Source organism: Magnolia sinica, chromosome 15, assembly GCF_029962835.1.
Source record: "Magnolia sinica isolate HGM2019 chromosome 15, MsV1, whole genome shotgun sequence".
In the NCBI taxonomy this organism is placed as follows: Eukaryota; Viridiplantae; Streptophyta; class Magnoliopsida; order Magnoliales; family Magnoliaceae; genus Magnolia; species Magnolia sinica.
The window spans coordinates 74656493-74728581 of NC_080587.1; the positions used below are offsets into that span (position 1 = coordinate 74656493).

Here is a 72089-nt window from a genome sequence, read left to right on the forward strand (position 1 = left end):
AGCAACTGGGGCAAAAACCTCTTCATAGTCTGCCCTGTATTTCTATTTGTAGCCCTTTACTACGAGCCTTGCCTTATATCATTCGATCTTACCATCGGCCTTCCACTTGATTTTATATGCCCATTTGAGACCAATGGTCCTCTGGCCTTTAGGGAGTGAGATCAGCTCCCACGTGTGATTCTTCTCAATAGCATGGATCTCTTCTTCCATAGCTTTTCTCCAACATTCTTCATCTACAGCCTCCTCAAATGTGAGAGGCTCATGGTCTACATACAGGCAGAGTAAATTTACTTTCTCAGTTTTTGCGTAGATCTCGTTGAGGCTTCTCATTTTGATAGGTGCCAAAGGTGAAGGATAATTATATGAAGATGTGTTGGCTGAATTATGATTTGATGAAGTACTTCTAGGGAAGATGGAATGTACTCTTAAACTTCTGCGATCCGAAAGAGGTGATGTGGGTGTCTGCTCCTAATTCACATGCCTCTCTTCTTCATATTCTTCAGTATTAACTTGATTTTCTTTGGCCGAATATTCTTAATTTCACTTCCAGGCTTCTTCCTCGCAGAATACCTCATTTCTACTAACGACCACCTTATTAGTTAGTATGTTGTAGAGCTTGTATGCCTTTGATTCTTCGTTGTAGCCGATGAAGATACACTTCTCACCACGATCATCAAGTTTTTTTCCTTTTTGCTTCTGAAACTTAAGCATAAGAAAGACACCCAAAGATTTTAAGGTGTGACACGCTCGGCTTATAGTCGCTCCATGCCTCCTATGGTGTCATGAACTTGATGCTCCTAATGGGACACTGATTGAGCAGATATGCAGTACATGCAACTGCATCGCCCCAGAAGCTCTTCGATAGGCCTTTCTCCGTCAACATGGTCCTCGTCATGTAGACGATGGTGCAGTTCTTTCGTTCCGCAATTCCATTATGTTGGGGCGTGTAAGCTGCAGTGTGTTGCTGCTTAATATCATGTTCCCTGCAATATTCTTAAAAAATATTTCAGGTGTACTCCCTTCTTTATCAGATCTGAGGACCTTGATTTTGTAACCACTTTCATTTTCAACTCGAGCTTTGGAATTTTTAAAGATAGAAAAGGCTATAGATTTTTCTTTAATGCAGAATAACCGGTGTTTTCTACTGTAATCATCAATTAAGGTAATGAAATATCTATTACCTCTAAAAGATGGTGTTTCCATGCGTCCACAGATATTAATGTGAACCAATTTCAATGGCTCATTTGCTCTTCGGGATACTCTAATTGGGAAGGAGTTCCTCTGTTGCTTGCCAAGTGTGCACGCCTCACACACATGTTTTAGAGCTTCGATAGCTGAAAATCCATGCACCATGCTTGATGAGGACAAGAGCTTTAGGCCATTAAAGTTCAGATGACTAAAGCGAAGATGACACTTCCATGATTCATTATTGGCATGTCCATAAAGACACTTCTCGAGCCTTGTGTTTATATGGAGTGGAAACATTCAATTTTTCGCCATTTGGACCCGTACCACATGTTTACCACATGCATATTTTAATGCATAACTGAGTTCTTCATGTATATGACATACCCCTTTTTAAGTAGTTGGCCGATGCTGAGGATGTTACTTTTCATGTTGGGTACATAATATACATTAGAGATGAATTGTGGCTTACCATTTTTTCTGTAAATTTTGATTTTACCTTTTCCTTTCACTGGAGTTTTTGATGAGTCTCCAAATATCACATCGCATGAACTCCTTCTGTAAGTTCCATAAAGAGCTTTTTTATTACCGCACATGTGATTACTTGCGCTCGTGTCAAGATACCACACATCTGACTGAGCACAACCTTTTTCTTGTGCAAGGAAGAGTGTGGTTCTTTTCTCTTCATGATTTGATACTTCAACATAGTTGGATCGTTCATCTTGATCCACTGGCTTGCTCCAACAATCTGATGTATAAATCCAAACTTGTTGCAATTTCGACACTTAATATTTTTCATATTTTCACAACCTCGTGTGAATCGACCTCTACCATTTTCTCTACCACGAAAATTGATAAATTTTTGTTGATTTTATACATTGCTTGGATTATATCCACGCCATCTTCCTCTTACACAATCCTTATCAGTGCGGCCACCTCAAAAATGAAAGCTTTCACGACCATGATCGTTCTTTTGTTCATTTAAAGTCAATCTTGACTCCAATGCTTGTTCTAGTATCATAGATCTAACATTCTTTTACATTCGTTGCTCATGAACTTGCAACGATCCCATCAACTTTTCAATAGAGAGATTTTTCAAATTTTTTTATTCTTCAATGGTTATAACCACATGTTCAAACTTGATTGTCAAGGATTGAAGCACCTTTTCAACTACATAAATGTCTTCGATCTTTTCACCATTTCTTTTCAAGTTATTAATAATAACGAGTAGTCGTGAAAAATAATCTGAGATGCTCTCACCTTCCTTCATGTGAGTCGCCTCGAACTCGGCTCTAAGATTTTGTAGCCAGACTCTTTTTACACGATCCACATCCTTGAAGATGGTGCTTAGTGTGTCTCATGCTTGCTTGCTTGATGTCGCCTTAACGATCCTTTCAAAGATGGATTCATCCAAACCTTAATAGACAAGAAACAATGCTTTCTTGTCTTTCTTCCTTTGATCTTTGAGGTGACTTTTTGCTCGGTGGAGTTGGCGGCTTCTTACTCTGTGGTGGACGCTACATACCCATCGATGACGATCTTCCATCAATCTTGTGACCCAAACAGAGCCCTCCATCTGAATGCGCCAATTTTCATAGTTGCCCTGAGACAACTTTGGAATTTGCGGCTGGATTGTGGTGGACATCTTTAAAAGAATCTGGCTTTGATACCAATTTGTTGGCTTTTCAAAGCTTAAGAACCATACACACCACAAAGAGAAAGGAAAACTTTTTGTATAGAATCGTTTTTGCCTGCTTGCTTACATACAACTTGCAACACTACAACCGTTTATATAGATATTTGATACCTTGCAAAAAGACTAAAATGCCTTCATTCTAGATGATTCTATTTGAGACAAGGGCAATAGCATTAATTATTTTTTTACAAAAACCGAAGTATGCTTATTTTCAAAGCTTTGAAAAACCAATAGTCATCATCCTTGGGTACAGGGATAATGGATCTGGAACATGAAAAATGCTAGGGATGATGGATATAGATGAATCTAGAAATTACTAGGGAGAATGTATATGGAAAATAGCAGAAAGAATATATCTGTTGAATCTGGACAATTTGGTTTGGACATTCCACCTGCATCAAACTTCCATGGATGGAAATATGAACTATAAAGGGTGAAAATATCATTTTTATGGTAAAAATAAAAACCCAAATATCGAAAATAACCAAGACACCATTTCATTGAAATCTCTGCAGAGTAAAATACACACAGAGCTTGAAGATATCATCCAATTATCCATACATAAAATACAAGTAGAGTTCAACAACACCTCAAGCTTTATAAGCTTTATAACAAACCTCCCCATCACATATACATCCATCCTTAAAAGTTTCTTCATCCCCAACATCACCATCATGGCCACTGTCAACATGGCCCACCATATCATCACCATCTTCCTTCTTGTTTTCCTCCAAGGCACACCTGGGGTGGAGATTAAAGTCACATTCTTCACAGTAGTATGACCACTTCAATCCCCTCTCCTTGCAGCCGTTGCAAATGTACACTGTTCGACGGGTTAACACGAGCTCATGCTCTACATGGAACAGGTGAGACACCTTCTCTGGCCACCTCTTCGCCATCTCCTCGACCTGGGCCTCCATCTCCTTGAGATGCTCCTCTGTGAAAGGATACGCCTGCGGGCCGTGGACCTTAATAAGGTCCCTAGCTTCCTTGGTGATCATCTTGCCAGTGGGCCCGATCGCGATGAGCGTTGGGATTACGGATACTTGGAATGTGCCCATCAAGGACGGTCCCTTCCCATCGCCAAAAGGGAGTGCCAGCCAAGGCATTTCTGAGAAGAAGTCATCAAAGGAGGCTTCGTCGCTATCATTGGAGACGAAGATCACTTCAAAGGCGTCATCCTTGGCCTTGATCTCATGGTAGGCCTTGATCAGCTTCGGTAAGAAAGCACGGCAGGGCGGGCACCATTGCGCCGAGAAGTATAAGAGGATGTGTTTCCCAACAAGGTCGGCCACTGGAACCTGGGCCACAATCAAACAATGTGATGAATCAATACAAAGGTTTGAGCTCTCTCCTTAGTTCATATTACAAACATCTGGAATTAGACACCAACAGCAAAGACTCATTGTCAGTGAACCTTGCCCTCCCAACTCGGTTTGAAGTTTAAGGGAAGCAGAAACAAGTGGGTCCCACTTATTATGACCCACTAATCTTGATCAGACGGTGATATGGTTCACCATTTTACATGGTTCATGAAGTTGTGTCTAGCTTCGATGCGGATTGGCTGGAGACCAGGTCAACATTGATATGACTCCGTGGGGTCCACCGTGATGTGTTTAATCCATGCTGTTCATCTTGTTTTGCCAGATTATTTTAGGCACGAGCTCAAAAATGAAGCAGATCCAAAGGTCAAGTGGACCACACCACAGGAAACAAAGAGATTGAATGCCTGCCATTTATTGGGGCTGCCGAACCTTTGGATCAAAGTACATAGGCAATCCCCATCCACATAGCTAGAGGCCTAGTGTCAGAGACAGATTGAAGAAGAGATCGGCAGCACATGTACCAATGTGACATACGTGTGAGGCCATTCATCAGGTGGGGCCCAATGTAAACATGCCCTGCCTCAAAATACAGACTGGTCCGCTCATCCAGAGGGTAGTGGACCACACATAAAATGATGTCGATGGGGCACGGATACTTTCATGGCAAAGATGGACCAGAGAAGGTCAAATTGGAGGTAAAAATGATCCTGACCGTCAAAACCTTAAAACAGTTCATATCTCACAAACCGGGATGAGTTTTTTGACATATCATGTATATAATATTAGGCTAGAAGAAGCTACTTTAGCAAACCAACCCCATTACGCTGGATTGCCACGCCGGATTTGCAAAATTCTATTAAATACACAGTCAAAAGTCCCTTTTATTTTAGTTTTTACTTTTGATCCTTTGAGTTGTAGAAGGTGTCCAACATGAAAAGGGCTAAGAAAAATTGGGAGAATAACCTGGTTAGGCCAAATTGGACATTTACTATTTTTGGCCAAAAACCGTGAAGTCTGATAGGAATTGGGACAGTATATAAGTATATAAATGGTAAGTCACGTTTTTAGGGTGTTTGACTTAGGGTTAGAGTCTAAACTCAGTGGAGATACCTTGGTATCGATCCCTAGTGGGGGTGACTAACATAGGAGTGTGTGCACTAACATGAGTGTGTACTAACGAGCTAACCCAAAGGGAAAAAAAAGAAGTCTAAACTCAGTCCTATGGTTGAGCTCATTATTTAAAGGATTGTAATTTCATTTTTTAAAAATCATCAATCAATTTATTTCAAGTTCATTAGAAATTACTTTAATTTTTTATCCAATCAATTTATTTCAAGTTCTTTAAAAATTACTTCTATTTTTTATCGGTCATGAATTCTATGCAATGGTTAAGAGAGCTTTGTGGATTTAAAGTAGTTATTCGAAAAGTAAGACAGTGATCGACCTCATCACGTCCCTCCTTGCGTCACAAAATGAGCAAAATAACTAACACCCTATACTTTGCCAAATGAGTGTGATGAGTACACCAGGGCATGTGTTTTGGGGGAGCCCCACCTGATGAACAATCCAGATCTCGCACATGCGACATGAACCACACCTATAAGCTTTTGATTCTTACCTTGACACCTCTTTTACCTATAACGAAATCTCTCTCTTCAGACACGAGAAGCGATTCCAACGTCTGAGATTTTAACCATGATTTCTCTATCTCCACAAGCTCAGCCAACCTCTCTGCTGTAAATGGATATGCTTGAATTCCATGATTCTCGATCATCTTAACAGCGTTGGAATGCAGCGTCTTTCCATCGGTATCGATAATTACAAGTGTAGGAAGTGTCTTGAGATCGAAGTAGCGGATCAGCTTAGAAAGGCCCTTGTCCATGAATGGCAATGCAAGCCATGGCATTCTCTCAAACTCTTCTTTGAAGGATTGATGTTGGTTGTCGAGAGAGATGAGAACGATCTCGAAATTCTCTTCTCTCTCCTTCAGCTGCCCGTAGATTTCAATGAGATTTGTAGTGAATTCGCGGCATGGTTTCAAAGAGCTCAATGAGAAATAGAGGCCCACCATCTTACCTTCAAGATCAGAGACTGGGACCTAATGCAAAACAAGGTTGTGTTAGATACATTTGAAAATGCTAACGTTGTGATGGGCCAGACCTCTGGCGTAAATGGGCCCCACTCGGGTATAGATGGGATGATCCTAACCATACATGTTTTGCAAGGGACGGCAGGTTGCATGCTTTGCCATTGATAAAGAGGCCCCGAAATGAATAGTTCCAACTTGCACTAAAGAGGGAAGCTACGTGGGCCGTTCATTGAGATGTTTGTGAGAAATCCACACCGTCAGTAAGTTTCTAGATCTTATGTTAGGTAATGATCTCAAAAATGAGACGAATCCAAAACTCAACTGCACCACACTACAGGAAACAGTGGGGATGGAATGCCTACCGTCAAGATCATTAAAGTTTTGGATCGGGGTAATTGTGTTTTCAGTTCATCCAGTTAGAATGACTTGTGAACGGTTTGGATGGCAGGTAGACATCATGGTGGGCCCCAGAACGGTTTCAATGGTGTGCTTTCCATGCCCAATATTGCTTGTGGCGTGGTACTCTTTAAGGTTTAGATCCGGCTAATTTTTCGGATTGTGCCCAAAATGAGTTGGAGAAACCAATGGACGGGGTGGATTTATCATGGACATCTCAGTGGGCCCCTCATAGCTTACAACGGGAGGGGTGGTCGGACCACAGGCAACTCGTCCTGTCCCGCTGAAATGCAGAACGGCGCGGATTGGGTACCCCTACACCGGACCTAGTTAAAGACGGACGGGCCTGTCAGAGGTTCTTGGGGCCCACCGTGATATATGTGTTTTTATCCAAGCCGTCCATCTATTTTGAAAGATCTTTTTAGAATAGGAGCCCAAAATGAATCGGATCAAAGAATCAAGTGGATCACACCACAGAACACAGTAAGGACTACACAGGAAAGTAAATGGGATTCAATGCCTACCGCTGAAAATCTTGTGGGGCCTAAAATTTTTGGATGAAGCTGAGATTTATGTTTTCCCTTCATCCAGGTATATGTGACCTAATGAATAGGTTGGATGGCAAATAAACATCAGCGGTGATGGGTCATTGTCACGGTTGTTTCCTATGGTGTGAGTAACTCAAGCCATGAATCTTCCTCCTTTTTGGACCCATGCCATAAAATAAGCTTTCAAAATGAATGGACGGCATGTTGGCGCAGATAGTGTCGTCATCACCGCATCCGACCTGGATTCGGTGGTGATCTTGGTACAGGCGGTGCTGTGGTCCCCACTGTTATGTATATGTTTTATCTTCTGTTCATCCATTTTTCCAGATCATTTTAGGCCACAACCCTAAAAATTTGATAGGTCCAAATCTCAAGTGGGCCACACCACAAGAAACAGTGGTGATTGAACACCCATCACTAAAAACTACATGAGGCCCACTGTAATGTTTATTTTCTATTCAATCTGTTGATAAGATCACACGGACTTGGACTAAGGGAAAACACAAATATAGCTTAATCCAAGACTTGTGTGGCTCCCAAGGTCTTATGGTGCACCTTCAATCACCACTTTTTCCCATGGTGTGGCACATTCGAGATTTGGATCTGCCTCAGTAATGGCTGGAAAGAATGGATGGACGGCAGGAAGAAAACATATACATCACTGTGGGTCCCACACCACTCAGCCAGTGCCGACCTGGGTACCGGAAGGGTCACTACCGAATCCCTCCCGCCACAGGAAACGGATTGGCTACTTCCCCTGCCACCAGCCAATGGCTGATTGTGGGTGCTCTTTGGGCCCCAAAATGATGTAAGTGTTTCATCCATGCCGTACATATATTTTTCCAGATCATTTTATCCTATGAGAACAAAAATGAGATACATCCCAATCTCAACTGGACCACATTACAGGAAAGAGTGTTGAATGAGGGTCAACCATTAATAACCTTTTGGGGCCATAAAAGTTTTGTATCAAGATGATATTTGCTTTTTCCTTCATATGGGCCTGTATGATCTAATCAACAGATTGGATGTCAAATAAACAGTACAGTAGGGCTTAGGAAGATTTTAATGGTGGATATCCAATCACTATTGTTTTCCTGTGGCGTGGTATAATTTTTTGTATATCGCCCATAAAATAATCTGTAAAAATGGATGAACGGAATGGATGAAACAGATACATCATGGTGTGGCCCACAGAGCACCGACCACCAGCCACGGGGCTCGTGGCAGGGGGAGTAGCCAATTCGTTTCCCCCGCCACATCCCTTCTACAAGATGGGACCCACCCATGGAGACGTTAGATAATCTCACAGGGTGGCCCACCTACATCACTTTACAAGCACGTCTACACGCTGCCAAGTGTATAAACTGAGAACATGTCTACAACACCTATGTGGCTTATCACATGGAAATCGCTGTCTACATTATCTGACCAAAAGATCAGACCGTTCAAAAACCAAGTATGCCACACATGAAAATAATGGATGGTCCAGATCATCCACACAGCACGCATGTCGAGAGGAAATCTACTTACCCTGTTTCCATCATTTGAATTCAAAAAGTCGCGGGAGCGGGAAACCAGGAAAGATCTCAACGTCTGATTTTTCTTCTCATTCTCTTCTTCCTCTCTCAGCTCTTCCAACCTCTCTTCTGTGAAAGGATACGCATCCGCTCCATACTCCGTGATGACTGAAACACCATTCTTCCTCAGGATCTTCCCCTCCCCATTGAGAATCACAAGGCGGGGAATCTTTTTCACCTGGAACAATTCGATCAGACGGTCGCGGGTGGTCGAATCCGAAAATGGGATGGTGGGCCACGGCATTTTGGAGGAGTATTCATTGAAAGATTTCTCATCTTTGTCGCGTGAAATGAAGATGGCTTCGAAATCGCCTTTTGCGGCGAGCTCCTGATATATTTCGATGGAATTTGAGAAGAACCGCTGGCATGGACTGCTCTGTGAGGCTGAGAAATAGAGCGCGACAATCTTCCCATCCAAATTGGCAAGTTTCACCTGAAATTGCCCAAAATCAAGATCAGATATGTGCATGGTAGAAATTGGTGTTCCACCTTTGCAATTCGTTGTGGGTGTTCTCAGACAAAACTGAAGTGATTTGTCGGTGAATACCAACAACAAACATGTATTAATTGATTCATTCCTGACCTTACAACACCAAAATGAGAGGAGAATGATCTAATGCAAAGCACCCATAGCGCATGCACTACTATAGATGCTTCGACGCAATTTGTCGTGGGTGTTCACCAAGCAGAACTGAACTCAAATGACTTGTTAATGAATATAAACAACATGGTGTAAATCAATTGATTTTCCCAAACTCACAACACCAAAATGAAAGGAGAATGATCTAGTGTGAAACACCCACAGGGAAACCACTAGTAAAGATGCTTCCATATTGCAATTTGTTGTGAGTGTTTGCCAAACAGAATTGAACTTAAATGACAACATGGTACAATCAATTGATTTTTTTTTAACCTTACAGCACCAAAATGAGAGGAGAATTAGCTTGTTCGAAACACCCATATGGCAACTACTACTATAGATGCTTTCACGTTGCAAGTTGTTGTGAATTTTCGCCAAACAGAACTAACCGTACAACACCGAAATGGGAAGATAACGATTTAGTCCCAAACACTGAAATGGGAAGAGAATGATTTAGTCCCAAACACCTTCAGCACAAGTACTACGTTGAAGCTTCCACATTGCAATTTGTAGTAGGTGTTCGCCAAACAGAACTCAACTCAAATGTTTTGCTAGTGAAGATTAACAAAATGGTATAAATAGATTGATTCCCTACTAATGTAGAGTGAGTCGTGAACTGTTTCATGGCCAAGATGGATCAAAAAAGGCCCAATTGGAGGCAGAAGTGATCCGGACCGTCAAAAGCTTAAAACGGGAGTATCTCACAAACCAGAATGAGTTATCCAATGTGTTGTATATGATTTTGGAATAGGGTGAGCTACTTTAACCACCCAACCGGGTTGTGCATGCTGAATTTGCAAATAGCATCAAATCAACAGTTGTTGGGCTTTAGAAGTTGCGTCCAATATGAAAAGTACGTAGAATAATTAGGAGAATCACATAGCTGGGCCAAATAAGACACTATTTTTGGCCGAAAATGTGATGATTAGTATGAATCACGACCGTCTATAAATAGTAAGTTTACTATTTATAGTAAGTCATGATTTCTATGTGTTTTAGTTAAAGTATGATTCTGAAACTTCTTCCTAGGTTTATGTTACTATTTTGCTCGTTTTTAATCATCAATCAATTTCTTATAAATTTTTAGAATTATTTCTATTTTCTTATTTTCCTCGTGGATTCGAGGTATCTATGCGAGGAATCCAGAGTAGTTCCGTGAATTCGGAATAGTTATCCCTTCGAGGAAGACAGTGCTCAACCTCATCACGTCCATACCTGGGTCACCAACCTTACAAAACAAAAATGAGTGGAAAATAATCTAGTGAGAAACACCTATAGTACAAGTACTACTATAGATTCTTCTGCATTGCAATTCGTTGTGGGTGTCAGCCGAACAAAACAGAACTCAAATGTTTTATTAGTGAAAACTAACAACATGCTATACATTGATTGATTTTCAACCTTGCAACATCAAAATGAGCAGAGCATGATCTAGTTGGAAACGCCTATAGTGCAAGTACTACTATAGATGCTTCCACATTGCAATTCCTTGTCGATGTTAGCCGAACAGAACTGAACTCAAATCTTTCACTAGTAAAAACTACCAACATGCTATACATTGATTGATTCTCAACCATACAACACCAAAATGAGCGAACCATGAGAAACACCCACAACGCAACTACAACTAATAGATGCTTCCACATTGCAATTTGTTGTGGCTGTTTGCCAAACAGAACTCAACTCAAATAACCTGTTAGTGAATACTAACTATTAAACCATCTCTTAAAGAACCAACATCCAGCTCATAGCACAACAAAATCTCTATTTACTAAAAAATGTAATTGTACAACTACCAAATTAGCAGAAATCTCTCCTCTCCAATGTGAATTGATACTGTAAATCTCTACATATTGTAATGAAATTTCTCAATGAATGTGTAATTCAGACACCATCTTCAACATTGCATTCATTCACGAACATGGTGTCGATTCGATTGATTTTCCGAACCTCACAATACCGAAATGAGAGGAGAATGATGTAAGTGTGAAACACCCATAGCGTAAGTATTACTATAGATGGGGAATTAATCGTACCTGGTCGCCGTTTTTCTGGACAAGATAGTCCCTGTCCTTGGCGGACAGAAGCGACTTCAAGTCGTGGAAATCACCGTTGGCAGTCGCTATAATTTCGGCCATCTCTCTCTCTCTCTCTCTCTCTCTCTCTCTCTTCCTCTGTTTCAGTGAGTGGGCCTTTGATGGAAAAGAGAGAGAGAGAGTAGGCCTTTATAGACAGAGAATCTCCATTATCTTTTGTTATTGCTAGTAAGTGGTGTTGTATTCTTAGCAGTGAAGAAATAGAGTCTGACTCATCTGCCAAAGAAACTAGAATGGCTTTTGAGTCAGAGGTCGGTTGCATGGCAACCATGGAAGCTGATTGCGTACTGAGTAGAGTAGATTCGGTGGGGCCCACCGTGGATATCTGTGTATTATCCATACCGTCCATCTGTTTTTACAGCTCATGTTAGTTCATGATGTTAAAATTGAATTACATCTAGAGCTCAAGTGGACCACACCACAGGAACAAGTTGGGATGATGATGTCCACCCTTGAAACCTTCAGAGGGGCGACAGTTATGTTTATTTGTCATCTGACCTGTTCATGAGGTCACACAGATATGGATGAAGGGAAAAAAATCAGCTTGATCCAAAACTTCTGTGGGCCACGAAGAAGTTTTCAACGGTAGGGGTTCAATTCACATTGTTTCCTGTGGTGTGGTCCACTTGAGATTTGGATATTCTTTAATTTTGGGGAAATTCCGTACAATGATATGGTAAAACTGATGGACGGAATGGATAAGACACATAAGTCACTGTGGGCCCCACATAATTTATTTAGTACTAAGTTATTCAGTACGCAATCCAGTTCCCAATCATACTCGCGGTCACACGTGTGTAGGATCAGGGCACTACATCATCAGGCGCGACCCACCCTTTGTGGGAAATCCACACCGCCCATCCGTTTTAACCCCTCATAATAAGACATGAGCTAAAAAATGAGGTGTATCCAAAGCTCAAATGGGCCACGCGGTAGGAAAAGATGGGGAGGGAAATGCCTAATTTTGAAACCTTCCTGGGGTTCATCTTGATGTTTATGTGCCATCTAAACCGTTTATAAGGTCATTCCCACTGAGATGAACTTAAAACACAAAAATAAATAAATAAATAGCCTGATACCCCAAAAATGTTTCAACAGTAACTGCTCAGCCTCACTATTTCCTGTTGCGTGGCCCACTTGAGTTATGGATCCGCTTCATTTTTTATCTTTATATCATAACATGAGCTAGAAAAAGGATGGAGAGTGTGGATGTCTTACAAACATCACGGTGGGCCCCAAATATGTGGATTGCTTGGAAACTCCTGTGGTCGAAAGCTAGATGGACCACTAGAAATCCGCCCCGTCCATCCGTTCTGCCAGCTCATGTTAGATTATACCCAGAAATTAGGTAGATCTAAAATTCAAGTGGGCCACACAACAGGAAAATGCCCACCGTTGAAACCTTCACGGATTCATTTAATGTTTATGTGCCATCCTAACCGTCCATCGGGTCATTCACACTGCGATAAACTGAAAACACAAAAATATTAGCCTCACAAAACTTCTCACGCGTGTTGGATCCGTACACCTTATTGATAGAGCGAATTACAGGTTTGTTAATTCCACACGCGCGTGCTGGACCCGTAGACCTTCACACGCAGGTGCATGTGTCACCGTTTGTGAAACGTGCGTGAGATCTGAGCTTTCCGTTAGGTGAGCTGCATTGTTCAGATCTTTTAGCATATAAATCAGGCCATTACACACCTTAGATGGGCCACCCCATATCAAACCAAAATGAATGGCTAGAAAAGAAGCTTAGCCGTCCATTTACTTTTGCATGCTGCGGCCCACGTGAAGAATTAAATAGCCCGATGTTTTAGAGGGTCGAGCCATCTTTATCCAACTTTATGGAAAGCTCAGATCTAATGACGTGTTTTCCTTTCATGAATGCACGGCTCTACACGATTTGGCAAACCTCGATGTATTATACCATGTGGGGCCAAGTTGGGCCATGATTAAGTGATTCAAACCGTTGATATTACCAGCCTCGAGTTGGATGGCCTATGAGCTGAAAATTTCTCTGACTGGAAGAATTCCAACCGTTCAATGGGTCGGGAGAAAATAGAGGGCCACGAGAGAGAGAGACAGAGAGAGAGAGAGAGGAACGGTTCTCATTTACTCTGGAAAAGGCCAAACATTATGCAGGTATATCATTCATATGACCCGCCACCGAAGTATAAGCGGCTTTTCATTCTGAAGTGTAGCCCATGATCGGGTAATCCTGAGCGTTGGTTTGTTGTGTCCAACAAGGTGGACCATACCCAACTTTCCTAGGGCAAAGAGCTGCCGGGCCTTACAGTAACGGATGTGATCACATTCAAATCCATCAATCATTAGTGCCAGCTCATGCCCAACAATCACAGGGATCCAAATTTCAGGTGGGCCAACACTAATTAGAAAAAGTGGGGATGATGCGAGCATTTTGTGGGGGTATATAGGGTAGATTTGGTTAATCATAGTAAATTATAACATTTCATATGATAACAATATCTATATGGGTTAGGATCTCTTATAATCTCAAGTCTCTCATATATATGGGAAAAGGTACTACGCGCTCGACCACACGATAAGCTCCCGTGAGGTTGAGCTGTGTAGGCCCCACCGTGATGCGTGTCGACCATCAACACCGTGCATTTGATGGGTCCCCTCTAAATTATGGGATATCCCAAAAATCAGCCGTATATGGAACTCAGGTGGGCCATACCATCTAAAATCATGTGAAGACATGCCAAAAACATATAAAAGCACTTGGTGGGGCCCACCTGAGTTTTGAATGCTTCTAAAACTTGGTCTGAACCCTCATCCAAGTGGGACACACATAATGGATGGGCTGGATTAGCAAACCACATCTCGGTGGGCCCAAAAAATGATTATGAATGTTTTAATGGTGCACGACCCCTCCCCACTTCTGTACGTGGTGTGGCCCACACAAGTCACGGATTGACTTGATTTTTGAGACCTAGGCCCACGATGGAATGGTGCATCTGACTGATGAGGTAGATGTTCGAAACGCATCACGGTGGGGCCCACATAGCTCGACCTCATGGGACGGTCCCATCAGCTCGAGTGCATAGTACCTTTTCCCTATATATATATATATATATATATATATATATATGTAAAAGGTACTATAAGCTCGACCATATGTTACCTTCCATGCAGTCGAGAGAGTGCATAGTACCTTTTCCCTATATATATATATATATATATATATATATATATATAGATATATATATATATATATATATATATAAGGTACTATAAGCTCGACCATATGTTACCTTCCATGCAGTCGAGAGCTGGCAACACACAAGCGGTCGGATGTTAAAAATTTCAACCCAACGATAAGATTTTAGAGAATAAGTGGAGAAACAAAACTGATAAAACCGGTTATGAAAATATGACTCGGAATATTTTATGCAAAAGCCTTTACATTAAGTAATGCACTAGAATTCTGGGTGGGGCCTACCGTAGGATTTTTTGAGAAATCCACCCTGTCCATCCGTTTTTCTGTATCATTTAAGGGGTTGAGCCTAAAATTGAACCAAATCCAAGTCTCAAGTTGATCGTATCACAGGAAACAGTGGGAATAATGATTTCAACCATTGAAATCATGTTAGGCCCCATAGTGATGTTTATATGTCATCCAATCTATTCATAAGATCATACAGACATGAATGAAGAGAAAAAACAAATATAAGCTTGATCCAAAACTTCCGTGGGCCCCAAGAAATTTTTTAACAGTAGATGTTCTATTCAACTGTTTCATGTGGTGTGGTCCATTTGAACATTTTATATGATTAATTTTTGGGCTCAAGACCTAACATCATATGGTAAAATGGATGGACGGAGTGGATTAGATACATAAATCATGGTGGACCTCACAATGTCTACCCAGTACGCTAAGGGTAGTGAGTTATTCCGCAACCTGCTTCCGTCGAACAGGGATGCGGATTAGATAATGATGCGCTGAGTAGCGAGACTCACTATTGAGGTGACGTCACCAAGTTCCGTGGGCTCCATTATAATGTGTGTTTTGTATCCACTCCTTCCATCCACTTGGAGAGATCATTTTAGGGCAATATCCAAAGAACGAGTTAAATCCAAAGCTCCAGTGGACCCCGGCACAGAAAACAATGGGACAGTGACGCCCACCATTAAAAACTTGTAAATGCCACAAAAGTTTTAGATCAAGCTGATATTTGTGTTTTCCATTCTTTCATGACTTTTTTAACTTTTGAACGGGTTGGATTTCAAATAAACATTATGGTGGGCCTTAGGATAGTTTCAATTTTGGGAATCACTCTCCCCACTATTTTCTATGGTGGGGTCCACTATAGATTTCTATCTACCTCATTCTTTGGCTCATGCCGTAAAATGATATCTCAAAATGGATGGACGATGTGGATACAACAGATACATCATAGTGGGGCCTACAAAACTTAGTGACGTCACTTTAGTAGCGGAATCGCTACTCAACCTTTCGGTATCTAACCCGCGTCCATCAAATAGGCTTGTTTCGGAAACAGATTGGCTACTCCCTACCACCGGAAGCGGATTGCGTAGTGAGTACGGATTGTATAGTAACTCACTACACTTAGCGTACTGAATAAACTCTGTGGGGTCCGCTATGATTTATTTATTATATCCACTCTATCCATTCATTTTACCAAATAATTTCAAGGGTAGAGCTTAAAAATGAAATATATAAAATGTTTAAATGGACCACACCATAGGAAATAGTTGAATTGAACGTCTACAGTAGAAATTTTTTGGGGGCCGCAGAAGTTTTGGATCAAGCTTATATTTGTTTTTCCCATTAATCTATGTCTTTATGATCTTATGAACAGGTTGAATGAAAATTAAACATCACTGTGGGGCCTAGCAAGGTTTCAATGGTGGAAATCATTATCTCCGCTGCTTCCTGTGGTATGGTCCACTTGATCTTTGGATATGCTTCAATTTTGGTCTCAACCTCTTAAATTAGACGGAAAAACGAATGGACGGTGTGGATAGATCACTTACATTCAAGGTGGGCCCAAGTAACGAAGTACGCAATCTGATTTCCCTGGCGGGTGGTCATGTGGGCCCCACAATGATGTATGTGTTTCATTCATGCCGTACATCTATTTTTCTAGATCATTTTCGGATATGAGACCAAAATAAGGTATATCCTAATCTCAAGTGGACCACATTACAGGAAACAATGTTGATTGAACGTCGACCATTAAAAACTTTTTGGGACCCAAAATAGTTTTGGATCAAGATGATATTTGTTTTTTCACTTCATCTATGTCTGTATGACCTAATCAACAGATTGGATGTCAAATAAACAGTACAGTGGGCCTTAGGAGGATTTTACTGGTGGATATACAATTACTATTGTTTTCCTATGGTGTGGTCCACCTGAGATCTATATCCCTTTCATTTTTGGGATAAAACCATAACATGATATGTAAAAATAAATAAACGACATGGATGAAACACATACATCATGGTGGGGCCCATAGAGTATCGACCATCACCACCCTGCTAGTGGCAGGGGAATAGCCAATTCATTTCCGGTTGTTCCGCACTGACGCAAAAGAAAGAGGATAGGGATTGCGTCCTACCCGGTAATCTGTCCGGCAGGGCTCTGTGGGGGCCAACGTGATGTAATTGTTATATCCACGTCGTTCATTGCTTTTCTCATATTAATTTAAGTTATGATCCTAAAAATGAAGCATGTCCACAACTCCAATGGACCACACTAAACACCAATTGAAGCTGTAGTGATAATGACACCCATCGTTGAAATCTTTTTAAGGGCCACCATGATGTTTTTTTTTACCATCCAACCTATTCAAAAGGTCGCGTAGATGTGGATGAAGTGAAAACACAAATATTAGATTGATCTTAAAATTCTTCATCTCTTAAGAAGTTTTTAATGGTGGATGTTCAATCCCCAACTTGTGGTCCACTTGATCCCTAGACCTGACTCGTTTTTTGGATCATAACTTAAAATGATATGGGAAAAACGGATGGACGGGGTGGATTTCTCAAAAAACCCCATGATGAGCCCTACCTAGGTTTCTAGGGCAGGACCTTCATGTGGAGGCTTTTCGTAGGAAATATATGTGAGAGAGAGAGAGAGAGCCAGTTTCACCAGTTTTGTTTCTCCACTCACCTATAAAATCTCACATTTCTTCCTATAAAATCTCACCGTTCCTTTGAAACTTTCGTCATTCGACTGCTAGTATAGTGCTAGCTCTCGGCCGTATGGAAGGTAACATATGGTTGAGCGTATAATACCTTTTCCCATATATATATATATATATATATATATATATAATTTCATAAAAATAAAATGCAGCTCTGATGTTTTAACATGGTATCAAAGCTAGAGTAAACTTTAACTCTATTGTCGGTGGGTAGAGCATGACTACATTACGTACAGGGACACTCCATAAACTCTATGTTGTCCCCACTGCATCATATTTCGTGCGTTAGACACTGATCTAATATTCAATGAATGAGATCATTCCTAAAAGATCCAATGGTTCAAAATCTTCCTTAGACAAATTCGATCATTAAAGGTCAAATCTTTACCATCTGAAGGCATCCTTACAAGGAATAACACTTTCCCATGGCATTCGAGGCCATCCATCACACAATGTTCTCCAAAAAGAGAGAAATGGCCACTTTAGTTACCACACCACGCATTGTCTAAGGCGAGATTATTAATCCATCAATCCACCCAGCGTGACTCAGGTTGTAACCAAAAGATTTTATGATTCCATAGGTGGGCTCTTTGAAATAAGGGCCCCACACGATCATCATGAGCTAGACATGTGATCAACTAATCGAGGATCAACATGAATTATAAGAAACATGCACATGATCAGCAATGACCAAGTATCCAAAATTAATCAAACAAGGTCAATTGACTCATCTAATCAAATATCCATGATCAAGCACCCCATTAATCAATCTAAGAAGATAGATGTATGCAAGATATGCTAATTGGACCAATGTACAAGCTTAGGCCTAATCTAATCGATCTGATTAAAACAATTTATTTCTAGGCAACATAAAACAATCGACGGTCCGGGATTTTTTTTGGGGAGATTTAAACACAAGCTGTCTGATCCAATCTGTCCATCTCGATGTACATATCCAAAACATTACTAAAAAAATTTATCTCAATCTAATACCTAGATCTTGAAATATAGTCCACCTAATACGTGTCATCGCTTGATCACCGGAGAGTCGATATTGTCAGTCCATAACTTCACGATCCGAACTCTGATCTACGCAAATGACCCCATGTTTCGAAGCTGATGCTAGTCACTACAATATCATCAGTTAAAATGTTCCAAAGAGTACCATAAATAGCTTAAAAGTGGGCCATAAGCTAGCAGGCGTCATTAAAGATAGTAGGATGCATGCACCCAAATAGTTTTATTTCTTTCAGTTAAATCTTAGTCATCTGATGTCCATTAAGACATACAAGATATCGACAAGTACTTTCAGATGAATGGTTCAATTTGCACATTAGATCGCAAAAAGTAGGCTAAAAATGGGCCACAAGTCAGTTGCCCTGTAATAGGCTAAAAATGGGCCACAAGCCCGTTGTGTAGTAAGGTCCAATGCTGGATGCTCAGGCATTTAAAACAAGCGAGCCCCATGCAATTGCAAAGGCACCAAGGGTGTGGGGTCCACCCCACATCAGCCCAAACCAAGGCCCCACATTCCTACACACCATACTTCTTAAGTGGGCCCCACAAATATATATATATATATATATATATATATATATATATATATATATATATATATATATATATATATATATATATATATATATATATATATATATATATATATATATATCCCACATAAAATTCTAATATTTAGAAAATAACATGGGTAAAACAAATTAGTAAATTTTGTAATTATAATTGTTGGGGAAAAATATATCAATCCGAAAGTCAGCTTATGGAATGGACCAACTCTTCTTTATCGGCCCGGGCCTATTATGGTCCGAGCCTAATACGACCTCCATACGCAAGAGCAGACTGGCCTCCAAGAAGGGTAACGCCAACACGAGGACCCTAAAAGCTAATAGAGGCTGAGAGGCCGACCTAATTCATGGGTCGACTAAGGGTCAATTACGGATCGACCATAGCTCGGCCACAAATCAGTCACAGACCGACCATAGCTCGGTTACAGACCGATCATAAGTCAACTATAGACCAGTCACAGGACGATCAGAAATCAGCCATAGCTCAGTTGTAGATCAGCCATAGATCGGTCGAAGATCAGGTATAAGACAGTCATAGACCGGCCACAGCCGGGTCAAAGATCTGTCATGATTCAATATCACTCCCACGGCAGAGTCAAAAGAGCTCAGAAATCAAGCAACAAGGATTGCAGAACCATCCAGGACAGCTCCCGCTTTAAATCCAACCCAAAGTTGAGCTATCATCTAGAGGATCCTTGAAAGATCCACAGATCTCTCCTAAGATCTTAAGAGATAAGATCACATTCCGATGATCTCAGGATCCTATGATCTCAGGAAGATCTCAGATCATGCCGAATCTCCAAGACAATCGGAAAGAACCCCCTTACGGCAGGACTTTTTCTTCCCTATATATATAGGGACACATTTTAATAAGAGGTACGTTCACAAATACCCTAGAGATCACGTTGATCTCTTTTCTGGAGATCCTTTTTTAGACCACGAGCCTAACTTAGGCATCAGAGAGTCCCCTGAATGAACTAGGGCCTCCTTTGTCTCTTACCCCTAGTTGTGCAGGTTCAAAGGAAAAGCACCATAGAGGGTCTGCCGGAAAAATGCATCAACAATAATCAAACATGACTTCTCAATAAGGCAATAGCCCAGTTGGAGGAGAGAGAGAGAGAGAGAGAGAGAGAGAGAGCATAACTTACATAGGGGAAGAGGGAAGCGATTTGCATACTGAGTAAACTCTGTGGACCCCACTGTCATTCATGCATTATATCTACTCCGTCCATCTCTTTTAGCACATAATTTTAGGTCTTTATCCCAAAAATGGAGCATATCCAAACCTCAAGTGGACCACACCACCAGAAACAATGTGAATTGAACATCTATCGTTGAAAAATTCTTGGAGGCAACCGAAGTTTTAGATCAAGCTAATATTTTTTTTTTCCCTTCATCCATGTTTGTCTGATCTTACGAACAGGTTGGATGACAAATAAACATCACTGGGGGCCTTGGAAAGTTTTCAACGGTGGAAATCAATACTTCCACTTTTTCCTATGATATGGTCCACTTGATCTTTGTATATGCATAAATTTTGGGTTGAACTCCTAAAATGATCTAGGAAAATGAATGGACTCGTGGATAAACCACATGCATTCACGGTGGGCCCAACAGAGTTTACTCAGTACGATAAGAGCATACTGAGTAACTCAGTACGCAATCCAATTTCGGAAGAGGGGTATTGTATGGCACCCTAGACGCATGTAGGAGACCATACATGTTTGTATAATTGGCCCCACTAAAGGCATGTGGGCCCCATCCGTCCGTTTAATCTTCTCCTCTTGCCCTAAAATGCATTCTCTTAAGCCTCCTCTTAACTCCAAAACTATGTCCATGGATAGAATAGATTGGTCCATGGATCAACGATGTAGATCTCACGAGATCATACATTGGTTGATGAATCCGAGTCTACTAACATGGATTGCATAGGATTAAAGATGATGTGACTATCCCCATGTTAAACAACCACGTATGGTGATCCATCTCATCAAATGGATGAGAACCATCATAACATGAAAATAAATCATCACCATCCATCAATGGCCCATCCAAGCAATCTAAAGGGTACCAATAAGAAGGGTAATAAATATAACTTATTATGTGTAAAAACCATCACAAAAGGACTATAATAACAAGATCAATCAAACCACTCAAAATTCAGATCTAGAAAGAACACGCCTAAATGGACCAACTTCAATAGGTTAGATCTCCCAATTTAGGAATTCGATTGACACAGAGTGGAAACTAGTAGGTCCTTGGCCTACACGCATAGCGGAATTATGTATAAAACAAATTTGATCAAGGGATCCATCCTAGGATGCCCTAATTGTAGTAATATCAAATTTCTAAAAGTACAATAATATATGAATTGTCATGATCATACCAGGACACAATGTCTATGATAGTACTATGGATCCATCGACGCCGATCTCCTGAGTTAAATAGTTCCCCAATCTATCTAGATAAAGGGATCCTGAGAATACGCAAGTCCTTTGGTAGGGGCCGAGGATGCATGCAGACCATCCACCCAAGCGAACCACAGAGAAAAGCAAGAAGATATAGATGGAGTGAATCTTCTCTCTCTCCTTTTAACAAGGTCTAGACGTTCGGGGGAGATGTCTGGGCTCTCTCTCCTCTCTCAGGATTCTCGTCTGCAATAAAATCTATAAATAATGATAAGTTAAGGTTTCAGGAAGTGCACTCACTATGGTGCTCATCCGCCTACAAACTTCAATGAAACCTATTGTGAAAAAAGTTTGTCAATCCACCTTCATTATGCATATAGACATGATCTAATTCATTCACTGTCAAGGTCATCCATCTATAATATAGATCTCATGTTAATCATGAAGTGAATCATCGGATCATTATTAAGTACGATCAAAGCAATTTTAGCGATTAAAATAAAATTTTGATGGTTGAAAATATTTCAAAAGTCAATTATAACCTTTTAGGTGATATGCCCAGTGAAAAAGCGACTTGATGACTTCCTGAATTAATTAGATCTAGCTTTAAAATAAATCTCATGGTAAAACTAATGAATTCTTTATTAGCCCATGTAAGAATCAATGAACCTTGGTAAACATACTCAACATCACTCACTTTTAGTGGTCTTTGAGAAACCTCGTAAAGTGTACTAAAGCTACCCAATGAAGATATGAGACCCTCACACATTCTCTGGTCTAAAGATTGATTAATTAATGTGGGACTCATTTCCTTGATCACATGATTATTGCCTAGGTTAGTGGGCCCCTATACTGTTGATTTGAACTTTCATCCACCAATGTGAGTGTTCAAGAGTTCACTTCAAGATCTCATATCTATGACATACCCACACTCCTGCAATTAGTTCCCAATGGTGCAGACCTCCATCCTGACCCAAGTCAATCCCCTCATAGAAGAGAATGTACATCTCCATGATCAATGTCCACAAATGTGTCTTATGCATATGTGACAATCATGATTCATCTGAGTACTGAGATCCATATAACACAACCCTCCTTGCTCCATGACCACTATGTCCAATCTCAAGTTCCTATGTCTAAATGATGTATTGAGTACTCCTCAAATAACCCAATGAATATAACATAAATATAACCTTAAATCTAAGGTATATAACACATGTCCAACTAGGACCTAGGGTCATCAAGATCAACAATTAATATATGCACAAACACATTCCATGGCTAGTGGATTATGGTGCACATTAGTTTTCTAGGGTACTAACTCCAACAATGGGCACATCCCCTACTGATTCGAAAATAAATAAATGGGCTTTTGCCCTAGAAGTCTTGAAAGAGATGTGTTGAGTGAAAAGTGAAAGAAGAGAGAAGAGAAAGAAAGATATGATTCCCTAGTACCGAAGTTAGTGTTCAAGAGGAGATTCTCAGAGGTTATTCTCTTCATTGATTTGACACTCATAGCAGTTTGGTGTCTCTCTGAGGTTGGTTTTTCTTCCTTTGAAAAATATTTTTTATGGAAAGAATGTTGGTTTTCTTGAAGCTCCAAAGAAGTAATTTGCATTAGGTTTTTTCTCTTATAATCTCTCAAGTTTTAGGTAAAAGACCTGAGAAAAATATTGTAGTCTTTAATTTCACAATGGATTTATTTCGAATTTTCCTTGTGATTTTTCCCTCCACCTTAATGGATTTTTCATATAAATCTTGCATTGTGGTTTGATTATATGGTTTAAGCCTTTTTTATTTTGTGTGTTTCTTTTGCATTTGTGAATTTCATATTTTCATTTGATTCACACATAAGTGAAAGTGTCAATTCCCTACATCAATCATCAAATGATAACAACGCATGATGGGTATCCTTATATCATAGGATAAAATGTAATATGATGGATGGTTGGGATGCTACTAAATCAAGGTGCATGACTCATGATTTGGATGCATCACAAGGTAAAGCTCAAACATTCATGAGAATCCTATCCAATCGTTCCTTCATGTCCAATTATGGAGAGTATTTAAGATAGGGTGACACATGGCATCTTTCCATTAACTGGTTACATAATAACGAAACTAAATGTGATTTGGAGTCAAGCATTAGGCACAACTTTGTTATGAAAATCACATTTAAAAAAGCATAGCCTAATAAGGAAGACATGCGGCGAAAAAAAAAAAAAAGAAAGTATCCCACTCAAACTAATATTTAACCTTCATATATATTATCTATAACTCTTTTATTTTTTAGAAATTTGAAGAACAATTCTATCAAAAGTGAAATTACTAGGGGAGACCAGAGATTTGATGGTTGGTTGTCCACACCCTTCATTTTGACCCTAGAATAGATGGCCTATTATATAAAAATTAAATTGATTAGAAAATAAACAAAGATATATATTTAGATGATCACAATAATTTATCAGGGGTAAAAGAGTAAGGATGAGTCTTACACCATTAAAATTATTTTATATACATGTTATACCAAGGTAGTAAATGAAGACTTGTTTCGACTCGCGTGTGGGAACCATGTACATCCACACACAAGGTGCACGTGCCATAATGTGACACATGTATAAGATCCGAGCCTTCTATCATGTACAAGATCTAAGCATTATTCCAACCTCATGGAAAGCTCACATCTCACCCACAAATTTGAAAAATGAAAATTATATTAGACTTAAAATGTATTTTCAAGGAAAAAAAAAAAAAAAGATAGAAAAAATTACAGAAATCCCCTCACTACAAAGAAAAATTGCAAGCAGCACACAAAATTATCCAAAATTACAGAAAAACGCCCCAAGTTGTCAGTCCACCCACCCCATATCTTTTTAACAAAGGACAAGGGCATCTTTTGGCTCGGGTTCTCGTTTTAATGCCTAAAATGCCCAAAATTCTTTGAAAGGACTAAACTGCCCTTCTCACATGCGGTGTAAGCTTGGGGAAGGACCTAGTTTATCAACAAAAATACAAGGTCTTTTTCGTCTTTTAACCAAAGATAAACGTTCCCATGCAACGTTGTACATGAACTTTCACATACATCTCTCTTTCTAGCCAATCTGCTACTTGTGGAACATTGAAGGCTTGCAAGAGGTGGGCTGCACCATAAAGATCAGCGTATGCCCTAACTCAATGTGCAGGTGTGGCCCATCTTATGAGTGGATTGATCTGATTTTCACGTACGGTGATATTTATAGCGTGGCTCACGTTTTCAACGGCTGGGATGCTTTACACAACCAAAATATCGGCAGGAAAAATGGGTTGTATGTAAAGCTCAGGTACATGTTACATTGCATGGGAAGATTTTTTTTTTTCTTTTTCTTTTTTCTCGCCAATAGGAAAAGCCTTTTCTTTTTTTCTTTTTTCATGCATGCAGTTGGACCGCAAGGACGTAGGGGCTGGCAACCGACGTGGCCGGGCTTGGACCCGAGGACCGAGCCCAGGTCTGAATTTCACAAAATAAATAAATGGGCCAGGCCCAGGACTAGGTTTTACAAAATATTTCCTATTAAAGTCCAGTGTAAGCCCAGTCGGGTCGGGTCGGGGGGCTAAATTTCGGACCCGATTAGTGAACAAGCTGGCTGAATCATAGATAGACCCGATTATGGTCCCCGCCCACATCGCCGCTCACACACCGCACCCTTGTTACGATATGTCGAATACAAAGCTCTCACCGTTCCGCTGCAGCGATGGAGGGTGGCCGATGTTCTCTGTCGTCGATCGCGACGAGGGCTGCTGCACGTTCGCCGCGTTGGACTGTGGCACCGGAATGTCGGCGTATCCGTCCTTCAACGATGGGGCGGGTCCTACAGACCGTTCCTTGTTGCAACTGGCCTCGACTGCAATCTCCTCGATCCTCCGTACGGCTTCCTTCATGTCGGGTCGTTGCTCGGGGTTGGGCTGGGCGCATTCAGCACCCACATGCAGGAGCCGCTCCATAGTCGGGTCTGCTTTCCCGGGTCCGGATATTTCAGGGTCAAACAGCTCCCACTCCCGCTTCTCGGATATGGCCGTTACGACCCATTGCACGACGTCGGTCCCACCTTTTCCATGGTTGAGATATTGGGATGGGAATTTGCCGGTGAGGATCTCGAGGATGACGACGCCGAGGCAGTACACGTCGGATTTGGGTGACACGTGGCGGTACTGGAGCGATTCAGGGGATTTGTAGGCGAACATGGCATTGGTGGCCTCGGTGGGGGCCACCAGCGGGAAGAAGCCATAATCGGCGAGGAGAGGCTCGAAATCGGGGCCGAGGAAAATGTTGCAGGACTTGAGATTGCCGTGAGGGATGTCCGAGTTTGAGAGCTCCACGTGGAGGAAGGCCATTCCTCGGGCGATTCCTCGGACGATCTTTAAGCGGGTGGGCCAGTCGAGCTCGGCGTGGCATGGTCCGCGATCGCCTGACAGAAAGAAATGCATCAGTAACGGTAATGTCCGAATCTTTGGCCCCCATATTGATGTTTTCCAGAAATCCAATCCGTTCATCAGGTGGGCCATGAAGGCTTTGCATGGAGCCGTAAAAATCAGCCCTCTCCATGGTTCATGTGAGTAGCACCACAGGAAAATGTGGAGAGGGGATGATGACTGTTGGTTTTCGTTTGGGGACCAAAATGTTGTTTATGTGCCATCCAACCCGTTCATTATATGTGCCCCACCTGGAGAAGACACAGATAAAAAATTCGACCGTTCCAAAATTCAGGCCAGCCGAACCATGAGTTCTGGATCCGGTTGATTTTGGGTCGTCCCTTTTTCTAGAGGGCGCCTGTTGTGCACGGTTTGGATGTCTGGCATACATCACGTGGGCCCAGCTCCAAGTCATATGTACGGTGGAGTCACGCTATGGGATCAAAACCCGTATACAACGTAAAGAGGCATGATGAAATGTGGGGCGATCCAAACCGTGCGGATGACAGTTTTACCATGTATGCTATGATCTAAGCCGTCCATTTTGGTATGTGAAAACATGGTGGGTCATAGCCAAAAATGTGCTCGAGATAAGAGCTTGGGTGATGAATGGTCTGGATCACCTTATTTGCAAGTGGGACCCACCCAAAAGATCATGACCATAGATTACCATGATCTGGCTTTAAGGTGGGCCATGCGTTGCAGAATTGTCCCATCAAATGCAAAAGAGCAACACGAAAAGGAACTTTGCTCTTGCTCGGGTGGTAGACGAGTTTCAACATGCGGTCAAGGGTTCGAGTATCCACGGGTGGCGTGAGTGTGTGGTGGTGTGTGTGCGTGTGTAAAAAAAAATTTTAAAAAAAAAAAAAGACAAAAAAAAGAGCAACACCAAAATAACTTGCGACGGCGTGAGGTTTATCCCAGCCCTTGTGGAATCGCCTACACTACCTGTTCAACGCAGCAGGAAAAACGCCCAAGCTCTGTGACGCCAACCATGTTGCATATGTGAATCCACTCCGTCCATCAGGTGATAAATCTTATTTGGACCGTACATAAAACATATCAGCCCAATAAAGACCTCTGGTGGGCCACACCTATGAGAACAATGTAAAAATTCTCCTAAAACCTCAAGTTCTTGCCGTGTGGGCCACAAAAGTTTTGGATCAGGCCGTCACTTTACTTCATCCTAGTGATTTAAATCTGATTAATGGGTTGATGAAAGATACACACCATGGTGGCCCCACACACAAATCTACGGTTGGCATCATCCCATCTCCATTGTTCCCCTTCCTATGGCCCACTTGACTTGCGGATCTAGCTGATCTTTTTCCCCAGGGCCTGCAATGGAAGATAGAACCGATGGATGGAGCTGCTTTTATATATATAAAATGATGGGTCCCACAGAGCTTGCAATTCATAAATGGACAACTACAGCCAATGGTCTAGATTCATATGGGGACCAATCAAACTTTCAGGATCATATGATGAGTGATATAGAGCAAGTTACGGACAATTTCATGGCCAAGAATGGCCAAAGGAGGCTCGATGGAAGACAGAGGTGATCCATACAGTTATAACCTTAAAAGGTGCATATTTGGCAAATCGGAATGAGTTATTCAACCTAACTTTGGTAGCTTCCATATGATTATATAAATAATAAGTTTACTATTTAGACTAAGTCACAAATTTTAGAGAGTTTAAGTTGAAGTGTGATTCTGAAACTTATTAAACCAAAATGAGTTATTCAATGTAATTTTTGGTAACTTCCATATGATTATATAAATAGTTGGGTAGCTTCCACATGATTATATAAATAATGAGTTATTCAGTTTAATTTTGGGTAGCTTACGTATTATTATATAAATAATAAGTCTATTATTTATAGTAAGTTAGGAATTACAGGAATTCGAGATGAGTTTGATCCGAAACTTTTTCGAAAGTTTAGTATCACTATTTAAAGGGTTTAAATTCATTTTTATAGTCCATCAATCAAATTTTAAATTTTTGGAATTTATATATTTTGGTAGATATATGTATGAGAAGTTCAGATAAACTTGTGTGATTCGGAATAGTTATCCCGGAAGACAGGATGAAGACAGTGATCGACCTCATCACGTACGTACATCCGGTGTCTCTCATATGATGGAGCCATCCTATGAAAGATCCGGACCATCAAAAGGTGGGCCATGATGGCCCACAATGTAATGATATCGAAATTACCATGTAGTAGATACAACAAGCTGCCCTTGGGAACAAACTCATACACCAGCAGCTTCTCCTCCTTCCTATAATGAAAAGCCAACGGCGGCAATATATTCTGATGCCGGAGACTACCAAGCCGCCTCATCTCAACCTCAAACCTATCACTTCCCACCCTATTCATCTCCCTCATCCTCTTCACCACTACCGCCACCCCATTCGCCATCACCGCCTTATAAGCAGACCCCAACCCACCAGTTCCCAGCACCTCCGCCGCCGCCTTCATCAAGTCCGGCAACCCAAACTGCCCTTTATCCTCATTAACCATCGTCAAATCCGGCACCGCAGGCCCCATTCCCTTCCTCCCATGGTGCGATTCCCGCCGCACCGATTCCTTACTTCGGACCGACGATTCCCTGACACTGACCGACACCGCTCCATCTCCCCCAATATCCCGCCCCAGCATTTCAAAATCATCGTCCTGACGCCGTGCCAATGCCACGATCGCCATCCCCATCAGAGCTATCAACAAGAAAAGCCCAGTCGCTACCGCAGCGTAGCTCGGCTTCGAGGCGCCGGAATCCGGAACAGTGACCGTTGATGCCACCATCATGTCAGAGCACTGCTTTCCAACCGGCGGTCCACAAAGACCCACGTTGGCTTTAAAGGAATTGCCGTCGAACATCAACAGACCTTCGGGAATGTTCCCCTGCAATGCGTTGTTTGATACATCGAAGGAAGCTAACATCGGAAGCGAGATTGGAGGGATATTACCGGAGAAGTGATTGTTCTCGAGATGTAATTCGATGAGGAGTTTCAGCTTCGAGATGGAATTTGGAATTGGGCCTGTGAATTCATTCCCACCGAGCCAGACCTTTTTCAACGACGACATGCTCGAGAAAAAGTCAGGAGGGATTTCACCTGAGAAGCGGTTTTCTGTCAGGTATATGGCTTTAAGAGCGCCTAGACGGTTTAATTCCGGAATGGGGCCCGCGAATTTATTTCCTATGAAACCGATCGTACGGAGGCCTGGTAAGCTGGCGAGAGCGTCGACGTCGATCTTTCCGGAAAGACCCATGCTGCCGAGACGGAGGCCGGCGACGACGCCATTGAAGCAGATGACGCCGACCCAGGAGCTTTTTTTCTTTGAGCCTTGGTCGGTGGTGCAAGGTGGCGGTGAGTCCGGTGACCATGAATCGAGGGCGGTGGTGTTGTCGAAGGATTTTTTTAGGGCGAGGAGAGCGTCGGATTCTGAGAGTGGTGAGGATAAGGAGGGGAGAGAGAGGATGAAGAGGAAGAGAAATGGCCGGAGATGAGGAACAGCGGCCATTGCTTCGCCGGAAATCTGACACCTCCGGAAGAGACGGGCCGCTGTTCGGAGAAATTCTATTTTTTTTGGGTTTTTTGTTTTTTTTGGGAGATAGAGAGAGAGTCAGAGAGAGAGAAAAGAGAGGTTTGATTGAAGAGAATCGAAATGAAGGAGAGAGCGAGGTTTTCCGGGGTTGACTAAGTCAACGAAGAAAACGGTTTTTACAGTTGATGATGTGGAGGAACTTGTGGGCCCATGTGAATCTTGGTTTTTGTAGGAAGGGGAGCGGGTTGCGTAAACTCTGTGGGGCCCACCTTTATGTATTTATTTTATCCACACCGTCCATCCTTTTTTTAAGATTATTTTAGACGATGGTACCAAAATTTAAGTATATCCAAAGTTCAAGTGGACCACACCAGATGAAACAGTGGGAATTGAATGCTTACCGTTGAAAAGTTGTGGGGGGTCACAGAAGTTTTGGATCAAGCTGATATTTGAGTTTTCTCTTCTTACTTTGTATATGTGACCTTGTGAACAGATTGGATTACAAATAAACATTGCTGTGGGCCGTGGGAAGGTTTCAACGGTGGAAGTCATTTTCCCCACTGTTTCCTGTGGTGTGGTCCATTTGAGTTTGTATATACTTCAATTTGGGATTTTAAACTAAAATAAGTTGGTAAAATGGATGGACGGCGTGGATAAGACACATACATCACGTGTGGGGCCTACAAAGTTTACTAAGTACGCAATCGGCTCTCTTTTGAGAGGGGATTAGGTGTCACAAAAGTAACACCTGAGTGGGTGTTTCCCTGACCGTGGGCCCCACCTTTATGTATTTTTTATACATCCACACTGTCCATAAATTTTTACAGATCATTTTAAGTTATGGTCCCAAAAATGAAGAAGATCCAGGACTCCTGGGGACCACACAGTAGGGATTGAATTTTTACCGTTAAAATCTTCCTGAAGCCACTAAAGTTTTGGATCAAGATGATATCTCTGTGCTCCCTTCTTCCAGGTACGTGTGACATTATGAACAGGTTGGATGGAGGCGGTTTGGCTAGTGTCGCTGCCACTAGCCCAGTGGCTAGTGGTCGGTGCTCTGTGGGCCCCACTATGAAGTATGCGTTTTATCCATGCCGTCCATCCATTTTTACAGATCATTTCATGGCTTTATGCAGAAAAAGGGAGAGGGATATAAATCTCAGGTTGACCACACCACAGGAAAGAGCAGTGATTGGATGTCCACCATTAAAATCCTCCTAAGACCCACTGTACTGTTTATTTGAGATCCAATCTGTTGATTAGGTCATACAGACGTAGGTGAAGAGAGAAAACAAAGATCATCTTGATCTAAAACTTTTATGGCCCACAAGAATTTTTTAATGGTGTAGGTTTAATTAACACTGTTTCCTATAATGTGGTCCAATAGAGATTGGGATATACCTTATTCTTTAGGATCATAGTATAAAATGATCTAAAAAAATAGATGTACCGCATGGATGAAATACATACATCATGGTGGGCCCACAAAGCACCAACCACTAGTCATTGGCTAGTGGCAGGGTCACTACCCAATCCGCTCTCAAGGTGAATGGCAAATAAACATTACGGTGGGCTCTAGGAAATTTTTAATGGTGGGCGATCAATGACCACTGTTTCCTGTGGTGTGGCCCACTTGATATTTGGATCTACTTTATGTTTGGGACAATGGCCTAAAATAAAATGGAAAAACTGTTGGACGGCGTGGATATACAACAGATACATCAGGGTGGGCCCCACGGTCAGGGAAACACTTACTAACGTTTGCCCGGGTAACAGCCAATCCGCTCCCGGTTCGGTCGAGAAACTGGATTATCTACCCACCACCGATAGGTGTAGGAAGTGCGTGCAACAATTGAAATCTGTCTGATGTTTGTATGAAATCCAATCCGTATATCGGTTGATAAACCTTATGATGGGATCAGAAACCAAAAATTAGGATGATTTAAAAATCAGGTGGGCCACACCTTGGGAAACAGTGGGGATATGAACGGTCGCCCTAGAAACCCTCCTCGGGCTACCATGTCGTTTACATGCGATCCAACCCGTTAATCATGTGATTTCCACCAGGATGAAGAGACAGTGAAGAATGTAGTCTGATCCAAAATTCGGGTTGGCCAAACAGAGTGAATTGAGAGGTTTTAGTCGTGGTTTTACGTTTCTCCCCTGGTTTGGCCCACCTAAGTCTTGCATGGAGCTTATTTTTGTTATACACAGTGACAATGAGTTCTCAATGGATTGACGGATTGGATGTCACACGCACGTCACGGTGGGTCCCACAGGTTTTTTTTTCCTGCCCCCGGACTCCTTGTGTCGCAGGAAATTCATGTCGGTTTGTTGGGTGGGGGGAGTCAATGGGCCAGGTAGTACCGACGGGCCTTCGGGCATGGCCCATATTGGGAGGGATTTGGGGTGGTGTATCGATTGATGTGGGCATCGGACGACTCAATTTGGTTAATTTGACTCGTCCGACTCGTTTAGATCCAACTCGACCCGAACTAAATGGGTGAGTCGGTCTGAACCGAGTAAGCTTCATCCAATCCGAACTCAAACCGAGTCAAGTTCGAGTTATCCGGTAACTCGACCCGACTTGACCCGGTTAGACTCAACTCGATCTAAAACCCGACTCTCTAACCCTACACGTCGCACCCTACCCCGACCTGATCCCAAACTCTCTCTCTCTCTCTCTCCCTCCCTCCTCCTCTTCTTCTTCCAAGCCCGACAACCCACCACCATCACCCTCCTCCTCCTCCGCCTCCTCCTCTCTCTCCTCTCCCCTCCCTCCCTCATCTCTCAATCCAATTCTGTGCCAACTTGACTTGACTCGGTTCTTCTAATTGGATCAAACTCGGTCTGGTTCAATCCAGGCCAGACTGAACTCAAATCGAGTCAGGCATGCTGGACTTGGTATCGAGTCAAATCGAGTTTGGGTCAGGCCTATTTCAAAACCGGATCGAGTCGACTCAGCCCTAACTTGGTCCGAATCCACTCGATGCCCAGCTCTATGTATCAGGCCCGACGGTCGAGCTCGGGCTTAAGATAGGAGCCCAATTTTAAATCAGGCCAAATTCGGGCTTAATACCATAAAAGCCCATAAGCCTAGCCCAGACCGATAGATCTTTTCTAAACTTAATTGTTCCATTTTTCTTTCATTCTCACACATGAAGCACACCAAAACATCATTTATCCATGGAGAGAGACTCAATTTAAACTTTGTGCGAATGTTCCGAGACAGAATTGGGCTGGACTATTTCAACCTACGACAGACCAAGCTTGATTTGGGCTTAGGTTCAGAATTGCAGGCCGAGCTTCAACAGAGCTCAGCCCTGCCCTAACCCGGCCCATTGACAACCCTAGTCTTATTACCATTTTAATAAGATCTCATGCGATGCTGGAAGAGAGAAGGAATGCAAACTAACATATTATAGACTTTGGAACTACTTTTAAATTACCAAATGGTGTCCAAATGAGATAATTCCAAAGTCATATAAATTTCAGTGAATTATCTTTCTAATGAGCACAAGTTCACTCTGATCTAACTCGTAACAATGAAGTTATGACCATTTTATTTTTTTTTGTGGAATTGCACAATAGTAGAAACGAAAGAAAACACGATGTAATGCCATGATGGAATTTGGGCTCATTTTTTTAATAGTTAAAGTGTATCCAAATGAAATGACTCCAAGGTCATTTGAAAGTTCATCGAATTATCTTTCTAACAAATACAAGATCACAATGCTCGGACCTATGACTGTTTTAGTGGGATCGATCGCATGTTGCCGGAAATGAGAGCAAACATGACCTTACACATTATGGACGTTGGGCCCACTTTTAGATGATCATATTATGCCCAGGGAGATTATTCTAAAGCCATTTGAAATTTTATTAAATTATCTTCCAACGAGCATAAGATCACTCCGATTGAACCTCTAATGAGGGAGTTACGACCATTTTTGTGGGATCATACAATGTTGGAAATGAGAGCGAATATGACCTCACACATTATGAATTTCAAGCTTACTTTTGAACATTCAATTTGTGTTCAAATGAGATGATTATGAAGTTATTTAAAAGTTCAATGAATTATCTTTCTAATGAGTATAAGATCACCCTAATCGAACCTTTAACAAGGGAGTTATAATAGTTTTCGTAGGATCACATGATGTTAGAAATGAAAGCGAGCACGACCTCATTACTTGCATTCACGCAAGAGCGTACTCACGTTCACGCGAACAAAAGAGTATACTCACGCTCCCTCTTATTTCTAGCATCACATGATCTTACAAAAATAATCATAACTCCTTTATTACAGGTCGGATTAAGGTAATCGTATGCTAATTAAAAAGATAATTCGATGAAATTTCAAATGGATCTAGAATCATCTCATTTAGACACCATTTGACCATCCAAAAGTAGGCCCAAAGTCCATCATATGTAAGGTCGTGTTCGCTTTCATTTTTAATATCATGCAATCCTAATAAAACGGTCATAACTACCTCATTATAGGTCTGATAAAGGTGATCTTCTACTCATTGAAATAATAATTTGATAAACTTTTAAATGGCTTCAAAACTATATCATTTGAACACCATTTGACTATTCAAAAGTGAAACCAACGTCCATGATGTGTGAGGTCGCATTCACTCTTGTTTCTAACATCATACGATCTCATAAAAATTGTTATAATTCCCTTGTCAGGAGTTCAATTCCTACTATTTTTTGTGGTATTCATTTGTGCTTTCGATTTGTCTTATTTTTGAGCTCATGTCCTATAATAATCTAAAAAAATGAATGGACAGCATGATATAACACATGCATCATGGTCGGTGAATGGAGTTTTTGCTTGAATGAGGTTGAGTTTGGGACGGTTTTAGAGGTGGAATTCATCCTCTATCTTAAATACACGTGAACAAAAATGATTACCTATTTACCTTTATAATTCACGGTAAAGTTGGTTAAATTGCTCCATCATGATGGTATCTGCTTTGTTGAGTAGGGGTACAAATTTAAATGACACAGGTAAGATCAAATCCTAGATTTCCACTTTGGGAGCCTGCCAGTGAAGGGGAAGGTAGAAAAGATAGAGGGTCTGCATTCAAAAGGCTAATAATCTATCGACTGGATAGATAAGAACATTCTATTGTTGTTCTTTTTGTATAGTAGATCATCCATTGGTAATTCCACCAAATGGACGGTTTAAATTCGATGACCATATGGCCATGTCTCTATCTGAATGAGAACACTTTTAGATTCATTTCATGCTAAAAACTCCACCGTTAGGCAAATATCATTGCACGTCCAATGAGTTAGCTGATCACATGGCCATGATTATGCAAATGTGGCCGATTTGTGAAATGTGCATCCTCAACGTATATCTAATAAACTTCATGGTTTTTTTTTTTTTTTTTTTTTTTTTTTTTGTATTGTAAAAATAGCCGTAGAAATTGACTATCATAATTACAATTTTTTCATAAAAATAAATAAAATTTTCTTCTCAAAATGCTAATCTATAAAAATTATGTCAGTATTGAGTTTTAAGATAGACTATTCAACATTTTCATGAAAATAAACCTTAGCATATATTGACTACTAGCATTTTAACATTTTTCTTGTTTTCCAATTTACTGATTTCAAGATCCACCCTCTATGAGCTTGCTTGGTTTAATGTAAATACAAATACAAATAAACCATGGTAAAAGTATAATAAAAAAAAAATGCCTTAATACCCCACCATGATTTATGTGTTATACCTATGTCATCCTTTCATTTTCTTATATCATTTTTATAACATGAGCCAAAAAATGAGATAGATCCAAAGTTTAAGTGGGCCACACCATAGAAAACAGTGGGTTTAACAGTGAGCATCATTATTCTTACTTCTTCCCTTACATTGGTTCACTTGAGCATTAGATTTGTCTATTTTTAGGCTCATGTCTTAAAATGATATGACAAAATGAATGGATTGTTGGGGGACCGTGGAAGCACATAGAGATGAATCAAGCAAAATATTCCAATAGTACCATTAAGCCCAATTAGAAAGACTCCAACTTTAACGTAGAAAAATCCTTTCTAAAAAATACCACAACACAAAGTGACAGTTATACACTATGAAAGTAGAAAATTACAAGATATAGAGATCACCCAATTCGAACAAGCCTCGAATCACTCAAGCTACACCTTTGAAACCCTATAAAAATGAATTAAAAAGCTCTTGATACCTCATATTCTCGATTACACCCATATATATAGCCTTTAGGTAAATCACAATTGAAATAGTAAATACATCCCACACTTACGCAACTCTGCGTAATTTTTGCACAAACATTCGATAACTCCTTCGATGACACTTCGATGGCATGGACAAACTATCGATGGCATTGAAACCCTTCAATGTCACCGAACAAAATATCAAAACGTTCCAACGACTAAACATGTATTTTTCGAATTTTCTTAATCGCATTTCAATGGAACTGCGATGTTGTCGATGGCATTAAGCAGAACATCTAAAGGGAGCGTTTGGTGCATGGTATTAGATGGGATTAGGTGAGATGGAATTGCATTTGGTCATGTGCCTATTCTACTCAATGTTTGAGAAGAACGAAAAAGGTTGGAATTAGATTAAATGGAATTGCATCGGGTCCCGTGCCAATTCCACTCAATGTCAGCAAGTTGTGTAGGTCCCATCATGATGTGTGGGCTATATCCACACCGTCCACCCATTTTTGGAGATCATTTTAGAGCATGAGCCAAAAAATCAAGTAGATCTAAAGCTCAAGTGGACCCCACCATAGAAAGCAGCAGGGATTTAGTGCCTACTGTTGAAAACTTCTTTAGGGCCACATAAGTTTTGGATTTGCCTCATTTTTAGACTCATGCCATAAAATGAGGTTACAAAACAGATGAATAGTTTGGATATAACACATATGTGTTACTCTCAATAGTGTAAATGATGGTAGGTATATCCATTCAATGTACCACCGTATTACAAACATAGCATGGAATTAAGCTTATCCCATGGTAATAGAGGATAATCCTTGCCATGTGTAATAATTATGTTTTTTGAATCTCATCCCACCTAATCCTTCCCATTGTCATTTGCCAAACACCCCCGAAGTGTCTAGCAACCAATTGTAAAATTTTCAAATTTTTTACGATGGCATTGAGCAGCCTTTGATGGTATTGAAGTCTACTCAATGGCATTGAGTTGTCATCAATAAATATATTGATTTACAAATTTAAGACATCAATAAACATGGACAACATGGATAAGATACATACATTATAGTGGGGCTCATGGAGTTTTGCCAGTAGGCATGGAAAAGATGTCACACAAATCAAATGACCCTTGAAAGGTCATACATTCTATTTTACCAGAAGAAGTACCATGTGATGCTCTTGCACAGTGCACACACCAATTATCAAAATCAAGATATTCTCATTGTTCATGCAGTTAGCAAATGAAATTAAGTTCTTTTTTTTTTTTGGAGGGTTTTGGATATTTACAATGTAATTAACCATTAAACCTGAAAATAATCTGTAATTAACGCCGAAAATGTTGATATTTCACCTCGATCTTGATATTTTCATGGCATCCTTCTCTCCTTCCTAACATTCATTCAGTGGGAAGAGAATGCCTGCATTGCATACACCACAAGGGTACACAACATCTCAGCCAAAATTCTAATATGCATGTGGGTACATAGAAGTTAGATGCTGCTCTCCCATCACAATCCACTTCTAGTATATGTCCAGTCATCAGGGCCTTTGATCTGGTGGGCCACAGTACAGATAGGCTATAAGCCAAAACTGGTTGGACCACTCTGACTATGTGGTTGTAGGTTTTACTGGTTGGATTTGGACCACAGATATCACTCTTCATTTCTAAGGCCACTGATCAGATGGTTATCATGGTTTAATCACCTTCTCTTATGGGATATGGACTATCTGTAAAGTGGTCCACCAAGAAAACGGTCCTGATCACCAGGCATATCTATGATGTGTGCTGTGAGGAAAGCTGCTAAATCAAGTACGAGATCTGGGCCATTCATTCATTATTCATACACTGCTTAGATGATCCTAGCCTTCGATTGAAGGAAATTTTGCCAAGAACGAACGCCTAATGGTTGGATTTGTTTTTTCCTCACCACCCATTTTTTTAATCATCAGAAACCCTCCAATCAAAGGCTAGGATCATCTGATGTTGTCACAATTGGGGCCATTGCTTTGTTTATTTGCTCAACTTTTTTTAACCGTCCATTCTTTTTTACCATTGATGCAAGATAATCCGATCACAGTAATTATTTTTCAATATACGGCCCCTTCACAAGGCAGCCCAGCATATGGACGGTCCTGATTGCCCTATGAGGAATATCTTAGCTGTTGCATTCACAGCAACGAAAATGGACGGTTCAAGTAAAAGCTGAGCAATTAATGGCCAGTGGTCCACATTCAACGGTAAAATGTCCCATTGATCAGTGGATTTTCAGATACTGTGGTATATGTGCTGTGGCCCGCACGGTGTTCCGCAGATCAACGGACAACATTCCCAATTTTGAGACATGTTCAAGATCTACGGTGGAGATGCTAGAGAGGCTATTACGGTCATAAAAATAATCAAGAATACAAAGGGAGTATATACGTACCGAGAAAATGTTGCAATGTCCCGGATCTGCTAGGTGGGCCGTCAGATTGTCTAGTGGGCCTTCACCTGTGTAAATGGCTTGGAACCAAAAGCCCACAAAAGCAAGCATTGCCAGCCGTCCATTCTTTATCTCTTTGGTCCTCAACACCATCACCGGCTGGGGTGAACCTCGACCCCACATCATGGGGTCGAACCACAACCCACCCGGGTAGCCCACATCTGGTTTCGGGTTCTTCCTGTTTGGGAATTTGGGCTCGATATCGACGCTCCCGGGCTGGATAAGGTCAGCCCATCTTCTGCCCTCAGCCCAGCCCATTAGGCCCATTTGAACTATGAAAAGAGTGGTGGGGTCCGCAAAGTATTGGCGGGCCCCAGCATCATACCATGAGAAGTCTTCGATGAAGCCCAGTTGCTCGAGCCATTCGGGTATGAGGATACCGGCTACTGCGAGCATGGCCCACCTACTGTGCATGAGCTCGGCCTGGGCGAACCATTGGAGGAGCTCTGGATCGGACCCTGATTGAAATGGACGGTGGATATGATAAGTGTCTTAAATTGGCAAAATAAAATTATTATTTAATGGATAATCAACCATTTTAATATGTTTAATTAAAGAGAGAAAACCTTTATGGGTAAAAATGGACTGACATAAGGCGACTAGTGTAATAGAACAGCATTCTCGGGCCGGCAACCCCATATGACTGAGCACGACCTCGGAGGCGGCTCGGCGAACTGGGCACAATCGGAAGCATAATTGCCACCTAGGTCTCATTTTTATGACCAACCAACTATTATATGGATCAGTTTGACCTACGTATGGAAAGCAGGCTCGACCCCAGCTGAACACTAACTCTGGGAGGTCGACCTCAGGACAACTTCAGCAAAGATTCTATACGAAACCGAGATAGTAGTTACCTTTCAAAAAATTCTAACACTAGGGGTAGAGACCTATGTTCTTCTGGGGGTGGGAGAAAAGATAAAACTGATTATTGATCAAAATTAGAGTTTGAAACTCATGTAATTAATCTCATCTGGTTAACCCAAGAAAAAAAAATAGGGATAGATTTATGGGACCGAAATCTTGACCTCAGCTGCTCGAGCTCAGTTGTCTACATCTGTATTCTCAGATCTCGACCACTCAACCTCATCATAAAGGTTGTTTCTTGATCTTGGCTGAGGATCTCGGAATATAACTATAATGAGTGCCTATCAGTAGGTAATTTGCCATCTATGTAACCCACACCAAGCCTTTAAATAAGGGCCTAATCTATAGAAAATGGATATGCACTATTATCCTAACTTAACGAGACCCAGAGGGTGATTATCCTAACTTAGGCATCGGAGGGTATCCGGCCATACCCAGGGCCTCCATTGCCATTGTCACCTCGTTCTTGTAGGCATTCGAAGATACGACGACCAAATTTCAGCATCAACAAGCACCATAAGTTATGTGCTCCTATTTTTGATGGGACACTTGGATGGTCCAATCAATTGATCTGGACCGTCCATTTGGTTCATCACCCATTTAATGGGCCATCAAATGAAGATCATAGCTATAGGATGATCCACTCCATTGGTAAGTTAGCCATTTTCTCTTTAGCAATCCAAAACATGGTAGAACCATCTCCACAGCATACGTGGCAAGATGAAGTGTCAATCGGGACCATCCATCTAGTCTCCTGTAGCATGGATGGAAAATGATTCAAAAATAAAAAATAAAAATGTTAGATGATATTATCTATCTGATCTGTGGCCCTTAGATCAACGGTTGTAAACAAAAATAGTGAACCATCAGGATTCAGTGCAGAAAAGTGAAGAAAAGCCATGGATAACACTCTCCAAACTTTTGATTTTTAAAAATAACCCATCCATGATGGGTATCCTCTGTGGACGGCTCCGATTGATACATCACCCTATCACTCGCGTGGAGGGCCGAGAGGTGGCTCTACCTCTGCGGAGTTTGTTCATGTATCCACCACCGTCGACAACGGTGGGTTGGAGTCTTATCTATTTTGATTGTGGGGGAGAAAAAATATATATAGAAAATGAAAAGAAATTTGTTTGTTGTTTTGATAGCTAGCATTAGTGAATTTTTTAAAGCAATTATTAAAATTAAAAATAAATAAATAAATAAATAAAACCCTCTAATTATGTTGGAAGATGAAATGGAGACTTTTACTTTTTATCGGATTAAGAATCTTATAAAAGAATCTATTCTTTGAGATTACTATAAGAACCAATCATTAGATAATTATTATTTTTCTTATACTTTTCATTTTCTGTTAAAGCTTAAGCCTATCAATAGCTAAGTTGGTCGGGTCGATGTGGGGTTAAGTTGAGGTTAGAAAGCCTCAACTCAATCTAGGTCAAGTTAGACTTTAGTTAGAGTTGAGCATCGAGTCGAGTTGCACTGAGTTAGGGTTGACCCAACTTGATTTGGTTTTGAAATTGGCTTGACCCGAACTCGACCCGACTCATACTGAGTCTAGCATGCATGACCAGATCCGAGTTCAGGTCTGACCTGGACTAATCGGACCGAGTCCGACCTAGTCACAAGTACCGAGTTGGGTCAAGTCAGCACCGAGTCGAGTCGGGTGCGGTGGGTATTCACAGGCTGAAATCACCACTCAAAAACTAGATTCACTTGCTAGAAATGCAGCCTCTCTATAAGCTACACAGCATTTTAGATTTGAAACGTCATATCTAAATTTTTTTAATATATATGTTTGAGTCGAGTCAATACCAAGTTAGATTTTGGGTTGAGTCGAGTCAAGTTACTGGGTGACTCGAACTCAACTCAATTTGAATTCTGATTGGACGAAGTCAACTCAATTTAGATCAACTCACCCACTCAATTCAGATCAAGTTGGATGAGTCGAGTCATCCCATGCCTAGCTCTAACTTTAGTTAAGGCCTGTAGCGACCTAATCCAACTCAAACCTAACCTTACATGCATGTTACATTGCATGTCTACTTATATATAGGAAATCATGTTATACTCTTTTAGCTATAGGTGTTAACATCACCCGGCTATAAGAAATCATATTATACTTTATTAGCTGCAGGTGTTAACATGACTCAACTCAATTTAACCTAACTCAAAGCGACCCAACCTGAGTTATGCTAGGCTTGAGTATTCAATACCTAAAGCTGCATAATTCGAGTTGGGTCTTTAGGTATAGGCTGGGAGCTGATTCCTAAGGTGGGGCCCAGCTTTCGGTTGACCCCACCCACCTAGTTGCAGTGAGACTCCAAAATTTTAAAGAAGAAAATTGCCTTAAAATGCATGAGTTTGAATTAATACTCACCTAATCCAAGTGGATCGAAGCCGAAATCTCCAGGAAGACTACAAAATTCCAAGAAAAATATACATAAATGAGAGTGACTTAGCTTTTATAAATTCTCACCTTCACTGCAATAAAAAGTTTAAAAACCTCTCTTTAAAATAAAAAAATAAAAAATAAAAAAGATACTGGTGTCTGTATCACTATTTGTGGTACATGGCTTTTTTGGCTACAAGACGTGTGTTAAGATGGTAGATAAAAAATAGTTATCTTAATGCATCCATGGGCCAGAAAAGCCTGTACCGCAAATTGCAGTGTAAGTGGTCCATTTGTGCCCCACTAATTGGACGGATGTGGCAGAAGGGTGATGTCCAAGTCATCAATCAAGTGGGCCCTGTTGTGTTAGATGCCCTGGCTTAAAAATCAGGTTCTATGGTCATCAGGTGGGCTAAAATGCCTTCAAAATCGACGACTGAAAAACTGGGATAATTTCTTTTGGCAGTTATAAACTGTGTTCACCTGATGAGGGGGTGGCATTATTTTCTGGGCCAGGGCATGTGTATGGTGGGACCCACCTGATGGAAAGCTTGGAACTCACTTCCTCATGCCACGTCCATGCAGGCCATGGTGTGTAGATAGGCACCTTTTAGTAGTGTGTGGAACTAGCAAACAACATCTTGTTATAGCGATAATTGGTTGATTATCCATATGGGGCCCACTCCTGTAGATGGGGTACTCAACCAATCATGGTGTAAGTGTAGTTTCTTCCTTGTGGCCCCACTGGATTAGCATTCTTGATTCAAGAATTCTAACTCACCCACAAGGCGAAAAATCACAAGCATTGAGAGAGAGAGAGAGAGAGAGAGAGAGATTTTCTCCAAAGAATCAATACTAGAGACGGACAAACAGAGAGAGATTTTCCCCTGAGAATCAATTCCAGAGAGAGGGAGAGAGATTATCTCCTAAGAATCAATGCCAAAGAGAGAATTTTTCTCCTAAGAATCAATCCTAGAGACAGGGACAGAGAATGAGAGAAATTTTCTCCTAAGAATTGATGTAAAGGGGGTCGCAGACACTTTCATGGCAAAGATGGACCAGAGAAGGCCCGATCGGAGGTGGAAGTGATCAGGACCGTCAAAACCTTAAAACAGTCGTATCTTGCAAATCGGAATGAGCTTTTCAACATATCACGTATGATTTTGGGTAGGAGAAGCTACTTTAGCTAACCAACCCACTAGACCGGGTTACCCAAACTGGATTTGCGAGATTCCATCAGATCAACAGTTGGAAGTTCATTTTGTTTTCATTTTTAGTATAAATAGTAAGTTTTAGTTCGATTATAACTCTTGATCCTTTGAGCTTTAGGAGTTGTGACCAACATGAAAAGGATGTTTAGAACATGGCTAGGCCAAATTGGACACTTACTATTGACAAAGTACCTTAAGTCCATAAATAATAAGTTCACTGTTTAGAGTCGCAATTGTAGGGAGTTTCAGTCTAAAAGACCCTCCGTCCCTCCTAGGTTTGAGGTCATTATTTAAAATATTTTATTTTTATTTTTTTATCATCAACCAATTTATTTCAAATTATTAGAAATTGTTTCTATTTTCTTCCATCGTGGATTCGAGAAATCTCTACGAGGAGTCCAAGGAAGCTCCGTGGATTCAGAGTAGTTATCCTTGAGGAAGACGGTGATCGACCTCATCACCTCCTTCCCTGCATCAAGAATCAATACTAGAGAGATTTTCTCATAAGAATCAATACCGACAAGATCCATGAGAACCTTTTTGAGAACTCATTCCACTCAATGTGTGTGAACATATATACACCAAAAATAACAATAATATTGATAAAAGTTTTGATACTCTGGCAAAGTGTGATAGACATACACATACACAGGCACTTGGAAATTGCATACTTGTCACACAAGTAATTAATTTAAGCTGTCCAATTGGCGATTCCCAATTTAGATGTGTAATGAACCAAACATTGTGCTTATTGGATTGCCTGACTATCAAATTGGTAGACATTTATTGGATGGTTTGAACAATCTGATTTTGAGACAATAAGTTAATGATAGGTTGCATGATTTAATCAGTTTCATTTGAGTTACCATATGCCATGTTCACAATTTCCGAGTGCCTGTGTATCAGGTGTCATGCATTACCAGTGTATCAAATGATTCCCCGATGAATTACTAAAAATAAATCATTAAAAGGGGTCTTTTATCGCAAAATTCCTCAAGAAATTGGATTTTACCCAGAATCAAAATTCCCAAGTGGTGTTTTTTCAGGGGAGAAATTACATAAATGCCCTCATTTTTAAGTCTTTAGAAAGTGGTAAATTGAAAATTGTAGAGCATACATGGTATGTGTCTAACACCCTAACTGTCCAACAATGCACCCCACCATGATCATGGGGCCAACAAAATAAGGTGGGCCCATAATTTTGCACTTTACTGTTTTGAAAAAAGTAAATAAGGGCATTTTGATAATTTCATTTTTAGAAAACATCTTCTAGAGTTTTCTTTAGGACCTGTTTGGATTCATGGAAAGCGTATAAAAAAGAATTAGTGGTTTTTTTGGAAAACCTTATTTCCACGAAATCATACGAACAAAATTTTCATTTTCTTTATTTACCTTCAACAAGATTTTTCTAGAAATTTTATGATTTATTTTCAAATTTGTTATTTTGCATATAAAAAATTATCAAGAAAAAATTATAGGTAGTCACTAACATGTGATATATTAGCATATATAGTAAATGTGGGATATTGAAGATAAATAATAGCACATGTAACATGTGCATCATATGTGGGCATTTGGAGTTGAATTGTGGCACACGTTACATGTAAGGTGCTTAAAGTTGCACAATGGCACACTAGGCACAAGACATGCATTGGTACATGTTATAGTAAACACTTAAAGCTAGATGGCAGCACTTGTGTACTTTAAAGTCATTTACACATGTGGCATATCCGGTGAGATTGAAGACAGATGACTCACAAGGGTTTTAGCATAAGTCATGGGTTCAAGTAGCCATTGTAGTAAAATCCCACTACGATGTGGGTACATAAATGTATGTGGGCTGTGAATGGGAGTGTGAAAAAAAAAAAAAAAAAGACGGTCGATGGCACTTTTTATTTTATTTTAGTTTTTTTACACACTCACACCGTAGTAGGACTTCACCGCCTATGGCTACTCAAACCCTTGACCGGGTATTGAAACTCCCGTGAGTCTACCACCAGAGCAAGAGCAAACATTTGAGGCAAATGTGATACATTGGCTTACGTTGAATGGTTTGCATATAAGGGAAAAGAAGATAAATGGTGATATATATAGCACATCAAGAGAAGATAGATGGTGTCACTTATGATAGATTAGCACATGTGGGGCAGAAGAAAAGATAGATGATGACACGTGGCATGTTAGCACATGTGACTTATTGGCATGTGAGCTGTAACCAAAGTTACAATTAAAAAATTCATCGAAAAAATTATTTTTTCTTTTATTGAGGAAAGTTGTATTTCTTAATGTTGGAGTAGGAAAATAAATTATTTTTCAATAAATAAAATTAGAAACCGTGTTTCCCATATATTCCTACAAAGAAAGGTTTAACAAATAACAAAAAGTGAGTTTCATGAAAACAATGACTCCTTTCCTTTCCTTTCCTTTACAAGAATTGAAACAAGCTCTAATGCATGTATTATACAGTAAAATGTGAATTTCTAAAGAATTTTACAGTAAAATTCACTCCAAAAAAAAAAAAGATTAAAATTTTTTTTTTAATTAAAGTAGAAGAACTAGAATGAATTTAAACATATTTACCTGCCATCAAGCCACTCAGGAGGGGAACTTCCAGGAAACCATAGAGGTCTATCAGGGGGAAGGGGTTGACACACACTAGACACGCCTTTGGTTGCTTGGACACGTGTTCTTGGTCGTGGCCCACTCGTGATGATCAATGGTGAGGATCTTCGGGCTATATCCCTGTTTTTTACCGGATGATACTAAGTTATTGTATAAGAAAGATGAGAAATATTTGATTATTCATCTAAGAATGTTGAATCCATTGTACAAAGCATTTGAATGCCACTAAAAAAAAGTTTTAACCCATTTTTCTCTTAATCGTCTGAAGCATACCAATGGCAATAATCAAGTAATAGATTATGGCCCACTCGCCAGTGGACCTGAGATTTCACATGTATATGTTTTTCTTGTGATGAGTCTGATGACTGATGAGTGGTTTGGATTTTCGAAAACATCCTCGTTTTCTAAAATAAAAGGAGAGGAAGCAGATTTAATGAAAAATGAAAAAAATGTGTTGCATCCAAACACACCTTAATCTCAGATATTGGACCCCTAGGCCTGCCCCAAATTTTGTTACATTTTGCACCTTTCTGGTACATGTGCGTGAGATCTAGACCGTTCATCAGGCGTATCCTACTTCTATAAAATCACGTCTTTTTGAGCTGCATGCGGAAAAAAGAAAAAAAAAAAAAAAAAAAAACGGTCATTGAAAACTGACCAGCACTCCATGTTCCACTACTCTTTTAACACATTTTTTTTCCCGACTGTAGGAAGCACGCCAACGGCTAGATTTAAGCTTAAGATTGCGGCCCACTCAGTCGTCCAATAAGCTTAAAATTCTAGCGAAATGGGTTTTCTATTATTTAAAAATAATAATTTTCAAATACATGACACATATTTAAGAATGGAAAGATTAATTCTCCTCTCTAAGGATAAAAAGATTACACTTATCATAATTCAATCCACACCTTACAATGTAAGAATCCTATAAGGTGGGCCTTATTGATCAACAGTCTTAATTGTCCTAAGGGTTGGATAATGTAATTGGGTGTACTAGTGACCCCACTAAGTTGTGATACATCTAAAATTCGTAAGGGATGGAATAACAGAACTGTAATATACAAACACTATCCAAGTGAGACTCGAATTACCAAATTCATGTGGAGCCATACAAAAAAAAAGTTTCGATGGGTTTCAAACACTTCTTTCCTCTATAACTATAAGAATAGGGCTAGGTCTCAATCCAACACATCCACAAAAGCAAGAATCGCATCAGAGCTTATCTAAGGGCATAAAGAGACAGACTTTTAACATACGACCTACAGCAATGGCATCTCAACAATGCATGCCATCTAGTTCAATTCTGCATAAAGTCTTACATACAAGCCTTATATTTTCAAGAGAAAATTGGACTTTGGCTTTCCTAACAAATGCCAATCCTTGCAGATTTAACAAGAAATGAAAAATGAGGGGCATCCAAACACATCCTTAAAATGGCATGTGCAGTTGAAGAAATTTTGAAAATCTCTCAATACTAGAGCGGAATTTTAATCAAATTCAACTTTCAAAATCTCAACAATTTTTTAATTTTTCGCAACTTTATCATAAAATTATTGCAATTAAAACCCATTACTTATTTAATAGTTAAAATAAATCATTATTACTTATTTAATAGTTAAAATAAATCATTATTTGCCCGTGTTTTAAAATTTTTGAAATCATTTATTAATTTGTAATGATTTATTTTCAGAGAGATTTTCCTGATAATTGCAAGAAAATACAAAAATTGAAAATCTCCCAAGAAATTCCACGAGTCCAGATATTGCATTTGTCACCGTGCTATTTTTGAAAATTCTATTGTCTTTCTACGAAAATGGGATTGGTTTCAATTGCAAACTTCGGAGAATGTGAATATGGAATTGCCAAACAGTGACTTGAAATTCATGGGAAATGGTATAATAAAAGACCATGCAAAGCTATAGCAAAACTCTACTAACCTTGATAGAGGAAGGATAGAAATAACGGAGGAAGCAATAGCCAATGCCATGGATGGCAGATGTTCGGCTAAACTTGGCGGGAGGTCGGTAGTATTTGGAGGTTTTCTTATCCAGGACACTGGATGGGAGGATGCGCTGGGTTGGAATGGTAGCCAATGAGCAGTTGACACGTGTACGGATATGAAATGTGAATTTTGGCGGGTTTACACGCGCGTGTACATGCAGCGTGGTGCTGCGTGTCTGGGACATCGGACCCGTGCGTTGGGTGGGCTCGCCCTTGCGCAGAAGTCCTGGACTAGAATTGAGGATGGACCGCTCATCAGGTGGGCCATGCGTATGCGAAATTAGCTGATGGAAGACAGTCATTGTACAAGCGCGGGATTTCTGATGAGTGGACTAGCCGGATTCTGAGGCAGGTCGTCTACAATGTGGGGCCCACCTAACTCGTTACTTGGATGCCGGACAGATATCGAATTGGCAGCACGTGTGGCCTCGCATTGATGCGTGTGTGCACGACGCGAATTTCCTTGCCGCTGGCATGCCGTGCAACAAACGGACACGGATAGCTATTGAACCCGATATTAGCAAGTCTGGCTACTAACGGCCTGTTTGATTTTCCAGCTCAAATGTAACTACCTTGTAAACGAGTAATCATTATTTATCAAGGTAATTACCCGCATATTTTCCAATGCTGACTTCACCGTTTACTTTTTAAACGCTTAAATTGAAAATTTTGTAAAATAAATATGGGGCCCACCATAATGTGTGTGGCTTATCCACACCACTCATTCATTATGCCAAATTAATTTAAGGCATGAGCCCAAAAATTAGGAAAAGCTCAATTGGACCACACTACATGAAATTGTGAGAATTGAATGCTTAACGTTAAAAACTTGTTGATGCCCTTACAAGTTTTAGATCAGGCTTATATATTTTTTTTGTTGTCCATGTCTATGTGACCCTATGAATGGGTTAGATGGTGAATAAACCTCAACGTAAGCTCAATAAAAAAATCAACTTTCAACGGTGGACAAATTAAGTCCATTGTTTCCTTTCATGTGGGCCAATTGGGCATTACATTTTTCTCATTTTTTTGGATCATGTCCTAAAATATTCTAATAAAACAGATGGACAACACGGATATATTATATACATTATAGTGGGGCCTACGGATTTGATTCAACATTTTTGGACTAGTTTTCTAGGTGAAATTACTTACTCATTTCAAACAAGTGAAATAGTAATAATTTCTTCTTTACTCGACTAATGTATGTGTTGTATTCTCCCCGTATATCCACTTGGAAAGATTATTTTAAGGCATGAGCCAAATAATATGAGCAAAATCCAAAATTCAAGTAGACTTCATTACATATGAGTCAAATGAGGTAAATCTAAAATTCAAGTGGACATCACTACATATGAGCCAAATGAGGTAAATCTAAAACTCAAGTGCACATCACTACAAAAAATAATGGGAACACTGATGTCCACATTTGAAACCTTCGTAGGGCCCACCATAATATTTATTTGAGATCAAAAAAATGCAAATATTAGCTTGATTGAAAACCGCCATGGCTCAGAGAAGTCAGCTGAGGACATTTTTGGGCAACTAACCACTTTTGATTTTTTTTCCTTGAGAGGATGCTGCACAGTTGGCGGTGAAGTCAGCTGAGGACATTTTTGGGCAATGTTTGGCTGTATGGCCCACTTGATCGCACCATTGGCACTTGGGCTTATATTTCCTCTGGCCCGAATTTGAGGGCCCATTTTTGTGATACTCATTATTGTTGCGAGTCTTGTTGGAGGAAGACTTAGGGCTCGGTTTATGCTGTCCAGGGACACCTCCTTGCTGATTAGAGTATTAGCAATGGGAACAAATGTTCCTGCTGTTTGATTCTCCAGTCGTCGAAGGTAACTCTCATGACCTACAAGAAGATCATGAATTTCCTCAAATTTCAGAGAGGTCTAAATTCGAGACCCAATCCATTGAGAATATAGAGGGTTAAATCATCATCCAAAACCGAATGATCAATGATTGCGAGTTCGTCGACAATCACTTTGATTGCTTGAAGAAACTCAGTGACAGTGCGATTTCTTCGTGTGCTCAAGGTCAAATCTTCCTTGAGTTGCATCGCACGCGTCCGTGATTTTCCCGCATATAAACGGGTAAGTGCTGTCCAAGCCTCATGGGATGTTTTGTATGCAACAAGGAGTGGGGTAATAGTGGTTGAGGTGGAGGCAAGAATGGCGTGGAGGATGAGTTTGTCTTAGCGAACCCAGTGGGAGTTCGCGGCTTTGGAGGCAGCGGAGTTCGTTGCATCAATGGCGGGGCATTTTTTGACACCAGTGACAAAGTCAATGAGGTCATAACCAATGAGCAATGCTTCAAATTGAGCCCTCCACTGAGGAAAGGTAGAAGGAGTGAGTTTCTCGTTGATGGTGGTTGCGGCATTGATGGTGATGATGGGTGAATCAGTGGTGGATGCAAGGGTGCCATCCATGTTACAGGAAGCAAGAAAAGAAAGCTACTCGTTAGAAGCCTGGCACTCTGATACCATAAAGAGGATTCACACTGCTATTGTTTTGTGTTTTGAACTCACAACTCTTTCTATTCATACTCTATATCTTTATACAACCCGAGAGGCCTAATTTTAGGCATTCAAAAATATGTAGCTGAAAAGGAAATTTACAATCACAATTAATAGCAATATTTATAGGAATACAAAACTGATCCTAAAAATCATGGGAGGCATAAAATCCGGTGATGTTAATGGTGGCAGCTAGGCTTCAGTTGGCACTTGTTTGATTTCTTCAGTTTCCTTGATACCCCGCTCCCCACTATTTTTCTGTAGTGAGTTCACTTGAGCTTTGGATCTACCTCATTTTCTGACTCATGCCCTAAAATAATTTCTTCAAATGGATGGACAGAGTGGATACAGCAAATACGCGAGGCTCATAGAACATCATGACATTACTTCACATAATGACGTGGTGGGTGCTATCGAGGTCAGTAGCTAATCCCCATCTGCAACGAACAAGTGGGGGATCTGATTAGCTGCTGAATTCAACGGTAGCTAACTCACTATTGAAGTGATGTCACCACATTTTGTGGGCTCCACCATGATATATGTGTTATGTCTATGCTATGCTTTCATCGAAGATATCGTTTTTAGGACATGAGTTTAAAAATAAGGCAAATTCAAAGCTAGGGTGGACTCAACACAAAAAATAGTGGAGACAATGATGCCCCACCATTGAAACTTCCTGAGGCCTGCCATGATGTTTATTTGAGATCCAACCCGTTTATAAGTTAAAACAAGCATGGAATAAGGGAAAACACAAATATTAGTTTGATCAAAAACTTCTATGGCCCCAACAAGATTTTAAGGGTAGTAGTTTAATCCCCATTGTTTTCCATGGTGGTGTTCGCTTGAGCTTTGGATCTACCTCGTTCTTTGTCTTATGCCCCAAGATGATCTCTCTGAATTGGATGGACAGTGTGGATACAACATAATGCATTATAGTGGGGTCTATAAAATGTGGTGACGTCACTTCATTAGCGAACAAACATTTAAAATTAGGTAATCCGCGTGCAAAGAGCTGGAAACAGATTGGCTGGCGGGCCTACCACTAGCCAATCGCTGGTGGTTGATACTCTATGGGCTCCACCATGATGTATGTGTTTCATCCATTATCTTCCATCCATTATTCCTTATCATTTTACAGTATGAGTCCAAAAATTAGTTAGATCCAAATCTCAAATGGACCACAAAGTGTGGATTAAATGCACGCCATTAAAAACTTTATGGGGCGACAAAAGTTTTGGATTAAGATGATATTTTTCCCCCTCATCCAGGCCGGTATGAATAATCAACTGGTTGGATGGCAAATAAACATTGCAGTGGCCCCAGGAAGGGCTAACTATTTTTTTAGAGCCATCTAGAGCATCAAGAAAAGTACATGATGAATAGATTAAATGTATTATATACATCATGGTGAGCCTCACATATCATAAGTGGTATATAAATTATTAATTATCAATTTTTTAACATCAAAATTGAAGCAAAATCAAATCTCAAAGTAGATGACACCCAAGGGAAATAGTGGTGATTGGACACCAATGATTAAAACTTCCATATATACCCAAGGAAAATGGACTAATGTCCTAAAATGACCAGGCAAAATGAATGGACAATGTGGATAAAACATATACACCATGGTTTGCCATAGCTTTTCTAACATTAACAAACATTTAAAATGCTCGGTATGGCATTATGATGTCGGTGTGACATACACTCCATCCATAAGTTGTTCCAACTATATTTTAGCATGTGGGACCAAAAATAAGCCTTTCCAACACTCAAGTGCACCACATCATAGGAAAGAGTGAGATGGGGCTGCCCACCATCCAAAACCTCTTAGGGTGTGTTTGGCCAGTGGAATTGAATGGTATTGAATTGTATTAGATGAGATTAATATCATTATATATTGCACAATGATTGCATGTGAAATACAATGGCATTGCAGTCATCCAACCCTGTGTTTGGAAAAAGAATTTTGCTAGGGAAGGATTAAGCAAAATCATGTTTTGTGGACTATCGAATTGTAATCAATGAACCAAATTTATAGTAGATGTTGTTCACTTGTACACATATGTTACCCGAATGTCACATGTAAACAGTATATATGGATGGACAACATGGATAAGTGCATGCATCAATGTGGGGCCCACATGTGTAGTGGATTTCAAATTCCATGGAAGTCCTGCATGGGATTAAATGCAATTCCATGGGACTAAATGCAATTCCATCCCAACCTTTCTCATCCTCTCCCGGTGTTATCTCACCAAATCCCATCTAGTACCCTGTGTCAAACGCCCCTTGGACTCACTTAGTTTTGGAACAGGTTGATATTTGTGCTTTCCCTTAATCCTATTAGAGCTCACCTTATCAATGGGTTGGATGGATGGAGATCACTGTGGGCCTGTTTAAATAGACGGCTTCCCCATCTCCATTGTTTCTTGTAGCATGGCCCACTTGAGTTCTCAATCTTTCTCATTTTTGGATAATACACTGCCATAAATTTAGTAAGAATGATTGATGGAATGGATGTTGAACTGGGCACACAGACTTTTTGTTGCACGGGCTCCCTACAAATGTCGCATGTATGTCGGTTTCGAGAAGCTTGACTCCGGCATAGTACAATGGATCGCACGTGTATGCGTGATGGATCCAAGCTATGAGTGGAATGTACATCAATCACCACGGTCCAAATCATGGGCCACATTTTGGACGAATCATTGCTGCATAAATTGCGCTACTAGAACAATCGCAACCATTCGATTTGCATGTTGCATTTTAACCATCCATTGTTTTTTCCAACTATACATGGTTGCGGAGAAATGTAATCCGACCGTCCTCAGCATCAACTCGGTTTGATGAGCATACACTCCTTCGCCACCTCGTCCAGAAAAGGAAGGCTTCGTGCCTTCAAGCTTAGTCATCCACAATACATGTCCCCGAGCCCTCCACTATGTACCTCACAGGAATTGCCCTAAGGTCCTCTATTAGGCCCAAGGGATTGATCGGCACGGCAAAGTTGAGGAAGAGCTTATCAAGAACGGACGGGACCAATGTGAAGATAGGTCCAACCCTCAGCTCGGCAAAACTGAAAATTACAGACGACCAATGCCAAACTTCCAAGCTCCTCATAGCGACCTCTGGTCAGTTGATTGATGGGATCAGCTCGGCTCAGTTCAGGTCAACTTCACCCAGTCAACCGGTTGATCCAGCTCGGTTCCAACATAAGTAAAGGAAGGTCCAGCTCAAATCTTCGTGATGCCCAATTTCTGTAGCCTTTAACTTTTTCATGAGTCCTGATAGCCTATTCGGATTACTTATATATGGGTCCACCACGGACGAGATAAATAATCCATACCGTGCCAACCTATGACGTCAAGGTAACTGTTGACACCCATCACTTACGCGTAACTGCCCACTTTGTGATTCCAAGGTAATTGTCTACATTCACCACTCACGCAAATCTCGCCTAACGGTTAAGATTGTGCCTAAGATTACGGACTATCTTGCCCTACAAACACTGGGCTCATCTACATGAAAATGTACACAGAATCTCTGGCCCTAAACCTTTCAACACAACCTAGAATTCCTAGCCTGACTTTGGCATTGGAGGGTCCCCTGCTCTAGCCAAGATCTCCTTTGTTCTTCTCCTATGCAAGTGCTTGGAGATCGGAAGAGGGTGGTCCAGATTCTTGCATCAACACATATGATGGTCACTGATTACAATGATGATGCCCTAACTCTAAAATCAGGCCATCCAATCGAAACCTATATCAATCAATGGCTATAAATGATTAATCTAATCTAAATTTCCCGTGAACGATCCAGGTGTTACACACGACATGTACTACTGAGTGCTTGGAAATGTTTCACCATTTATACGTCTAGTCCTTTGTTTCTAGTTATTGAGAACTGACAAGCAGATTGCATGTGACTTTGGTTGTGTGGGGTCCACTGAGATGTCCTTGATGAATTCATTTTGTCCATCTCTTTTGAAAGACCACAATCCGATAGGAATCTAAAAATAAGGGGGGTCCAAAACTCAGTTGGGCCACACAAAATGAAGCAATGGGAACCAAAACGTCCACCATGGAAACTTTATGGAGCTGATAACGATGTTATATGCCATCTAAACCATTCATAGGGTTATTACTACTCAGATAAACTGTAAACACAAATATCATCTTGATACAAAATATAATTTTTCAGATTTTCACTATTTTGAATTCCAAAAAATCTTAATTTTTTTATTAGAATTATCTTATTTTATTACTTACTGACATTTAGCACTTAATATTAGCATATACGCAAGTGTTACTAATAAAGAACTTCACAAATTTGATTAATTAACTGTATAAAGCCAATAAATATATTCGATTACTAAAATTTTGAGCTTAATCTTGTGAACTATTAATCTAGTCCCTATATCTAACCGACTTATCACTGACCAATTAATACAAGTTGTAACTAAATAAAGACATACCTAAAGCTAAGACAACTAGAGGTTGGGTCTTGATTCACAAATCAAACTAATCCGGCTACTTTATTAGTTTAAGAACCAACAGATTAAGATGATTAGGGTTGAATCACCGTTTATGCTTCTTGTGAATAAGTCACATTATAAACTTAACTAATCAAAATCCGAATCATCGTGCACAAAAAACTTCACCGCTTAATTTATTCCATAAATGCTTTAATTATCCAATCAAGTTGTACACCACTCGTATTATAATAGTGGTGTCATAACTTCACCAATCTGTTGTATGAACTGAGATTAATAATCACTTGGCTAATCATTTATATCACGACATTCTTAGACTAGATAGTTTGTGAAAAGTCGCTTGTTGAGAGAGTTTTGGCATTCTATGAAATAAGCGTTGAAGTTACTTTGTTGATGGAGTGTTGGATTGTGAAGATCATGCATCATCTTATCATAGCATTCGTGCACTTAAAACTTAAATTTAGAAATTGTTTTTTTTATTTTTATATATACTATACTTACGTATGCTTGATTGTGTTGATAACACATGTAGCTTAGAAAAATAGAACTATTGAGTTAGTTACTCACTCCCCACTTGAGACGGTGTTTTAAAACACTAATCAGGTGGTATTTTTTATATAGGTACCACTGATATCTCAAATGGGCAATACTTTACATTTTTATTTCATTTTGATAATGTATATCGTGGCTCGTGTAGTCCTCAGTTGGGCGGACACTACTTTAATGGAGATGTACATTTTTAACATTTAGCATATATTTCTAAATTTAGTTATTTTTGCTTAACTTTTAATATTGTTAATTTAAAATTATTATGATGATTGATTATGGGTGAATGTTAATTGTATTATGCGGGTACATGGAAACTCGTTCATATGTATTTTTAATAGGTTCACACCTGAGAACTCGAGATCGGAGTCACTGTACTCAGATGTCGATTTTTCGGGCATGACACAGCTTATATCACCCAAACATTCTTAAGTGGTATGGCCCACATGAGTTTTGCATCTACTTATTTTTAGACTTACCCATTGCGGTCTTGCAAAAGATACCAACATAGTGGATTTTTCACTGAAGCACGGTGCGCTTCACTGTATTGGGTAAACTCTATAAATCCCACTGTGACTGTATGTGGCTTATCATGTCATTCATCCATTTTCTGGAGTCGATCTCAAAATTAAAGCATATCCAAAGCTCAGGTAGACCCAACGCGGAAACTATTGGAAATAATGATGTCCTCAATTAAAACTTTCTTAGGGCCCATAGGAAGATTTATTTGGGTGGAAAACACAAATATCAACTTGATGTAAAACCCTTGTGTCCTGTTAATATTTTATATGGTACGTGTTCAATTTACACTGACTCCTGTGATGCGGTCCACAAATTTGGATACGCTTTGATTTTGGGCTCATACCCTGGAATAAGCTAGTAAAAACGGATGGACCTGGTGGATAAGACACATGAATATTATTTATGGTGGTCCTACAGAGTTTATTTAGTTCGCTATAACCCACTGAGTTACTCAGTGCACCTCCACACATCCCCGGCCTGGGGGAAATGGATTGGCTACTCCCCCTGACACCTGCCCCTGGCTGGTGGTCGGTGCTATGTGGGCCCCACTATGATGTATTTGTTTCATCCACTCCGTTCATCCATTTTTACAGATAATTTTATATATAATTTTCAAATGAGATGGATATAAATCTCAGGTGGACCACACCACATGAAAACAATAGTGATTGGATATCCACCATTAAAATTCTCCTAAGGCCCAATGTACTGTTTATATGACATCAAATCTATTGATTAGGTCAAACAGGCCCAGATGAAGGGAACAAACAAAAATCAGCTTGATCCAAAACTTTTATGGCCCCCAAAATGTTTTTAATGGTTGATGCTCATTCGACACTGTTTCCTGTAATGTGGTTCTCTTGAGATTGGGATATACCTAATTTTTAGTTTTACATTGTAAAATGATCTATAAAAATATATGGAAGGCATGGATGAAGCACAAACATCATGGTGAAGCCCACAGAGCACCGACCACCAGCCATTGGCGGGTGTAGGGGGAGTAGCCAATCCGTTTCTCGGCCAGGGTCCATAGAAATGCCCATGAGAAATCCACTCCGTTTATAAGACTACAATAACACAGAAATACAAAAATCAGACAGATCCAAAGCTAAAACTAGCCACACCACATGAAACAGTAGGGATTGAATGCTCACAATTGGAAACTTTTAGGTGGCCACAGAAGTTTTGTATCAGGATGATATTTGTGCCTACAGTTTATCTGTATAGTAATAACCTTATGAACGGTTTGGATGGCGGATAAACATAATGATCAGCTCCGGGGAAGTATCAACGGTGTATATTTCCATTCCCACTGTCTTATTTGGTGCGGCCCACTTGAGTTTCCGATCTTCCTGATTTCTAGATTTCTATCTTATTCTGGACCTGAAAAACTTATAAATGAAGTGGATTTGTCATGGTAATATCTGCGGGCTCCACACAGCTTCCCAGAGGAATCTGCTTACACCGGCGTTTTGTGGGGCAACAGCGATGTCCTTTAAAAATCTATTCCGTTCATTTGTTTTGAAAGACCACTACAGTAAGGATCCTTAAAAATCAGACAGATATAAGACTCATGTGGGCCACATCATACGAAAGAGTGGGGATTGAACCCTTACGGAGCGACAGAAGTTTTGTATCAGGATGATATTTGTCCCAACAGTTTATCTGAGTGGGAATAACCCTATGAACGGTTTGGATGGCATATAAACATCATGAACAGCTCCAGGAAGGTTTCAACAGTGGATGTATTCTCCCACTGCTTCATTTTTGTGGCCCACATGAGTTTTGGATTTTCCTTATTTTTTTTAATACTGCTCTATTGTAGTCTTTAAAAACAGATGGACGGAGTGGATTTGTCACGGACACATATGTGGGTCCCACACAGCCCCGGGCACAGGTATATCTATGTGGCCGGGGTCACAAGGACTGATGCCATGTCCTGCTCTCTCTAGCTCGTGTTCTTCTCAAACTAACATTTTCACTTTCCCAAAAAACCCCTCGAAAAAAAGGAAAAGACCTCATTACCCTTCCCAAACGCTCTTGGCAGCCTCGTCCTCCCAAATCGCTCTTTTCTCCATCTTCCGATTATTATAGAAATCGCCGATTCCTGTAGGAAAAAAAAAAAAGGAAAATCCCCTATCTTATTCCCGCGTTTTCTCTTGCAACTCCTGCCGTCTGATCATGGTAGTCCGCCACCACCGTCCAGATCCCAGGGGGTGGGTCCCGACCTTCCTCTCATCCTACCGCACCATCCTCACGGTTCTCTGGACCGCCGGATTCGCCCTGATCTACATCTGGCAGACTGCCATCGTCGGTGGTGGCCGCAGCGGGCTGCTGGCCTTCCATAAGCGGGCCCCACCGAGGCCTTGCCCGCTGCTGCGGCCGGTTGCATTCAACCTGACTGACTTTGGCGGGGTCGGTGATGGGGTGACGCTGAACACTGCAGCATTTGAGCGGGCCATTGCTGCAATCGCGAGGCTGGGGAGGAAGGGCGGCGGGCAGCTCAACGTGCAGGCCGGCGTCTACCTCACGGCGCCTTTCAATCTGACCAGCCACATGACACTGTTCCTCGCAGAGGATGCTGTTATACTCGGGATCGAGGTCGGTTTTTTGTTTGTCAATTCATCTGTGTTTGGATGCGCAATTGACTTAAATTGCGATAAATTGTGATTAAACAAGTAGTATAGAAGTGAAATGTCACAATAGCTTGAATTGCAATAATTGCAATTCAACAAGCAGTATAGAAGTGATTTGCCACTGTAACTTTGCAATTAGACAGTTTGACGCAGGGGAGGACGTGAGGTCGAGCACCGTCTTCCTCAAGAGGATAACTATTCCGAATCCACGGAACTTCTCTGGACTCCTCACAGAGACTTCTCGAATCCACGAGGAAAGAAAGAAGAAAATAGAAATAAATTCTAATAAATTCGAAATTGATTGATGAATTATTAAAAACGAGTTCACAACCCTTTAAATAAGGGTATCAAGCAATGGGAAAGAAATCATAATCAAACTACAACTCAAACTCCTAGAATCCGCGACTTACTATTTATAGACGGTCGTGATGTCTACTAGTGCGCAAGGTTTTCGGCCAAAAAAAGTAAGTGTCCTATTTGGCTTCACCAAACCGTTCCCCTAATTATTCTAAGCTCTTTTCACGTAAAGCCCAACGGATGAAGAGTTATAATCAAACTAAAACTTACTATTTATAGTAAAAATGAAATTAAAACAGGGAAACGACCGTCAATCAAGGGGTTTTTCGCAATTCCGGGCTGCGCAACCCGGCGTAGCGGGGTTGGTTGGCTAAAGTAGCTCGTTCTACCCCAAAATCATATATTTTACATCAGCTAACTCATTCCGGATTGCGAGATATGCCCGATCTAAGGTCCGATGGTCCGGATCACTTCTGTCGTCGACCGGGCCTTTTCTGATCCATCTTGGCCATGAAACTGTCCGCGACCCGCTCCATCACAGTTGCTGCTCTCTCATGTGGGCATGTGTCTGTTCTCATTAATATGCAGGGAATAGGTGAATGATGCAACCAAATGTCCACACAAGCTGATTGATCTAAGATCTGACCAATCCAACTGTTTCATATTGTCTTGGTTGATGATCTGGTCCAAATCTACGGTCTGATTATCAATTGAATGGGATCAAAGGTCAACTTGCATTGTGGGGCCCATGGGATCAATCCTACTGTCTGCACCAAACATGTCAGAATGACGTGAAATTGGTCCCATTTGATAGGATATTGAATTAGCCCACAAATGAGCCCAAGGTCATGCAATTCCGACACCGTTTGAGGGAGTTGAGTTATGGCCCACTTAGATATTGCACATATGGAGGCGATGGTGTTCAGGGGCATTTTAGTCATTTCCATAAATAGGGCATCTTTCAAGTTCTTGAGTTTTCACCCACACATAGAAGAAGATTTGGAGAGGGGGTTTTGATGATCTTTAGCATTCTTCCCTACAAGATTGTTTATTTTCCTTTGATCCATTTGTATTCCCTTTGGGGCTTACATCAGTAGGGCTCACCATAACATGACCTGGAAATTGGGTGAATGCATATGTCAGGTGGGCCACTCCAAATGGAAAGTATGACCAACCAAATGGAAGTGGTTGCAATTGTTCACATCTGTGCAAATATGCATCCGACCTGAAAAGTGGACTGATTTGACTTTTGGGTTCGGTCATTTACATAGTGGCTCCGATCTCTTCCAAATATGCATATCAATTGTCTTGTAATTAGTGTTCTAAACTTTGGAAAGTAATGTCTTGTAGTGTATTGATAGTGCATGGCGATCAAGATATTGTATGTGTTAGGAGCATCTGGTCATTCATTCATCACTATTGTAAATGATAACTTCTTTTTAAAAAAAATAAAATAAAATAAAATTTTTTAACGTCCTTTAAAATCATATCATACATTAAATTGTATGCTTTATCGTGGGAACAAATTTTAATGTCATTTATAAAAAAGAACAAATTTCATATGCAAGTTGAATAACACATGGAGGTTAAGAGAGTTGGGTTGCGCAAGGAGATAATTACAATTTTAGTTTGTATGCACCCTGCTGGTCCCAAGCCCGGATAAAGAGGTGGGCCGCGCCAGGTTGGTAGCCAGTGTGAAACTTTTGCCAACCTGATGCAAAAGGGTGCATACAAGCCAACCTGATGCAACCCACCTTTTTATCTGGAGGAACAACATGCAAAGGGTGCATACAAGCTGCAACTTGAAGGAACGATTATTACAACTTTTGGCAACCTGATGCAAAAGGTTGCATGCAAGCTGCAACTTGAGAGGAATGATCACTGCTTTCGGAATATGAGCTGCTCTCCTTTAAGGGTTATCAGTAGGGTTAATCAATGTATTAAGGAGTGGGCACCTTAATTGGCCAGTTGCATTTTTCTTTTTCTTTTTTCTTTTTGCCTTTTGCCTTTTGGGCTTTGAATAAATCTAGCATCTTTCAGAAAAAAAAAAAACTTATTTCAAGGTAGTGTGGAGTGGTGAAACAGGATTTGTGTAGCTGACCCCAACTAGTTGGGATGAGGCTTGGATGACGACGATGACATTATGTAGGATAGAAGGAAAGTATTAAAAGGCTTTTTGTGTGTGCGCGCGCACATGCCTAGCGAAGGGCATGGGAGAGGAGAAGTTTATCTATTATTGCACAAAGCATAAGCAAAGCGGCAATGGATTTGGGTGCCGGTGCAGGGAAGTGTCTGTTTCAAAATGTTAGCAAGAATAATGCTAGAAAGCAGGAGTGATATCCTGAATCCGAGACGTGATTTGAAGTGGGACCGTTACCTGGTTAGAAGGAATGTGCAATTGATCCTTAAGTTCACATGGCATATGATGTGGGTGATAATGAACACACACTTTAGAAAGAGATAGCCAGTTTGTAGTTGTTGAGGCATGACCATACAAAAGGTGTTTCAAGTATGCCCTGAATTGGTTTCGGTTGCCAACAGATTTGAAGCCTTTGTTTTGGCAATTGTGCCAGTGAAGTCGATCATTATTTAGACCTGTGGACCTCTGCTGATAACCCTTCATACCCATGGGACCTGATATTGGGAGCCAGGATTTTGAGGTGGGGTTTTGACATAGCCATGTCTTCAATCCTTGTCAAGTTTGGAATTGCTTGGATCATGCACAGATCGATGTTGGGTTTCCTGTTCTCATGGCATGACTCGGGTAAAGGAAGGGACTTTCAAGCTATATGGCGATTGGCAGTCCTAGCTATTCTTTGGGAAATCTGGAAGGAAAGGAACAATCAGACCTTCAAAAACTCTACTCCCTGCTCCAGAATCGAAGGGCATGGGAGAGGTGAAGGAAAGTATTAAAAGGCTTTTTGTGTGTGCGCGCGCACATGCCTAGCGAAGGGCATGGGAGAGGAGAAGTTTATCTATTATTGCACAAAGCATGAAGCAAAGCGGCAATGGATTTGGGTGCCGGTGCAGGGAAGTGTCTGTTTCAAAATGTTAGCAAGAATAATGCTAGAAAGCAGGAGTGATATCCTGAATCCGAGACGTGATTTGAAGTGGGACCGTTACCTGGTTAGAAGGAATGTGCAATTGATCCTTAAGTTCACATGGCATATGATGTGGGTGATAATGAACACACACTTTAGAAAGAGATAGCCAGTTTGTAGTTGTTGAGGCATGACCATACAAAAGGTGTTTCAAGTATGCCCTGAATTGGTTTCGGTTGCCAACAGATTTGAAGCCTTTGTTTTGGCAATTGTGCCAGTGAAGTCGATCATTATTTAGACCTGTGGACCTCTGCTGATAACCCTTCATACCCATGGGACCTGATATTGGGAGCCAGGATTTTGAGGTGGGGTTTTGACATAGCCATGTCTTCAATCCTTGTCAAGTTTGGAATTGCTTGGATCATGCACAGATCGATGTTGGGTTTCCTGTTCTCATGGCATGACTCGGGTAAAGGAAGGGACTTTCAAGCTATATGGCGATTGGCAGTCCTAGCTATTCTTTGGGAAATCTGGAAGGAAAGGAACAATCAGACCTTCAAAAACTCTACTCCCTGCTCCAGAATCGAAGGGCATGGGAGAGGAGAAGGAAAGTATTAAAAGGCTTTTTGTGTGTGCGCGCGCACATGCCTAGCGAAGGGCATGGGAGAGGAGAAGTTTATCTATTATTGCACAAAGCATGAAGCAAAGCGGCAATGGATTTGGGTGCCGGTGCAGGGAAGAGTCTGTTTCAAAATGTTAGCAAGAATAATGCTAGAAAGCAGGAGTGATATCCTGAATCCGAGACGTGATTTGAAGTGGGACCGTTACCTGGTTAGAAGGAATGTGCAATTGATCCTTAAGTTCACATGGCATATGATGTGGGTGATAATGAACACACACTTTAGAAAGAGATAGCCAGTTTGTAGTTGTTGAGGCATGACCATACAAAAGGTGTTTCAAGTATGCCCTGAATTGGTTTCGGTTGCCAACAGATTTGAAGCCTTTGTTTTGGCAATTGTGCCAGTGAAGTCGATCATTATTTAGACCTGTGGACCTCTGCTGATAACCCTTCATACCCATGGGACCTGATATTGGGAGCCAGGATTTTGAGGTGGGGTTTTGACATAGCCATGTCTTCAATCCTTGTCAAGTTTGGAATTGCTTGGATCATGCACAGATCGATGTTGGGTTTCCTGTTCTCATGGCATGACTTGGGTAAAGGAAGGGACTTTCAAGCTATATGGCGATTGGCAGTCCTAGCTATTCTTTGGGAAATCTGGAAGGAAAGGAACAATCAGACCTTCAAAAACTCTACTCCCTGCTCCAGAATCGATGGGTTAAGTGTTCAGGATATTAGAGAGTGGGCTTCCTCCCTCAGCCTTGATGATAGCTTAATGATCTCTTGTTTGCTGGACTAAGTGAGGCTCTCTCTCTTCTTTCGCTTCTCTCAAGTTGTATGGCTCTAGTATTGTTCTTTCTTTTCTGGTTGTGTTTCTTCAGCAGCTTCAAGTTGTATAGTTCCCTTTTGTTTTTGTTTGGGTTTTGTTTTGTTTCTTTCTTTTGGGCTGTGTTTGGCTCCCTTTAATATATTCGATCTTAAATTAAAAAAATAAAAAATAAAATCCCAGTCATGGCTGTCATGCTCAGGATTATTAAATTTTCATTTTTTTTTTCCCGGTGAGGTGGTGTTCCGAGGGGTTTCTTCTCTACTTAAAGAGTGTCAATGACCTATTTCACCATGCCAAGGAAACTTGTAGCGTCTTGTATAGGCTTCGGCTTTCGAGTATTCTTTGGAAATCCTAGGGTATCCTAGATTGCAATGCAAAGACTTCGCTTGGCAGGCAATGAATTCAAATTCTTATTTTTGCCCTTTTGGAGCACTGATGGGGGACACTGGCTCCTGATTTTTGGATCTAGCTTTGATGTGGTAGCTCCCCATTTGTCCGAGATGGCACTCTGCAGTCGATTTGGCATCATTTGATTTTTCCAAGGGAGGTGGTTCCTGAGTTGTTTGAGTTTATAGCTTGTTGATCAACTTGGCATTATCTGATTTTTAGAAGTTTAACCAATCTCTTCCACTGATTGCCCATATAAGGAGGAGCCATCAGACTATCCCTGAGATTACCTTCTAGCTTTTCTATGTCCACCACTCTTCCCTTTAGTTTTCTCAGGCCTCTAGTCATCTGCTGATGTGCCCGGTCCAACTTCCGTCCTTCCAATAGTGACCCTTTTTCTTTTGCTTTTATGCTTTCAGTTGGTCGAAGAAAGCCTCCATCCTTGTGGCTGTCAGTGTTTTAAGTATTGGCAATATCGGCTGATATATCCCACTCTATATCTTGTATCCCACCTATGTGATGTGAAATGCACAAGTAGTGAGATACATCCCACATGTTCAATCTGGTGCGCATTTTCAAATTTTGATCCTTTTTTTTTATTCTATAAATCATGTTAAATCAGTGTCAAATTGTTACAAATCCATGATTTTTTGTATTTTGTATGAAAATTCCTGAATTGGGAGCTTCGATTTCAAGATTTGGATGAGATGGGCCGAGTCACCGAAAATTGAAAAATAAAATAAAATTCAATTTCTCGCAAATCGGTCGTGATCTGTGTCCAAACATAAAATCAAACATTTATGTAACCTGATCTAGTGATTCTTCTTTTGCTTTTGAATGAATTGCTTGTGTTTCCACACCTCTTCCTACATTTATAAATTATATGAATAGACTTTGAATATACTTGCATCAATTTAGTTAGACAACACATAGATTAAGACCCTATAAAAAGAAACATATTATGTGCACTTGTTTTTTGTAATGTTTTGATTTATGAGTGTGTATTGATGTCTTTTTTTTTTTAAAACAATTATTGAAGTTTCATTGAAAAATTCGACCAATTTCCCAATGTTTCACCATGTTTCCAACAACAACAATACATTACGAATTTTGGATGAAGAAGAAATTAAGAATTTTGCGAAGCTCTTCGGTTGCTCCTCAGCTTCTTTCCCAACAACTTTTGTAGGTCTCCCCCTTTGTTTAGGCCCGCCCCCAAAGGACTTATGGAATAAAATTATTGTGAGGTTCGAGAAGTACCTCATAAGATGGAAATGTCGATACCTATCCTTTGGAGGCCGTCTTACTCTTATTAAGGCAACCCTCTCTAATTTGCCTCTATACTTTATGTCCTTATATAGATGCCCACCCTCGGTGTTGGTAGGAATCGAAAAGCTAAGACGGGACTTTCTATTGTTTGGAAGTGAGGATAAGAAGAAATTTCATCTTGTTAATTGGAAAGAGGTTTGCAAGCATCATCAAGAAGGCGGAGCAGGGGTAAAAGATCTAAAAAAACATGAATAGGGCTCTCTTGGGCAAATGGATATGGAGATTAGGGACAAAAGGAAAGAGCCTCTGGAATATCCTAATCAAAAGCAAATATGGTACGACAGAGGATGGTTGGTGGACAAAAAATTCTTGTCTCTACAGGGCTTCACATCAATGGAGGGCAGGGTGTCCTGTATCCGTTACGATACCGCCGTATCGGCCGATGCGTAATGGTAACGGCCGACACCGTTATGCGATATGGGGTCGAAACAGGCACACCCCCGATTCTGTGACCCTAATGGCCCCGTAACGACTGTTATGGGCCTAAAAAAAATAGGGGGGAAAAAAAAAACCTTTTTTATTTTTTCCTTTCTTTTCTTCTTCTTCTTCTTCCTCTTCTTCTTCTTCTTCTTCTTCTTCTTCTTCTCTCTCTCTCTCTCTCTCTCTCTCTCTCTCTCTCTCTCTCTCTCTCCCCCTCTTCTTTCCCTCTTTTTCTTTTCGGTTTCCCTCTCTCTCCCTTCTTTTTCATTTGGTATCGGAAGAAGAAATCGGAAGCAGATTGGCTGGTGTACTACACACCAACTATATAGCTGCTGTAGGTACGTGTCATGCTAAGACGAGCGCTGACACTCCTCGAGCTCCGAGTTGTACGAACGGTTCAAAGGAGATCAAAGTTACATGGGCTCCATAGTGATGTATTTATTATATCTACACCGTTCATCTATTTTTAGAGATCATTTTAGAGCATTACCCAAAAAATGAATCATATCCAAAGATCGTCTGGACCACACCAAAAATAGTAGCAGAGATAATGATTTTCACCGTTAAACAATTCGTAGGCCCCACCATAACGTTTATTTTCCATCCAATCTGTTCATAAGGTCAAAAAGACCTGAATGAAGAGGAAAAACAAATTTCATATTGATCCAAAACTTCTGTGATCCCAAAAAGGGTTTCAATGGTAGACGTTCAATCCCCCACTGCTTTTTGCAGTGTGGTCCACTTGATAATTAGATCTGTATTATTTTTCATGTCAAGCCTTAAGACGAGCTCGTCAAATGAATGGACGGTTTAGATGTAACACATACCTCATGATCAGACCCACAGGACTTGCTGACGTCAATACAACAGCTATATAGTTGGTGTGAGGTACACCAGCCAATCCGCTTCCAAAGAAATCGGACTGCGTACGAGTTACGCAGCACGCTTTTATCATACAAGTTAATAAAAGGTCCACGTGCCGCGTGGGCCCCACCATGATGTATGTATTTTATCCATGTCGTCCATCCATTTTGCCACATCATTTTAGGTCATGATCCAAAAAATTAGTAAGATCCAAATCTCAGGTGGACCACACCATAGGAAACAATGGTTATAGAATGCTCACTATTAAAATTTTCTTAGGGTTCACTGTAATGTTTATTTTCCATCTAACCTATTAATTGGGTCACACTGACGTGGATGAAGGGAAAACACACATGTCAACTTGATCTAAAACTTTTGTAGCCCCCAATAAATTTTTAATGGTGGACATTTAATTATTGTTGTTTCTTATGGTGCGGTCCACCTGAGCTTTGGATATGCCTCATTTTTGGGCTCATGCCCTAAAATTATTTGGCAAAATGGGTGCACGGTGTGGATATAACACATTCATCACGGGTGGGGCCCAAAAAGCTTTGACACTCGTGTGCTACACTTCACAATCCGAGTCCCGCCTAATTCAGGCCCTTAAAAAATTGTACACGAGACATGTATTAACTTAAAATTTACCAATTAAATTATGGATTGTAATTGCTAACTCACAATGCCAAAATCAATTTGTTTGAATAGTTTTAATTGTTAATTTGTGGACGCTTATTTTTTAAAATAGGGCCTTTTGATTTTTTTTCATGATTCATTATCCAATAAATGTCCACCAATTCATAAGTGGGATAATGCCAATAAATTGCATGAATTTGAGGCTGATTTGGGGCATGGATTGGTCCTCCAAGTCAGCCCCAAATTGGCAAAGTCATCTACCTGAATTTAATTTCATTTTTTAAAGAACTATTGGGAGAAATGATATCAAATTGTTAAGTATATAAATTAGATATTTAGAAAATTAAATATATGAATTTTGTAGTCAAATTCAGGTTATCTGGTTCATAAATTCATCAGACAGTCCGATACAACTTCTCACCAAAGAGTGGACCGTTACACCACCATAAACATGTTCCAATTCATAAATGAATGCATATTTGGAATGCTTAGAATATTCGGGATTTAATACATATTTTTTTGGTATAATAAAAATAAAAATTTGTACCGTTACGGGCCGTTACGCCCCCGTATCGCCGTTACACCCCCGTATCCGTATCGGTATCGGAGGGCACCGTTACACCAACCGATACCGATAAAGGATATCTTGATGGAGGGGCATTCTTCATATGAAAAGGGAAGTTCTCAAAGGTATTGGTTTTGAGCTCGGTAAGGGAGATAAAATTCGGTTTTGGGAAAATTTATGGGTGGGGGATGTGCCCCTGAAAATGGGCTTTCCGAATATCTTCCTTCTAGCTTCAAACAAAACTGTTGTTATTGTTGATTGCTATGAGGTCACTGCTAGAAAGTTAGTTTGGAATGTGGAGTGTAGAAGACATCTCCAAGATTGGGAGATTAGTGAATGTGTGGAGCTGCTACTTTGCATTTAGAGATCAATGCCAAATTATTGCAGGGGCATTTTCACACCGGGCTTGAGTGGGGTCGCCTGTGGGATGCAGGGGCACACTCGGGGTGGGCGGGGCCCACGGGGGAGGTCTCGTGTTCGAGACTCCTCATCGGAGGTGATTAATGCGCATTTCACACTGGGCTCTAGTGGGGTAGCCTGTGGGATGCAGGGACAAACTCGAGGTGGGCGGCCCATGTGAGGTGGTACGCATATGATTTGGGGCCCACGAGAGGGGTTCCTAACCCATGAGATGTGGGGCCTGGGCTATGAGATAAAGGGATTAATTCGTCATGCTCTAATAGTTCGAGCTTTTGGAGCAATTGGTTAATTGTCCTGCGTCACAAATCCCTTAAGTGTTGACAATCTTATTTGGAGACTGGATAAGTCCAGTAAATTCTCAATGAAATCGCTATACAATCTGCTCTATAACAAGTCAGTAGTCAAGGAAGATCAAAAGTCAAGCTTCATTTGGAAATATCTGGTCCCCCTAAAGATTTCCTCTTTTGGCTGGGTGGTTGGTAAAAAGAAAATCCTAGCGATCGATAACTTGAGAAAAAAGGAAATGCTTTTAGTCAATATCTGCTTATGTTGTATGAAGAATGAAGAGATGGTTGATCATATTCTCATTCTTTGTCCCTTCATTGGTAAGATATGGTCAGAGTTTTTCTCCTGCTTCAATATCAGTTGGTGTCTAGCTGGTTCGGTAGATACCCCCTTCTCAGCCTGACATGGGGTCTGCTTTGGTAAGATTAGAACAAGAATTTGGAGAATGGCTATTTTGGCAATCTGGTGGGCTGTGTGGGAAGAAAGAAATGGGGGATGTTTCAAGGATATTTCGAACTCCGCAGATATAGTTGCGTCTGAGGCTAAGTGTCTTCTTACAGAATGGGCTGTTAATGTAGCATCCTTAAAGCATTATGATTTTCGTTTTCTAGGAGGTTAACCGAGTTTGCTTTCTCAGCAGACTCCTCCTCTTTTGTATTTTGTTTCTTCCTTTAATATACAATCTGTTATCTTTCAAAAAAAAAAAAACAATACATTACATTACAACCGATATATCCCATGCGATAACCAATACATATCCATTGGGACCAATACATATCCATATCCCAAGCGTGCGATACTTAACGCGATACCAATATTTCGAACACTGGTGGCCGTCATGGTTGGTTTAGCTCTGGTGGCAAAATGGTAGTTCTATCATCTGATGAAAAAGTTTGACTTACCTGTATGATGTTTTCTTTCAATTAATAAAGTGTGTTTGAAGTTTTATTCAGTTTTGCACCGTCATTTCTAGTTCTACCATGAGACCAATAGCCCACTACTCGTAGGACTAGAATCTGCACATCTGCACAATTCCAGCGCGAGAATAATTTTCAAGGGTAAACCATACTTATTAAATTGACTTTTCCTAGTTGTTAGGACGGAGTATCGAGTATGCAATGACTGTAAAGTTATAATACATGAACCTCTGATCATGTAATGTAGGCTGATGGTAGTTGATATGTGCTTTTAGAGCTAGAGGAGAGGAGGCATGTGTACAAGTTGCCAAGCATGGGAAAGATTGGTGCTATTAAAAAAGAAAGTGACAGAAGAAGGCAAGTTGGAATTTAGAAGTGGAGGTTAAGGGGCACTTGGATGGAGATAGCCACTTGTATATAACAATGGCAAAATAATAAGTGCTTTGTGAATCATATTAGCAAAAAAAAAAAAAAAAGAAAGAGAAAAGGTCTAGGCACCTGCATCTTGGTGTTTTGGGTACATTATGATAGCTATCCTCAAATATAAGAGAAGATATAATGACAGCCTCCTGCGCTGACCTTTCTACTTCCATTTTATGTAAAAATTTTGCACAGAGGAATTATATTATCCTCTGCTTGAGGACATATCTATATGATCCTTGTTCCCTGAGTTCATATAAAAGGGGCACACTTTTTGATGATCAACACTGTCGAGCTGATGCTGCCCATCCTGAATGGTACATGCTCCAAAATCCCCCACGTGGAACAATCTCAACCCCTTTGATGGGAGCCCGAGAAAAAGGCACTGTAACTGTTCATGTTCAACAGAGAAATCCAATAATTGAAGGGCTCTGGTCTGCCAATTCGGGATATCTTTTCTGGACATGGTCCATTTACAGTGGGCCAATCAAATCAATGGTTTGGATTAAGTTATAAACCAATGATGGGCCCCACTTGTAAGGTGTTAGTGCATTTGGACCTTATAATTCCTCTTTTCTGATGGTTGCTTTTGCAATGAAAATGTAGACTTCAGTATGGAAAGATAGTGATTTGATTTATCAAAGTTTAAATGCACAACATATGATATATATATATATATAAATTCCCAGTTGGGTTTCTGTCGATAGTTTGATTGGACTGGAATTTTTTATGAAGTTAAATGCATTGATCCGCCTGAATTAGCACAGTTCCTTAGAACATTATGTGATCTGGAAAATATGTTCTTATAATGTTATACTCAACAGGATGAGAAGTACTGGCCGCTGATGCCTCCATTGCCGTCATATGGATATGGGAGGGAGCATCCTGGCCCTCGATATGGGAGTCTCATCCATGGTCAAAATCTAAATGATGTTGTTATAACAGGTTGGATGCATTGCCTTTGTTGTTTCTCCTTTCACCAATCCATCTCTCTGAAATTCAAGTTCTATAATAGGTGTTTTTTTCCCCTTTGCGAACGACATGCATTGCTCGAGAAGTGCGCTGAATTTGAATCGAACCTCTTAAATTGTCTCATTGTTTCCGACATAGTTTTATGACCCAATGCTCCTGAACATTGCAAAAGACACTGTTTGCAAATGGGCCCATCTGCAAGTTCATATTATTAGTGGTCGCTGATGAATGTTTTCTTGCATTGATTGGCTGCAGATAGGATTCTGCATGCTGCTGATGAATGGTTTGGCTGACCTGATGAGTAGTCAGCATGATTTTTGGGCCAGATCACGTTCATAGTGGACTTCACAAGCTGATGTATGGCCCAGATCTGGAACACGTGCCACATTGGCATGTGCACAGTGAAGAAAACCCTAAATTCTCTTTGCTTGAATCTCCTGGGCATCTTTCCCCGTTACTGTTGCTTCATGCCCAGGTCTTGCATGTGGATCTTCATAGGCTGTGCTGTCCCCATGACTCAAATGGAATGATTTCTTTAGAGAAATGATAAGGCAATTCACACAGAATAGAAGAGGCGATTGCTGTGATTCACAGTACACATGTCCGCATGTCATGCTTGTGTGTGACTGGTTCATTCATCAGAAGAGGCTACCATGAACATGCCGTGGCCCTAATATAAGGCTGATCCACCCATCAGGTGGGACACTTGTATGAAAAAGTGGATGGTTTGGTCGTTTGATGACCAATGGTGTATACTTCTAAGTGTGAATGTGTAGCTCTTATTTTTCGACTGGGCATGATCATGGTGGCTCCCACCTGATGGGTGGCGTTGGTACACTTTCCACTAATTGGCTCTGCAATCTCTCCTCATGCGGATCTCTCATTTTTTAAGCAATGCTGGGTAACCATGCTTACCAGCATATCTTACTTTGTCTTGACTGAAACAGGATACAACGGTACTATAGATGGACAAGGTCAAGCATGGTGGAGAAAGCACCGGCAAAGAGTTCTAAAACACACTAGGGGCCCACTTGTGCAGATCATGTGGTCAAGCAATATCCACATCTCCAACATAACTCTGCGCAATTCTCCTTTTTGGACGCTCCATCCCTTTGACTGCAAGAACATAATGGTCTCACACGTTACCATCTTGGCCCCGCTGAATGATGCTCCAAACACTGATGGAATAGATCCCGGTAACCATGCATGCCTGTCTTTATTACCTTTTCCTTTTGCTGTTTTGAATTGATTCATGTTTTCAAGAATTTAAATCCAAAGTTGGTCTTTTGGTTTTTGTTTCACTCCTCTCAAGTCGAAGAAAAACTCCCAATATTTGTGGGAGATCAGCTGAATTTATCGTGAACTCAATTACTTGGTTTTATGTTGGGTATGTCTCGTCCCTTCTGTAACAGTACATCTTCTTGGTGTTTCTTGTTAACGAAATTGTCATTTATCAATAGACAATAGCAGTCAATCGAGTATCGGTTTATAGAGTCATCAACGAGTTTCTAAACATTGGATCAGTTGGAAACTGTTTATCAATAAGGATCCAGTGGTTTAGACCACATATCTGAGTATAACCAGAATGCTTGTATGGCATACAAATCATCCGTCTGCTAGGCCGTATCTCGAAATTCACAACCCACGGATGATTCTAGCCAATGATTGGTGGACATGTGCCCATTGAATGTTTACTGCCTGTTGGAGTTTTGCTTACTATCCGTTCGTTATTCTTGAAATTTCTTCAGTCAGCAGCTAGGATGGTCTGACTGGTGTGAATGGGGAGTACAGCCCATCCGTGGTAGGGGCCTACAGATGAATAGTCAGATCTTGT

General features: G+C 40.6%; 4 protein-coding genes across 4 annotated transcripts in view; 1 reads left to right on the forward strand and 3 right to left on the reverse strand.

The window, feature by feature from the left end:
• Positions 1-3355: 3355 nt before the first annotated feature.
• LOC131228226 (probable nucleoredoxin 1) lies at positions 3356-11634 on the reverse strand. The gene is made up of 4 exons (XM_058224116.1): positions 11496-11634; positions 8773-9252; positions 5825-6304; positions 3356-4182 (listed from the first exon to the last, which is right to left on the reverse strand). The coding sequence occupies exons 1-4, from the start codon at positions 11595-11597 to the stop codon at positions 3472-3474; spliced, it is 1773 nt and encodes a 590-aa protein (XP_058080099.1). The 5' UTR covers positions 11598-11634; the 3' UTR covers positions 3356-3471.
• Positions 11635-25134: 13500 nt separating this feature from the next.
• On the reverse strand, positions 25135-30313 carry LOC131227992 (pollen receptor-like kinase 3). The gene is made up of 2 exons (XM_058223806.1): positions 28416-30313; positions 25135-26191 (listed from the first exon to the last, which is right to left on the reverse strand). Exons 1-2 carry the CDS (start codon positions 29722-29724, stop codon positions 25434-25436), a joined length of 2067 nt encoding a protein of 688 aa, XP_058079789.1. The 5' UTR covers positions 29725-30313; the 3' UTR covers positions 25135-25433.
• A 6757-nt stretch (positions 30314-37070) lies between these two features.
• Positions 37071-47603, reverse strand: LOC131227578 (photosystem I chlorophyll a/b-binding protein 6, chloroplastic). Its single transcript, XM_058223389.1, has 5 exons — positions 47477-47603; positions 45498-45659; positions 41695-41732; positions 38388-38902; positions 37071-37379 (listed from the first exon to the last, which is right to left on the reverse strand). The coding sequence occupies exons 1-5, from the start codon at positions 47524-47526 to the stop codon at positions 37362-37364; spliced, it is 783 nt and encodes a 260-aa protein (XP_058079372.1). The 5' UTR covers positions 47527-47603; the 3' UTR covers positions 37071-37361.
• Positions 47604-57555: 9952 nt separating this feature from the next.
• LOC131227031 (probable polygalacturonase) overlaps positions 57556-72089 on the forward strand; it is an 18892-nt gene continuing 4358 nt past the window's right edge. The window contains exons 1-3 of the mRNA XM_058222717.1: positions 57556-58225; positions 70108-70228; positions 71203-71451. Coding sequence (XP_058078700.1) covers positions 57806-58225; positions 70108-70228; positions 71203-71451 — 790 coding nt within the window. The 5' untranslated portion in view covers positions 57556-57805. The remainder of the gene's footprint in view (positions 58226-70107; positions 70229-71202; positions 71452-72089) is intronic.

Bases quoted from the DNA above. Each gene is read 5' to 3' on its own strand.
- LOC131228226 (XM_058224116.1), bottom strand. From the start codon at position 11,597: ATGGCCGAAATTATAGCGACTGCCAACGGTGATTTCCACGACTTGAAG. The intron at 6,305-8,772 runs GTAAGTAGATTT...GTTTTGCATTAG, and splicing joins ATTCAAATGATGGAAACAGG to GTCCCAGTCTCTGATCTTGA. The intron at 4,183-5,824 runs GTAAGAATCAAA...ATTGTGGCCCAG, and splicing joins TAGGTAAAAGAGGTGTCAAG to GTTCCAGTGGCCGACCTTGT.
- LOC131227992 (XM_058223806.1), bottom strand. From the start codon at position 29,724: ATGGCCGCTGTTCCTCATCTCCGGCCATTTCTCTTCCTCTTCATCCTC. The intron at 26,192-28,415 runs GTAATTTCGATA...TCTTTCTGTCAG, and splicing joins CTTGTTGTATCTACTACATG to GCGATCGCGGACCATGCCAC.
- LOC131227578 (XM_058223389.1), bottom strand. From the start codon at position 47,526: ATGGCATTGGCTATTGCTTCCTCCGTTATTTCTATCCTTCCTCTATCA. The intron at 45,660-47,476 runs GTTAGTAGAGTT...GGTAAAAAACAG, and splicing joins TCTATCCTTCCTCTATCAAG to GGATATAGCCCGAAGATCCT. The intron at 41,733-45,497 runs GTAAATATGTTT...GGAATTTTGTAG, and splicing joins CCTGAGTGGCTTGATGGCAG to TCTTCCTGGAGATTTCGGCT.